At 34.5% G+C, this 71,648-nt stretch overlaps 7 protein-coding genes and 1 non-coding gene across 10 annotated transcripts in view; 4 read left to right on the top strand and 4 right to left on the bottom strand.

Annotated features, from left to right (window-relative positions):
- Positions 1 to 1,802, top strand: part of LOC146904924 (uncharacterized) — a 2,225-nt gene extending 423 nt beyond the window's left edge. The window contains exons 1-2 of the mRNA XM_085725955.1: positions 1 to 1,274; positions 1,586 to 1,802. The exon at positions 1 to 1,274 is cut by the window's left edge and continues 423 nt beyond it. Coding sequence (XP_085582081.1) covers positions 116 to 1,274; positions 1,586 to 1,620 — 1,194 coding nt within the window. The 5' untranslated portion in view covers positions 1 to 115 and the 3' untranslated portion in view covers positions 1,621 to 1,802. The remainder of the gene's footprint in view (positions 1,275 to 1,585) is intronic.
- Positions 1,803 to 17,300: 15,498 nt separating this feature from the next.
- Positions 17,301 to 20,100, bottom strand: LOC146904925 (uncharacterized). Its single transcript, XM_085727278.1, has 3 exons — positions 19,931 to 20,100; positions 19,704 to 19,809; positions 17,301 to 17,756 (listed from the first exon to the last, which is right to left on the bottom strand). Exons 1-3 carry the CDS (start codon positions 19,985 to 19,987, stop codon positions 17,608 to 17,610), a joined length of 312 nt encoding a protein of 103 aa, XP_085583404.1. The 5' UTR covers positions 19,988 to 20,100; the 3' UTR covers positions 17,301 to 17,607.
- Positions 20,101 to 23,478: 3,378 nt separating this feature from the next.
- LOC146904926 (uncharacterized) lies at positions 23,479 to 24,537 on the bottom strand. Its single transcript, XM_085728395.1, has one exon. The coding sequence runs from the start codon at positions 24,535 to 24,537 to the stop codon at positions 23,479 to 23,481; it is 1,059 nt and encodes a 352-aa protein (XP_085584521.1).
- A 507-nt stretch (positions 24,538 to 25,044) lies between these two features.
- Positions 25,045 to 30,577, top strand: LOC146904927 (uncharacterized). Of its 2 annotated transcripts, XM_085726975.1 has the most exons (8): positions 25,045 to 25,749; positions 25,934 to 25,984; positions 26,481 to 26,540; positions 26,648 to 26,730; positions 26,954 to 28,430; positions 29,669 to 29,726; positions 29,831 to 29,906; positions 30,246 to 30,577. In XM_085726975.1, the coding sequence occupies exons 1-5, from the start codon at positions 25,747 to 25,749 to the stop codon at positions 27,120 to 27,122; spliced, it is 366 nt and encodes a 121-aa protein (XP_085583101.1). In that variant the 5' UTR covers positions 25,045 to 25,746; the 3' UTR covers positions 27,123 to 28,430; positions 29,669 to 29,726; positions 29,831 to 29,906; positions 30,246 to 30,577. The 2 variants fall into 2 exon arrangements, 1 of the variants encoding a protein (XP_085583101.1); XR_015019268.1 differs by lacking the exon at positions 26,954 to 28,430 and having other exon boundaries at positions 25,100 to 25,749.
- Positions 30,578 to 48,748: 18,171 nt separating this feature from the next.
- On the top strand, positions 48,749 to 50,411 carry LOC146904928 (uncharacterized). Its single transcript, XM_085728396.1, has 3 exons — positions 48,749 to 48,764; positions 49,075 to 49,592; positions 49,971 to 50,411. Exons 1-3 carry the CDS (start codon positions 48,749 to 48,751, stop codon positions 50,409 to 50,411), a joined length of 975 nt encoding a protein of 324 aa, XP_085584522.1.
- A 518-nt stretch (positions 50,412 to 50,929) lies between these two features.
- LOC146904929 (uncharacterized) lies at positions 50,930 to 51,904 on the top strand. The gene has a single exon (XM_085728397.1). It carries the CDS (start codon positions 50,930 to 50,932, stop codon positions 51,902 to 51,904), a length of 975 nt encoding a protein of 324 aa, XP_085584523.1.
- Positions 51,905 to 54,040: 2,136 nt separating this feature from the next.
- On the bottom strand, positions 54,041 to 54,195 carry LOC146904930 (U12 minor spliceosomal RNA). Its single transcript, XR_015020765.1, has one exon. It is a non-coding gene; the product is annotated as a U12 minor spliceosomal RNA (small nuclear RNA).
- Positions 54,196 to 55,255: 1,060 nt separating this feature from the next.
- LOC146904931 (sulfate transporter 4.1, chloroplastic-like) lies at positions 55,256 to 64,037 on the bottom strand. Of its 2 annotated transcripts, none has more exons than XM_085730268.1 (17): positions 63,634 to 64,037; positions 63,251 to 63,299; positions 61,940 to 62,141; positions 61,389 to 61,557; positions 60,681 to 60,746; positions 60,493 to 60,600; positions 59,475 to 59,582; positions 59,308 to 59,373; positions 58,900 to 58,960; positions 58,622 to 58,749; positions 57,935 to 57,976; positions 57,093 to 57,209; positions 56,967 to 57,018; positions 56,642 to 56,780; positions 56,475 to 56,563; positions 55,867 to 55,943; positions 55,256 to 55,761 (listed from the first exon to the last, which is right to left on the bottom strand). In XM_085730268.1, exons 1-17 carry the CDS (start codon positions 63,949 to 63,951, stop codon positions 55,432 to 55,434), a joined length of 2,121 nt encoding a protein of 706 aa, XP_085586394.1. In that variant the 5' UTR covers positions 63,952 to 64,037; the 3' UTR covers positions 55,256 to 55,431. The 2 variants fall into 2 exon arrangements, with proteins under 2 accessions (XP_085586394.1, XP_085586395.1); XM_085730269.1 differs by having other exon boundaries at positions 61,940 to 62,145.
- Positions 64,038 to 71,648: the final 7,611 nt, after the last annotated feature.

The following is a 71,648-nucleotide window of genomic DNA, read 5'->3' on the forward strand; positions in this document are numbered from 1 at the left end:
TTGCTTCCATAAATTGCAATTTTGCTTCCATAAATTGCAATTTTTTCCTCTGTTTTCTTCCTGTTTGATTCTTTTTCGATCAATTTAGGTTGTTTTGAGTTGTTTTCAATTCATCATGTCTGATGAAGGTTCTTTTAGTAGCTTTCATGGCGGTTTCACTACGCCCAAGAACAAGGGTTATCAAACTGATACGTTGAGTCCATATTTCATGCATCCAAATGAAAATCCTGGTGCTGTTCTTGTTACTCCTCTTCTTTCAGGCTCCAATTATCATTCTTGGTCTCGTTCCATGCAAGTTGCGTTACGATCAAAGCACAAATTGCATTTCATCAATGGTACGCTTCCAAGACCAAGTGATGATGATCATGATTCCATAGCGTGGGATCGCTGTAACACAATGATAATGTCATGGCTGAGCAATTCAGTTGATCCTGAAATTTCTCAGAGCATTTTGTGGATGGATACTGCATTTGAAATATGGACAGAACTCAAAGAAAGGTTTTATCAAGGTGATATCTTTCGTATTTCAGATCTTCAAGAGGAAATTTACACCCTGAAGCAAGGTGAGAGTTTTATCTCCTCTTATTACACTAAAATGAAGAAACTTTGGCAAGAACTAGACAACTTCAGACCCATTCCCACCAGTAATTGTGTGGCTGATTGCAAAGCTATTGCAAAGATGCGTGAGTATAAAGATTCTGATCAGGTTATACGTTTTCTTAAGGGTTTGAATGAGCAATTTTCAGCTGTAAGGTCTCAAATTATGTTGATGGATCCTCTTCCCAGCATTGGCAAAGTTTATTCTTTACTTGTTCAGCAAGAAAGACAAGTGGTTGTTCCATTAGATGAATCAAAGATGTTAGCTGTTTCTAATAACTCTTTTGCTGGGAATTCTTCATATGGTAGAGGTAATGCGAATGCTTCTCGTGGTAGAGGTGATAGGGGAGGCAGGTCTTCATATGGTAGAGGTAAAGGAATTAGGGCTTGCACTTTCTGTGGAAAGTCTAATCATACAGTTGACACTTGTTTCAAGAAATATGGTTTTCCTCCTCATTATCAGCAAGAAAACTCCATCAACAATTGTACCAATGTCAATGGAAATGAAGAAGAACAAAATTCTGGAAATGTTGAAGATGATCAGAATGAATCTACAGCTGAGAAATTTTCTCTTACTTCTGAGCAACACAAAGCTTTGCTAGCACTTTTACAAAATTCAAACACTTTGTCATCTCATAGTTTTAATCATATCACCACTACTCCTGCATCACGCACAGGTATTATCTGCACCATTCCCACATTACCCAAACCTAATGCTTTTATTCTTGATTCAGGAGCCACAGACCATGTTTGTCATTCCTTAAAAAAATTTCAATGCATGAAGAGAGTTGCACCTATAAAAATCAAATTACCTAATGGTTTCATTGTTTCTACAACATTAATAGGCACTATAGTTTTTACTTCTGATTTTTATCTCACTGATGTGTTATATTTCCCTTAATTTTCATTCAACCTTATGTCCATTCCTAAAATGATTAAAAACCTGCACTGCACATTCTTTTTTGACGATTCAAGGTGTTTGATACAGGCAAAGCATTCCCAGAAGATGATTGGTGCAGCTGAGTTAGAAGATGGATTGTATCTGCTCAAGACACCTTTAGCTAGTATAGTGCATACTCCTAGTTTACATTGTGTCAATAATGTCAAAACTATGAATAAAGATTGTAATTTGTGGCATATGCGTTTTGGGCATGCCTCATATGACAAGTTGATTGAAATAAAGAAAAATTTTCCTTGTGTTTCCATTAGTAATTATTTTGATCCTTGTGATGTTTGTTTTTATGCTAAGCAAAAGAGGCATCCTTTTTCTTTAAGTACTCATCAGTCTAGTAAAGTTTTTGATTTAGTTCATATGGATATTTGGGGCCCTCTGGCCATCACCTCCATGTTTGGTTTCAAGTATTTTCTTACTATTGTTAATGATAAAAGCATATTCACTAGGGTTTACCTAATGAGGCTTAAATCTGAGACTGCTACTATCATCAAATCCTTTGTTAACTTGGTTCAAACTCAGTTTAATTCAAAAATCAAAACCATCAGAACTGATAATGGTCAAGAGTTTATTTTAAAAGATTTTTACAATGCCACGGGCATATTACATCAAACTTCCTGTGTCAACACTCCTCAGCAGAATGGCATAGTAGAGAGAAAGCATCAACATATTCTTGGGGTTGCTAGATCTCTTTTATTTCAATCTAATCTGCCAAAAACTTTTTGGGCTCATGCCATTGGCCATGCTGTTCACATTATCAATAGGTTAACTTCACCTTTTTTGTCTCAAAAATGTCCCTTTCAAATTGTCTATGATTGTTTACCAGATATTAGTTCCCTCAAAGTGTTTGGATCTTTATGTTTTGCTTCTACTCTTCAAGCCAATAGACATAAACTAGATTCCAGATCAAGAAAATGTGTTTACTTAGGGTATAAACAAGGTGTTAAAAGGTCATATTTTGTTTGATTTACTCAACAAGGAAATTTTCATCTCTAGAGATGTTATATTTTTTGAACATATCTTTCCCTATCAATCAACTGTGCCATCTGATAGTGCTCATAAACCTGCATTTTCTACTTCTGCACAGTCTTTATTTGATGATAGTATCTCTGCTCATAATCATAATCACAATCATTCATCTCCACATCAAACATCAATTGATTCATCATCCATTCCTACCACATCCCCATTATCATCATCAACTGTTCATTCATCTGATTCCCTTGATCATATGAATACATCTGCATCAACTGCATCCCATTCTTCTTCTTCTTCTTCTTCTTCTTCTTCTTCTTCTTCTTCTTCTTCTTCTTCTTCTTCTTCTTCTTCTTCTTCTGAATCCCATGATTCTTCTTCAATGCATAACATTCTCATTGTCATACCCCAATTTTTGACCTAAGGTCCCACTGACACGTGTCCTTTGATATGGAATATTCCTTGATTTTTCAATGAAAAATTCGGCAAAGGTATTTTAAAATACCTCATTTTTGTTCCGATTCGGGCCCTCTTCTCACTTTATTTTTATTATTAATTTCTTATTTTTTATCTTTAGTTTTTTTATTATTTCCATCTTTTATTTAATTTTATAATTTTTATTTTTATTTTCAATTTTTATTTTATCTTTTAATTAGTCATTTTTCATATTTTATTTTAGTCACTTTTATTTTATTGTCCAAGTCAAAAAAAAAAAAAATGTCAATAGGTCATGAAAAATTGTCCAAGGGTCTGTAAAAATTTTCTTCTCAAGCATGCGCCACAATCACAGGCTTTGTCACAAAAGTCAGAATTATCTTTCCTATTTCATGTGAACGCGTTCGAACGCTTTTAAGGCACTTCATTTCCATTCAAGCCAATTTAATCATGATCAATTTCTATCCCAAATTGGAGTTGCAATTTTGATTTAAAAAGGAACAGCGACCAACACATAAGGGGACGAAAATAACCATCAAGGGGCCAATTTTCATGAACCTACAAAGAAAAGTGTTTTGCTCCAAACAACCTGCAACAAAGAAAACCCGTGGCTGAAACCGTGAACATTTTCCATCACAAAACCTGCATGAACAATCCATAACAACAATCCCAAACCATCACCTCAAACCAGCCGTAAACCCTCATAAATTCGAACCAAATCGAATTCACTCACAACCCCTTTGAAACCGAATCAGCAACCCACATCAATCCAAATTCTATCCAAACAACAAACCCAACATCACAGCCACCGCAAAAACAGATCAAAAAGCACCAAAGGTATAACTTTAAATCTAGCTTTTATTTTTATTTTCTTTGTGTTGTACAGGTAAAAAAAAATCAAAAAAAAAGAAGAGAAAGGAGAAGAGAATACGATCAGGAAGAAAGAAAAGAGGAAAGAGAAAATTAAGGAAAGAAAACAAGGAGAGAAGGGAAATAAGCCTATTTATAGGCGTCCCAATCCTGTGTGCATGGTGCACGCCTTAACGTGCACCCTCGCCTCCCTGGTTTGTCTGATTTCATCCAATTGACCTGTGTTGCTTCACACTGTAGTTAAATCAAGGCCGTATGATCTCAATCAGATGGCCTGGATTTAATCTGCACACCCCACCTTATGATTGGACCCCTTTTTTCTATTTTTTAGTCTTTCATGCATTTTTTTTGGTCATCTTTAACATCATATTTTTTATTTCTCATGCATCCTTATTAGTTTTGATTTATTATTCTGCATCCTTATTAGTTATTCATGCATATTTATTTTTTTCGTCATTTAATTTTATAGCATATGATGTAGAATGTATTTAGGGTCAATGTACAATATAAATGAGAAAAAGTGTGCGTGTGTGTGTCTTTTATTTTCTTTACCGCTTTATATATATATATATATATATATATATGGGTTATGATAGAAGACACCTTTTATGAAGGTGTCTTTTATCAAGTTACTCTATGAGCATTTGTTAAAAGACACCAACTACTTTTTATGAAGGTGTCTTTTATCAAAGTTATAACTAAAAAGTGAAAATCACATCTTGAGGTGTGACTTGATAAAAGACTCCACTTATATATATATATATATGAGGATGTATATTATGAGAATGACTAACTTATATGAGAATGGTGAGAATGACCATCAACCATTAGATTAAAAATAGATGGTTGAGATTAAAAACACTCAAATGCACCTCACCTTATTATATCAATTCTCATAAATTCATTTCCCTTTTCATCTTCATCAGAATTTCTGGTTTTCAGGTTTGTTCTTCTTCTGGTTCCTCTGCATCTCTCTCGCCCTTGAATCTCTTCTTCTTCGTTCCAATCTGTTTCTTCTTCTTTGTTTCTGATTCTTTTCATCTACTTTTTTTTTTTTGGATTTTTAGAACATTTTTCTTCAGCGTTCTCTACCCATCAGGTTTGGGGATTTTAATTTGAATTTCGATTTAAATCTGATTGTATTCTAATTTCAATCTTCAATTTCAATATAGGGATTTTGTGTAAAAAAAAAAAAAAAAACCTCGAACCCGTGTTCCTGAAACCTTTACGGAGGAGGTTCCACAATTAACATTGAAATTTAAAATCAATTTGAGATGTATTTATGAAAAACTAATGGGAATCAATCTATGAAGGTTCAGTTTTTTTTTATGGAGGAAAGAATTTGTTTACGTTATTTATGAGAAACTGATGGTGAGAATAGGAATGATGAAGGAGACATGGTTTTAATTAGATACACGTGAGTTTCGATGCGGTGTTTTAATATCAGCCATTTATTTTTGATCTAATGGTTGCTAATCATTCTCATATAAGTGAGTCATTCTCATAATATACATCCTCATATATATATATATATATATATATATATATATATATATATATATATATATATATATATGAGTTAGGATCCGTTGACACCAGGTGTCAACGAATTCGTTGACACCAAATCTCAACCGTTCAATCTAATTAATCTAATGGTTGAAAATATGGAAATTAAAGATTTAATTGTGTGTGTATCATGTGATAATAATTTGTTGATTTAATTAATCCCTGAAATTACTCCAACAAAAACAAAACGCATAATCCTTGATCGTCTTCCTTGAAGATCTTTTGTTATTGAGTACACAAGAATGAGGAATGAAGCAAGGACCACAACATTAAGCCTTTGAAACTTAATTTAGTCCCTAATTCAATTTCAATTGTAATTTGTTTCTTTATACTACATAGGGGGATTTTTGTCACGATGTATTGGAGTTTCTTGCAAGATATGGTGTAAGGCTGTAAGCAATTGGAAATAGAAAGAAAAAAAAATCATGCGTTGCTGATTGATCGAGTTTGCAATAGCTTTAGGGATTTGTTTCAATTCCGTAAATGACAATTGGGTGAAGAAAAAAAAAGAAATAATGTTGATGAGTCCCCACATTAACAATTAAGTGAATAAATGGGAACCATTAAGATCAAAATAAAGAACGGTTAAGATTTGGTGTCAACGAATTCGTTGACACCTGGTGTCAACGGATCCTGACTCTATATATATATATATATATATATATAAGGGTTATGTTACAAGCCACCCTTTGGTGGTGTCTTTTATCAAGTCACACCTTAAGGTGTGATTTTCACTTTTTAGTTATAACTTTGATAAAAGACACCTTCCTAAAAGTAAGTTGGTGTCTTTTCGCAAATGCTCATAGAGTAACTTGATAAAAGACACCTTGATAAAAGGTGTCATCTATCATAACCCTATATATATATATATATATATATATATATATATATATATATATATATATATATATATATATACACATCAAAAATGCAAAAAAAAAAAATTAGATTAGGTTAGGAGATTTTGTGGTGATCCAACGTCGCTACAAAATTCTCACGCTGTTATTTTATTGCTACGTTAGTCAATTTTTAGTTTTTTTAATTAATATTCAAAAAAACAAAAACATTCAAATAATCAAAAATCATAAAAATATTTTTCATAATAAACCTTGATCCAAAATCAAGTGATCGTTATTTTTATTTTCTTTCTTAATCAAATATCAAATCAATTTTAATCATACTTTGAGTCATCTTTTTTTTTTTTCAATATAAAAAATACAAACCAATTCTTATTTGCCACTTTGGCTTTCTTTCATTTTTAAACCTTTTTCAAAAACTAATAAAAAACACTCAACCAATCAAACATCAATTTCTACCCCGAACTACGAGGTTTTGATCCCTCACGGGTACGTAGGCAGAGGACACTCGTCCTTCCAAATCAATAAAATGTAGATAATTAGGTCTTCCTTTTTTAATCATTTCAAAATTTCATTTTTTTAAAAAAAAAAAAGCAAGCAAGTTTATAGCACAAAAAGTTAAATAAAATCAAGAGGTTCTCGTAGTGTACTACAAATATTTAGGGTGCTAATACCTTCCTTAAATATAACCAACCCCCGGACCCCCCAATTTAAATAATTTTTTTCAAAGTCGTGAAATAATAAGTGAGTCAAAAGCTAATCAAATAGCATTGATATCCGAAAAATGACGCGACAGAAATGACGACTTCACTGGGGACCCCCCTAAGAGGGTTGAGTCTAACTTGGTTTTACCTAAATTTTTGTGCTATAACTTGCTTGAAAAAATCAAAAAAATAAAAGATGGAAATATATGTATATATGCTCTTTCTTCTTCTTTCTTCTTTCTTCTTTCTAACGGGAGTGGTGAGATAAGTCCATTACCCAGACTTGAGAGAAACATTAGGATAGGGCGGTGGTATAATCATAGTGCCTTGCCAAGAGTGAATTTTGGTTTGTGACACATGTGATAAACCCACTCAACTGATGGATCTTGGAAATATATTATGTTGGCATGAGTATTCGTGTTTGGCATGTTATTTTCAAGTGACCGTCGAAGTTGAGGACCTTTAGTTACCTTTAAACCCCTCTTGGCCTTTTAGGACGTAGTGCGGTGGCTAATCATGAGTAATCTTGGTTTAGTTGATACGCGATACTACACTCAGACGAGACTTTCTTACGAACATAGTTGGATCGGAAGTATTTCCGTAACCCGATAGTGTTCGGAAGTGGTTGATAACTCTGAGAACTTGGTAGAACCCGTGATACAGGTACATTTGAAACCATAGTCCTTACCAAATGGCGTTGTTCCCCTCGACTCCAACATATGGACTTAAACCTCACCATGTTTTCACCGTTTGTGTTAGCATAATCATGCATACATGCATTCATTCATAAACAACTCTTTTTCTCATTAAATACCGAAGGACTTAGATAAGTTTTTATAAACATCAGAGGTATGGACCTTGTAAAAAGGAACATCAAGGAATACAATTTCAAAAGTCTTAAAGTAGACCTTAGCTTTGTCTGGGACTTTGTCTTTGGCATTTGCTTTTGTTCTTAAGGGATCCGTTTTTCTCAAATTATCAAATTAAACAATGCTTCTTATGATGTTTACAATCACCTTGACAAGTCCCTCAAAAAAAGATTGTCCATTTTTTGCATAAACATATCATGCATCATTTAGCATTCATAGTTTCAAGTCCGTGTCTTACACTGTGTCTTTTCTACAAACGGTCAATCCATCTCCAAAGGGTCCTGACATCCTTGTCTAAAGCCAACTCGCACCTACAACACTCGTGCAAACAAAAGGAGAGAACATATCAGTTTGAACAAGAGATCAACGAGCATTCGTGAACATGTAACAATGCTCCAGGCTGAGTTAGAGAGACTGAGTACCCTGGTGGCTTCACTCGTAGCTTCGCAGAATCAGCCGCAGTTCCATCAAGGGCCCACATCAACAGCAGCCTCAACAAAAGGCTTTAAGGATACAGTTTGATCCAATCCCAATGACATATGTGGAGCTGCTTCCCATCTTTCCCATGAAGAACCTTGTCCAAACTAGAGCGCCTCCTCGAGTGCTTAACGAGTTGCCGTTTTGGTATCAACCTGACCTCTCTCGCGCCTTCCATCAAGGAGCACCCGGCCATGACATCGAGCACTGTTTCTCTTTGAAGATTGAAGTCCAGAAGCTGATTGAAACCAATATCTTGCTTTTCGAAGATTGAATTTGGATGTGCAAGTTAATCCACAACCGGACTATATTGTGACACATGGAGTGGATAGCCGCAATTGGGTCGCTTTTGATGTTTTTTCTACTACTTATCTGTTTAAATAATATGTTTGTTGGTTGTTTGCTGCTTTTCAAAAAAATCCTTTCGTCCCGCCCGAGACAAAAGTGAATTTGTGCAGGGCTTTTTGCTTCATGTGTTTTCCATCATTGATGAAAAGGTCGTTTTGATCCCGACTTTGTTTTTATTTTGTGCTTTTTCTGGAAAAAATGGTAATACAAAATACCAAAAAAAACTTTTACTCATTCTCAAATATCTGCATAATCATAACTTGTACTTACTTGTCAAAATCAAAAATCAAATCGTGCATTAATGAGCCCGTTGAACACTTTAACCTTGTACTCTCTTTCAACTTTGAGTTCCTTGTGTCCGAAGCTGGTGAAGGAAAATGAAGAGATTCCCGACGAGATCTCTCACATATTGGGGCCTCTTAGCCATTGAAGCTGCAAAAAAAATATCAAGGAGATTGTCCAGAAGATGACATTCGATTACAAAGACTGGCTCGGGGTGCTACCTTTCGCTTTGCTCAGATATCGTACTTTAGTACACATTTCAACAGGGGCAACCCCCTCCTTTCCCAGTATGCAACATGGAGTTCGTGCTTCCCGTGGAGGTCAAAGTCCCGTCAATAGGAGTTCTGCTGAAATCTCAGCTTGGTTGAACTTTAAATACATGACGACCTTATAGCTTGAAACAAACTTCCAACAAGAAGGTTCGTCCCCTTGAAATTCAAGAAGGAGACTTTGTGCCCAAAAAGGTATTATCTTTTCAACCAGACTCCAGGGGCAAGTGGATGCCTAATTATGAAGATTTGTGTGCAATGACTCTTACAATCATGGATGGTGACAAACTCACACGTTCTAAGAATGCTGGTGCAGTCAAGAAATACTCTGTCAAAAAATAGCAGCTCGGTAAGTCGCAAATCTTAAAAAAGCGACTTAGGCAAAAATGAGCGTCTCGGTGGATTGAAAACCCGAAAGGGCGGTCCAGGCAAAAGTTAGAGACAAAAAAAAATGATGATTATCCTGATAGATTGAAAACCCAAAAAGGGCGATCTATACAAAAGTTAAGAATCATGACAAGTAACTGCATCAGTCAGCACAGTCCACTTGGGGCATCCAGTCGTCAAAAGAACTTCCGATTCGAAGCATCTGCAGATCAAAGACTCGGAACTGGGGCATTCAAAGTTGTCAGGAAGTATAACGGTTATTGTGTTCAATGTACCCTTCCCATATATTTATCATTTTCCAAAATTTTCAAAGATCCGTGGAGCCACGCCATTGGTAGGCCACCACTCAATTCATCAAATTTGAGCCTGTGCCATTTACTTGGAACTCTCATTTATCCTGTTTGTCAAATTTCTTCTATTTTTGATGGCAATACTTGAAGCAAAAATTTTCAAAATACAAAACTTTTTTACATCTTTTGAAAAGTGTGAACAACAAACAAACTCTCTTTGAACTCGTGAGTAGTTGAAGCGTACATCAGCTTTCGCCTCGAGAACGGTTACATTCCGGAAGGGAAACATGGCTAAGCATTATGGAGAGGACCTCTGCTTTGAGCAAGATGCTGTCACAGTCCAAGGATACAAAAAAAAAACAAAAAGAAAATCAAAGCTCGCTAAGTTGAAAACCTGAAAGGGCAACTTAGGCAATAAAGAGCGTCCCGGTGGACTGAAAACCAGAAAGGGCGGTCCAGGCAAAAATTAGGGGCACAAAAAAGGAATACATTCCCGTTGGACTGAAAACCTGAAAGGGCGGTCTAGGCAAAAGTTAGGGATTTTCAAAAAAGAAAAAACAAACCAAAAAAACAAAAAAAACATGACTGCTGAAGCATGCCGATGGAAGTACACTCTTCGCCGGTTTACAAATGGCGACTTCTTCCATACTCCTGGTTAACAATGGGCTTTATCCCAAGAGGCATCAGTTGCTACCTTGTGCCAGGTTTTACACCGCCAACGACTCGATTTGTTCACAATAATATCATCTCCAAGGAAGTTTGTCGAGTGTTTGTACTGCGATGTCAGTCCGCCTCCCATCCTACATATCTTCTCTCGTTTCATCGAGTCGCCTGTCATATCCAATTTATACAGTCGTACGAGCTACATCCATACATTCATACAATCATACATTCATACATTAATACTGTCACATATTCATACACTCATGCATACACAACATATACACGACATCATTCACACATGATTGAATTAGTCACTAAAATCTTGTTTCGGTCGTGTCTCTTCAGTTCGGTCTTTACTTATCATTGTGTCAAGCCGCAAGTTTCTACACATGAACATCTGGCATTTACCTTCTTATCATCAAAAGTGTCATCCCAGTGTGTTTGGTCCTGAGATGTCACTCATTATAAGCCCGACGGATTTCGGCGAACTCTTACAAAGCCTGGTGGATCCCGACAATCTTTTACAAAGCCCGGTGGATTCCGGCACAACCTTGCAAAAGCCGAGTGGATTCTCGCAAAACTCTTATGAAGCCCGGTGGATTCCGGCACAACCTAGCAAAAGCCGAGTGGATTCTCGCAAAAGCCGAGTGGATTCTCGCAAAAGCCGAGTGAATTCTCGCAAATGTTTATCAAAAGCCGAGTGGATTCTCGCAAAACTCTTATGAAGCCCAGTGGATTCTGGCCAACTTTTATCAAAAGCCGAGTGGATTCTCGCAAATGTTCACAAAGCCGAGTGGATTCTCACATATGTTTACAAAGCCGAGTGGATTCTCGCAAAAGCCGAGTGGATTCTCGCAAAAGCCGAGTGGATTCTCGCAAACCTTATCAAAAGCTGAGTGAATTCTCGCAAATGTTTATCAAAAACCGAGTGGATTCTCGCGAATGTTTATCAAAAGCCGGGTGGATTCTCGCAAACGTTTACCTTGTTTCAAGCTGTCAGTCCCAAACAACGGACCGCTTGAGTTTACATTTTTATCTGGTTTCAGGCTGCCAGTCCTAAACAACGGACCGCTTGAGTTTACCTTTTTGTCTTATTTTAAGCTGCCAGTCCTAAACAACGGACCGCTTGAGTTTACCTTTCGCCAAGTTTCAGTTTGAAATCACATTTTTTCTCTCTCCAGTGTCATCCCCAGTTTATCTGTTCAAGTGATGTCGCCAAAAAGTTTTGTCTTCATTAAGCTATCGTTCCAAACCGATACGGTAGTAGACAATCTCTTCCACAGTGGAACTGTAATTCCCCAGCAGAGTCTGATCCCTTTCTTTGATGAATTTGGGTATCCCATTGTTGTTTCCACCCGAGTCAAATCGTCTTTGTCGTCCTGCATTCATACTTGCATCATGAGCATTTCACAGTATCTTAGGTCAAAAATTGGTGTACTTTTGTATTTAAGTCTCTTCGTTCCGTCAAATCAAAGATTTCATCTTCAAGTCTCCGGACGAAGAAACTTAAATAGGGGCATCTGTCATACCCGAATTTTTGACCTAAGGTCCCACTGACACATGTCCTCTGACCCGGAATATTCTGTCTTTTCAGTGAAAATTTTGGCAGAAAGGTATTTTAAAATACCTCATTTTTGTTCCGATTCGGGCCCTTTTCTCACTTTATTTTTATTATTAGTTTTTTTATTATTTCCATCTTTTATTTAATTTTATAATTTTTATTTTTATTTTCAATTTTTATTTTATCTTTTAATTAGTCATTTTTCATATTTTATTTTAGTCACTTTTATTTTATTGTCCAAGTAAAAAAAAACCAAAGTGTCAATGAGTCCAGAATTAAGTGTCTAAGGGTCCAAAATATTTTTTCCTCCAAGTCATGCCATAATCAGTGCAGAGTCAAAACTTTCTTCCCATTTTTCATCAGGAACGCGTTTCATCATCAATACCTCTTCTCACTTTTTTTATTTATTAGTCTTTTTTTTTTAAACTTTTAGTTTTTATTTTTATCTTTCATTTTTATTCAGTCTTGATTTTTTTTTATTTTTTTTTATTTTCCATTTTACCATTCTATTTTTATTTTTTTCGTTTAATTACTTCTTTAGGTTTTTATTAACTTTTTTAATGAGTCCAAAAATTGTCAAAAAATATAGTGTCAAGGTCCAATTTTTTTTTCTTTCTTTCTCAAGTGTGCCGCCAATCATGCCATTTTTACATGTCAACTCTCCCATTTGAAAAATCATTCAAATCACATTCCAAAATCATCAATCTCATTCAAATCCCCATCAAAGTGCATTAAACCAATTTTCCATTTTTCATCAACCTTAAAACCTATAAATAGAGCTCTCATCCTTCACAATTTCACACACCAAAAGTTCTCTTGAGTTGTGAAAGAACTTTTCTCTCTTCTCCCTCATTTAGCTTGTGTTGACGAGCTATTCTTTTCTTCTCTCTTTTTTTCTGTCCCTTCGGAATAAGTCCCTTCGGAATTTTGTCCCTTCGGTAATTTTTGTCCCTTCGGTTGTCCCTTTCTTTTATTTTCTTGCATTTTATTTCTTTTTAGCATTTTATTTTATTTCTATTTAGCATTTTAATTATTGTCATTTATTTTCCTGCAATTAGAATGTACTTAGGTCCAATGTAAATATAAATAAGAAAAGTGTGTGTCTTTTATTTCTTTATCGCTTTATATATATAAAAAAAATACAAAAAATTAGATTAGGGATTTTGTGGTGACCCAACGTCACTACAAAAATCCACGCACTTTTAATTTTATTGCTCCGTTAGTTTAATTTTCATTTATTATTCCAAAACAACAAAAACATTCAAAAAATCAAAAATCACAAAAATATTTTCATAATAAACCTTGATTTTCAATCAAGTGATCGTCCTTTTTATTTTCTTTCTTAATCAAATATCAAATCAACTTTAATCATACTTTGAGTCTATTTTTATTTCAATATAAAAAATACAAACCAATTCTCATTTGCCACTTGGCTTTTCATTTTAAAACCTTTTCAAAAATTAAATAAAAAAAACACACAACAAATCAAACGTCAATTTCAACCCCGAACTACGAAGTTTTGATCCCTCACGGGTACGTAGGCAGAGGACACTCGTCCTTCCAAATCAATAAAATGTAGATAATTAGGTCTTCCTTTTTTAATCATTTCAAAATTTCTTTTTTTTTAAAAAAAAAAGCAAGCAAGTTTATAGCACAAAAAGTTAAATAAAATCAAGAGGTTCTCGTAGAGTACTACGAATATTTAGGGTGCTAATACCTTCCTTAAATATAACCAACCCCCGGGCCCCCCAATTTAAATAAATTTTTTCAAAGTCGTGAAATAATAAGTGAGTCAAAAGCTAATCAAATACCCTTGATATCCGAAAAATGACGCGACACCCATCATCAGAAAATCTTCTAGAATTCACAAACCACCTGCATATCTAGAAGCATATCATTGTAACTTGCTCAGCAATACAATCCATCCTCCTTCTCTATCTGCCTCATCATCATCTGCTGAATCTTGTAAGTACCCTTTATCTTCTTACTTGTCTTATCACCAACTCTCTTCTGCACACAAACACTTTACTCTATCCTTATCATCTAACGCTGAACCTACAAACTATGATGATGCAATGTGTGATGAAAATTGGAAAAATGCTGTCAAAGTGGAGTTAGAGGCATTGAACAAGAACAACACATGGATATTAACTTCCTTGCCTGCTCATAAGAAAGCCATTGGTTGCAAATGGGTCTTCAAACTTAAGCTTCATGCTAATGGCACTGTTGAGGGATATAAGGCCAGGCTTGTTGCTAAGGGTTTCACACATACAGAAGGGATTGATTATATGGACACCTTCAGTCCAGTAGTCAAAATGACAACCATTAGAGTACTTTTGTCAATTGCTGCCACTCAAAATTGGCATCTTTACCAACTTGATGTCAATACTGCCTTCCTTCATGGTGATCTCAATGAGGAAGTATATATGCAGCCGCCTCCTGGTCTTATTTTATTTGCCCCTGATCAAGTGTGTAAATTGCAAAGATCCCTTTATGGGTTGAAACAGGCAAGCAGACAATGGAACACCAAACTCATTGAAACATTACTCTCTTCAGGCTATATCCAATCCAAAGTAGATTACTCCCTTTTCACTAAGAAATCTGCTCAGGGTTTCACTGTTATTCTGGTCTATGTAGATGATTTGGTCTTAAGGGGACTGATATTACTGAAATCCAACAAATTAAGACCCTATTGGACAAAAAATTCAGCATCAAAGATCTAGGAACTCTGAAATATTTTCTAGGATTTGAAGTTGCAAGATCACAAGCTGGAATCACTTTATGTCAGAGAAAATACACTCTAGATTTATTACAAGATGCTGGTCTCTTAAGTTCAAAGCCATGTCCCACTCCTTTGCAACCTCAACTCCAACTACATAAGAATTCTGGAGAACTTCTATCTGAATCAACAACATATAGAAAGTTGATTGGCAGACTGTTATATTTGACCACTCCAGACCAGAAATAGCTTATGTAGTGAGTAAATTGAGTCAATTTCTAGATGCTCCTACTACTGAGCATATGCTTGCAGGATTGCATGTTCTCAAGTTTCTTAAAAATAATCCTCGCCAAGGGTTATTCTTCAATTCATCATCATCCCTAACTCTAAAGGGCTTTTCTGATTCTGACTGGGGAGCATGTCAAGATACCAAAAGATCTACAACTGGCTTCTGTTTCTTTCTTGGCAAGTCACTTATAAGCTGGAAAAGTAAAAAGCAATCTGTGGTCTCGAGGTCTTCATCAGAAGCTGAGTATAGAGCCCTGGCCCAAGCTACCTGTGAAGGACAATGGCTCCTTTACTTGTTGAAGGATTTTCAAATACCTCATGAATCACCTATTGTTCTCTACTGTGACAATAAATCAGCTTTACACATAGCAGCAAACCCTGTGTTTCATGAGAGGACTAAACACATAGAGATGGATTGTCATGTAGTCAGAGACAAGGTACAAGAAGGTGTCATTCATCTGTTGCCAGTATCATCTAAAGAGCAAGTTGCTGACATACTGACAAAATCATTGCATCCTGGTCCTTTCAATAGTCTTCAGAGCATGCTTGGTATGATTGATATCTACTCCAACTTAAGGGGGGATGTTAAAGATAGTGAAGTTTAAGTTTGTTTTGGTTACTTGCTTAGCATGTTTCATTGTGTAACTAATTAGTAGCTCAACAAATTACAGCTGTAATAGTTAGTTAGTAGTTAGTTACTTGAGAGTTAAGTAACCATAGTTGAGTTAGAATATAAAAGGTTCTATATATATCTATGAGTAGCTCTTTTGTAATATGGTTATTCACATGAAATAATAAACAGTTTTCAGTTTCATCTTTTCTTCTTCACCTTGCTCATTGCAAGCTTGATTTGTGCTTCCATGGAGTTTGAGATTGTCCTTTTAACAGAGAGTGTAGACTTGACACTCCCCACCCAATTATCATTCCAAAACAAAGTTGATGACATCTCTTAGGTTAGTTGGAGGGGTCACTTGAATTAATAATAATATAATAGATTTCTTCATGCAAATCAGTATATGGGCATGAATACACTTCATGAATATTGGTCTTTCAAAAAAAAAAAAAGGAATATTGGTCATTCAATTATATATAGTGGGAATCACTTGGATTCATCTTTAAATCTATATAATCTTGACGTGACATTGAGTTCTGTTACCATATATTCATGTCAGTATGTGTGTCGTTTGTATATGTATATCGACAACATATAAAAAAATCGGTAATTGACACATAACGTTATCTAAGATAAAATAAAATAACATAGAAATCCTTATAGTGCTGACATGGCATTCTGTTATTTGCTAATTCATGGATCACCTAGCATTTACATAAGATAGAGCATAGCTCCGTGCTCCTTCCGTATAATACAAGACATGAGAATCTAATAATGTTTACCTTTTTATGTTTTTAGTAATTAGTAACTATTATTTGTCCCCATCCCATAAAAATTGTTGTGTTAAGTCATTTTTTAACAAGAAAATATAAATAAATTTACCAATTTAATATTGGAATGTTTAATATGAAGTTGGACCAATTTTGGATTCCCTCCTTGTTTTGATCTTTTTTAAGTAATCTAGCGGTCAAAATTTTATCCTTGAGGTGAATAAGTGTAGAATTCGGGTTTGATCAAACTCCTAACATTGTCACACCCTTTAAGACTTGACGTCTACCGTGGCTTCCACTTTATAGGAACTGACCCGATGGTAGCCTTTTTTTTGGTGGCTTCACTCACCTATCAGTATTCGGTGGAACACCTTAATCCAGCATATAGGTAGCCCTTTTCGTGATCCAACTCTCAATGAAAGCACAATTGTTAGGACTTAATCCCATGAGGAGAGCTCAACCCTAAAGACTAATCTATTAGGAGGGAGAGCCGCATAACTTAAATACCACATCAAACACTTTAATCTACTCGACGTGGGACTCCTAACGGCGTTGCACTCACGATGATTCGTTTTGGTATGTTTTAATAAAGTATTATATTTTTTTCTATTTTTTATTATTATAAATTTTATTTTTTATTACAAATGGTAAAGTTCTGCCTTTAGACTAATTTTTAGATCTAAATATTAGACACATCCATTTAAAATTATCAACCGTTGGTTAATTCTTATTATCACAATAAATGAAAAGTGAAAAATAATAAATAATTAACATAATAATTACTATATTACATTGAATACTAAAAAAATTAATAATAGCAATGTTATTGCAAATCTGATCATTGTTATGGGATAGATGGAGTTTAAATAAAATATATATTACAACAATAATAACAACCGTATATATTTATTCAAAAAATAACAACCATATATATGCATGCAATACATAGGGACCACATATAAAGTTATGCAACTAGTGACATATTACACTGGAGAAAGTAGCTAGCTATAAAGAGAGAAAGATATCATAGAAAAGCCTAGTAATTTTGGCTTGTTGCATATATATAAACATACATAGAGATGAGAATAGATCGTTTTCAAGGGGCTAATTAATTTTTAGTCGTTGGTTGAACCTTTGGAGGAATCTGAGATGATTTTCTGTAGCATCTGGTTTGTCTCTTCCTCGGACATTCGCTCGTCTTTACTCTTCGATTTTGCATACGCCTCAAAAAATTCTTTGTTCTCTTTCTCCAGCTCCTTCCAAACTGCACATTATTTTATGTATAAATTTTTATTTAATGTACGGATGTAATGTGGTTCATAAATGTGACTGTGATATGTAAGCACGTGTATATATGCTTTATGTTTGGATTTCCTTGTGTGGAAGATATCATATCATATATCATACATAAATGAAACAAACATGCTTACCTTCATTCTTTTTCCTTGATTATTGGAAATAATAAGTGAAGTTGTATTAAAGAGTACTACATAGCAATTGCTTGCTTTCAATGTATGTAATCATTGATACTTTGTAGCCCTAAACTCAAATAATGTTTGCTTAAAAACAAAAAATGATTATAGAGCAATGTAAATTCTGCAATTTAGTATTAAAGGCGGTTTACATTCAATACAAGTATTATATTCTTTCAATATGTTCATTCAAGATGTGTTCAATATGCACATCAAAAAAATATATGTACAATGGTGAACGAATTCAACCCATGCAATAGGTTAATATATTCTTGAGTTGTGTTATTATGCGACAAATTCGTCGACACCATATAAAATACAAATAGAAGAATGTGTGCACAATCCAATAAGAGAAAAAGTAATAATGAATAATTGAAAAATGTATCGGGTAAAAAAAGTTGAATGGTAAATATTACTAGTTATTTGTTATATTAGTTTTTCGTGTTTTGGATAGGGATGAATCCAAGACCTCAACTTCTTTATTCTTTAGTTCAAACTAGTTGATCTACACATCTCTGTCGGTTGTAGTGTTAGTTGTTGACATTTGTGCCCACAACATTTTTAATATTTTTAATAGTGTATCAAAATGCTTAAACCAAAAAAAAAAAATATAGTGTATAGAAAGAAAGTTTTTAGAATCAATAGGCATTTTATTATAAAGAATTTTGCAAGTAAAATTCACAAATCCACCATTAAACTCTTTCTTTGTGCATAATTAGGGGCATCCCACCCCTACCAAGTCTAATATTTCATAGTAACATAGTATCTATTTGAACTCGATATAGCTAATTATAGTTATGTTTGTCTTTAAATTAGGTCTCACAAAAAACTTTTGTAATAAAAAATATAGAAAGTTGGTATTTGATTGAAAGTTTCCTTGAACTTATATCACAAAACACTGAATATAATTGAAACAAATTTTAATTACTAAGGGATTATTGTATAAAGAAAAATTAACATATGTACACATAAGAATTTAAACATGCTTCTCACCCATACATAAATCATTTTAACTTGAATTACATCTAACAAGTATTTATTTTTTTAAGAAGCTAAATTAGCCCACCAAAATTGACATGGAGAATTACATCTAACAAGTATTAATATATCATTACTAAAAAATAAAATAAAAATTAGCGACGGAAATTATCAACCGGGAAATGTGAACTCTCGCCCTAAGTTTATCTCATAAAAGAAAAAAGTTCATCATGAGTAAATTAGATTGGAATTTCATTTTTTTCAGTCGTGTTCAGCTTGCAAATTTTCCATGAGATTCCTGAGTAAGAGATTCTAAAGATATCCCTTGGTAAACTTCCAATACATGATCAAGCCTTTGAGGGATTTTTTTTTTTAAAGGACAAACCTTTGAGGGTTTTAATTAGTTTATCAAAACAAAGTTAACCACTTATATATGGTATGAAAAGTATACATACTAGCATGGTTTTCAATTGAGGTATCTTGAAAAATAAATGTTCATAGCATAATTGCAACCGTGATCACAAAAGGAATTTAAAACCATGATAACTAACTAGGTATAAGCTCACCAATTCTTAACTAAATGACCATATCTCTTATTATTCAAACAAAACGAGTTTATCTCTATAATATTTATTTATCTCGTCAATTTTGCATGACATGAAATGGTATATATTGTCTCCCATGTGTGTGTATAATATTTTGAAAACAAGATGGCTTGGATTGGAATGAAAGATTAAAATTATATAGAAGTAGATATATACCAGTGGAAGTTATGACAGGCTTAATATTTGCATGCTTAGAAAGAGCTTCCATGCATTCTTCCTTTGTCATGTGAAAGATCAAACACTTCTCAATCAAGTGTTGCACCTAATTTAATTTTATGCCAACACATGTCAAAAGCCATGAAGATAACTAATAAGCATAAGATCAAAACAAATAGTACAGAAAAAAGAGAGAAAAGGAGTTGAAATTTGAGCCCTTTTTATACCATATGAATGTATGAAGCAGAAGAAGAAGAAGAAGAAGAAGAAGAAGGCTCTCCCATGATGCAATGAATTTTCTTAGTGAACTTAGGAAAATTATTATTTAAAGCAATGAAAAATAGTATGAAGCTAGGTGCAAATGTGATTTGACATATGCAACATAAGGATCTAATCTTAATGCAGGTGCAAGACATGTAGAGTACCTTATAAAGTGGAGAGGGTGGTAAGGTGGGACCAATAGTCCCACGTGAGAGATAAATGATAAATGGCTGAGAAGGGATTAGAGGAGATTGTAAATAACTATTCTTTGTGATTTTGTGTAATTGACAATAGAGGTTTCTGCCTCCTTCACGTGATTTGTGGGACCTCCCTAAACACAATTCCTCCAAAACAGACAACAAACTTAGATCATCAACAATTATATATGCTATTCTAAGACCTAGTGTGAGTAAATACACTGTTTATAGACCCAAAATAAGTCAATAATTTAACTAGTGTATATGTTTGAAATGTGTAAAATAAAATAATAATTTTGTAAATGTACAATCATATCTAATCATTTGATGATATTTATATTTTCAATATCTTTATTCATTTAACAAAATGAGTAGTAGTCCTTGTTTAATTTTTATTACATTTTTAATCCGTACAAAAATATCATGCATGCAGTTTAGTTTTTGTTAAGCAAAATTTGTTTAATTATCATTATATTTTTTAGGTTTTTGAATGATTTTTTGAAGACATGTTTATATCATTATAAAAAGTTATCTTGAGATGAATTAAATGTAAAAAATTTAAACGTCAAATTTCAAGATAAAAGAAACAAAAATTTAGACCAAAAGTTTGAGTAATGGTATTTATACATCCATTTGATGATAACTTTTGTGACAATCTTATTTTTCTTTCTTCATATTGGTCAAAAACAATAGAGAGATAAAAAGGAAGAGAGATGATAAGAATATCTTGTGAGTATAAAAGAGAGTTGTTCAAAAGTTGTCTTAAAATGGTTGTGCAAATATCAGTTCTCTAAATTTAGAGTAAACAAAGTTCGAAAGGAATTTTTAAAAAGACCAAAAATAAAAGTTAATATGTTTAGAGGGATCAAAAATATATTAATCCTTTAAAAAAATTGATCTGACCGAAGTTATGTACACTAGATTGTAGTTTATGTAGTACGGTCTAACCTATTATGAGATTAATTAAATAGACCGATAGTGTAAAACAATTTTACACTATCAACCAATGAAAATCAGTCAATTAAACACATCATCTTATGTGTTAAAAAAAATTCCATTAAATGACATATCCCACGTTTTTTTTTATTTTGGCATTTGATTTAGCAGTTTTCAAACTGCATTTAGAGGCTTTTGCAAAATAAAGAGACTAAAAATCAAAATGGTGTGGTATTGAGCAGAATTTTTTGAATATAGACTCTATAACAATAATGCTTGTATTTTAATACCCTTTAGTAAACATATTTTTCTCAACTTATATATGGACATACAAACTTCATGATCTCCTATCCATACTATTTCCATCCAAGACATTGTAATGCACAAGTTTTTGAGATTCCTTTGTGAAAATTCAATTGTTTTTTCTCCTACCCTTTAGTTTTAAAAATGAAAACATGTTTGCAAACGTGAACCTATTGCAGCCTTAATCTACAATTCACTTCATATTACTATTATGATTATTACTTATGATTTATGATTTTGACAACTCATATAGTCACAATTCATATTTAATTTTATGGAAGAAGATATTGAAATTTGACTATTTCAGGAAGAGTTTACTACATTTCCTTAGCAATGATAATTAGTGCTCCAAAATCTTCCAACTAACAATACATAGCCTTTAAGTAGTGATTCTGCTACAAAATTCTGATTATCGTACAAAATATAAAGTATGAAACAAATTAATAGTGAAAAATGCTAAACAAAATGTGGAAAAAAAATCAGCGTATATATGCCCAATTTGCATCAAAACTATGTCTTCCTTCAAATCATGAAGAAAGAAAAATATTGAAAAAAATAAGTTATTGAGTTAACATAGAGTGAAAAAGGAAGAATATTCATGATTGGGATGAGAAAGAGAGGCATCAAAGATTAAACGTGGGATATGGCAATTATTGGAAAAGATTTTATTTCATTTTTTTAACACTTAACATGATGTGTCTAATTTAGTATTTTTAATTGGTTGATGGTGTAAAATTGTTTTACACTATCAGTCTATTCTAATTAATCTCAAGAAGTCATTGTAGATCAAATCTACGACTTTTCTTTTTAACTAGATTTTTGACCCGTGTGCTCCGCTCGGGTTTATTGTAAAGAAATTGACATACGAATAATAAAATGCAATATATAATTGGTAACGGTGAAAAAAATAACACGTGATAATCTATAGTAGAAAAAAATAAAACACTTCATAAAATGTATGAAATTTGAAAATATTATAAAAGAAAATTAGGCTAACTTGCTGCAGACTTAACAAAATTAATAAATAAGGATTATGGTAGAAAATATTTGCTTAAAAAAAAGGCAAGAGGATAGGAATAAAATTGGTGCGATGCATTTTTTTTAGATGGAATTTGTTAGATTAAATAATTGCAAACCTAATTTGCAAATGAGCGGGAAAAATTTAGGTTAAGTTGATGCAGACTTAACAAAATTAATAAATAAGGATTATAAAAACAAAATAAAAAAAAAGTGTGTCTTTAGAATGAATAAGGTTAAATAATTTAAATCTTTGATTTCTCACGATTTGTTCGTCAGAAACGTCGATTTTTTCGTTCAATACTCGCACAGTAGGAATTGGTAAGGAAAATTTAGAATGATCAAAGTTTGAAGGGATTAAAAATAAAAGTTTGTATGTTTAGAGGGATAAAAACATATAAATCTTTTAAAAAAAAAAAAAAAAAAGTGGTCTAACTAGTCTGACATACACTAGATTGTAGGTCTCCATCTGTCCGTCTAACTTATTCTCACTCTCTAAGCACATATCTCTCTTATCAGCATGAAAGGGAATGGTGTAACCCATCACACATGTTCTCCATTAATTTCTGCTTAATAAAAATTGTAGATCACCCCCCTTCAAAAAAAAAATTGTAGATCACCCCTCAAAAAAAATTATAGATCACATTTAGTATAAAAATATTGTAGATCACATTTACGACTTTGTTTTTTGATTAAAAAAAAAATAAACTAGAGGTATATCTTTGTTAGGTTCCTCAGGATTTAAAATTTTGATTTCTCATGATTTAAAATTTTGATTCCTCTGGGTTTAATACTCACACAATAGGAATAAAAATAACCTCTCAAAGTGTACATAAAAAAAAAAAAAAAAAAATTAACCTCTCAAACAATTTTCACAAATATTGCATGGAATAGTAAGTTTTTTTTCTTTTCAAAGTATGTTTTTTTTTTTTTTTTTGAAGAAGCTAAAATGGTATATATAATAATAACGAGTCACCCCGCACAAGATGTGCAAAGGATGAACAATCCAAAGTATTTACAGAGTCAAAGTGCCCCTAAACTAACGAGCACTAACAAAACAATCAACACAAATGGAGACCCATACACAATAACGGGTGTTTCCACCAATCGTGATAATTGTAAGAGAAGGCACCCTGTTTAGACCTTAACCACAAAAAAGAATTTAGTTTTACTTTTTCTAATAGCACGAAAGGGTTCAAAGCCACATTGTTGAAAACACGGTTGTTCCTTTCCTTCCAAATGACCCAAACAGATGCAAACCAGATTAACCGTAAATAGAGATAAGAAAAAGTAGGCATACCAGCCATATGAGTGAACTGCACAAAATGTTGACGAAGCTCACCATGAAGAACCGATGTAATACCAAGCCAATTCAGCACTAATAACCAAAGGGAACTGAAAATGTCACACCCTAAGAACAAGTGAGAAGCCGTCTCCTCTTCGCCGCAACCTGCTGAGCAAGCCGTGTCTGTTACTTGAATAACTCTCCTCCTTGCCAAATTATTTTTAGTTGGCAATCTATCACGAAGGAGCCGCCACACAAACAAAGACACCTTGGAGGGAATACACCTGTGCCAAACATCATCAACCATTGATCTGTCAACACCAGCCCCTGAAGTAGTGAGAAAGTGGTATGTTCCTCGAACAGAGTAACCATGAATCGGATCAAGCAACCACCACCACCTATCAGTCGAAGTTTCCTGCAAAACAACGTTATGAAGCATAACAGAGCACTCCTCTACACTTTCCTCCTCCCATGCTAGTAAACGACGTCTCCACTCCCACGCTCCTCCTCCTACTTCCCACCCTAACCTCTTCATCTCCTCCACTGTTCGATCTTTATTCACAACTAAATCAAAAAGGCGGGTAAATTTAAATCTTAAAGGAACTTCCCCCACCCAATTGTCATACCAAAATAAGGTTTCCCTACCATCTCCCACTATCCTCCTAATATTATCCTCAAACCAACTACCTACGCCTAGCCCAACCCCCTCCCGAATCCTACAAATCGACCTCCACCAAGAAGAACTCAAAATCCCCCCATCCTTCAACCTGCCCCCCTCCTCCCCGTACCGCGATTTCAAAACACGATACCACAACTCCCCCTTATCTACCACCATCCTCCAACACCACTTACCCAACAAAGAAATATTAAAATCTCCCACCCTCCTAACCCCCAAACCACCATCCTCCTTAGGAGTACATATAGACTCCCAATTTATCCAAGCAATTTTCCGATTATCCTCACCACCCGCCCAAAAAAATGATTTAAAAATAGATTCAATAGAAGAAATTATACCTGCAGGGGCTTTGAAAAAGGAAAGAAAGTAAACCGGAAGTGAGGACAGGACAGACTTCAAAAGAACCAGACGGCCACCGAAAGAAAGGAATCTATTATTCCACGACGACAGGCGAGTAACAATGCGATCGACAACCGGTTTCCAAAAAGACAATTTCCTAGAATCACCACCAATAGGGAGACCCAAATAAATAAAAGGAATGGTACCCCTACGACAATTCATCACTGAAGCAGCCTCCGACAACCAAGAATCTGAGATATTCACACCTGTCAACAAGCTTTTGTGGAAGTTCACCTTCAGCCCCGAAATCTCATGGAAAAAGATGACAAATAAATAAACCCTAACCAAATTTGAAATAGGAAAAACTCTTATTCTCATATTCAATTCATTCAAAATTTGATTACTAGATTGTTGAGCCTGAAATAGGAAATCAAAGATGATTTGTCTTGATACTTAAAGTATGATTGAATCATGAAGTCGGTAACTAGACACGCAAATTTAAAAGATAAAACAAAATAATAAGAATGTTATTACACGCGAATTTGTTTAATTCGTTTCTAAGGGATGTGAAGTTGGAGGATGTAGATGTGTTGGGTAGGATATATACTTGGTATCATTCGAATGGAAGATCGATGAGTCGCATAGATAGAGTCCTTATCGTGGAGTGCTCTCAAGTTTGGGGAATCCCCACACTTTGGGTTCTTCCAAGGGATATGTCGGATCATTGCTCTATGGTTTTAAAGATGGGAGGTTGGAATTGAGGTGTGAAGCCTTTCCACTTTAATAATTGTTGGTTGGAAAATAGGAATTTCAAAGGGGTGGTGGAGGAGTCGTGGAGATGTTTTGAGGGAAGGGGATGGATGGGTTTTTTGTTGAAGGAGAAGCTTAAGTATCTTAAAGGGAGGCTTAAGGATTGGAATAAGGAGGAGTACACTTTTCGCCATTTATTTTTAAAAAAATGGTATTTGATTTTTGAGTGGATGGTATGGAAACAGTGGCAGAATTTAGTTTTACTTGATGTATTGATGGATGGTAAGAATTATCATTCTGTAATTGTTTCTTGTAATTACAATGCAATATAACATTCCTCTATTTGTTTTCTAGTTTAACGGGGATACTTTTATGCTTGCCATTTTTCTCCATTCTTGATTCAGATAAGTGTACCTTAATATTGTATTGATCTGTAACAGTAGTCTTCACTTCTGTGCTTTTGTAGATTGATTTTATCAAAGAGGAACTGCAAAATGTCGAGATTCCTATAATACTGGTGGGTTCTTTTACATCAACACCTCCAATAGTTTTCTCCAGTGTCATTCTGATTTGCAGAGTTGTATATGAACTATAACACCAATTTGTTGCAAGCTGATTAAGCTCTTTTCCCCTTTTAGGATAAGGAATGAAGGATGTATCTAGAAATACCGAGTTCAAAACTTACTTGCATGTGTCAGCTAACATCCTTTTATTTGTTAAAAGAGAACAATGTTGGATAAAAGGAAGCAAACAAATGTGGTTCTTAGCTAAACTATTTGATAGCAATTGTCATAATGTCATCTGTGTTTTCACAACATAAATATCTATTGGATTGAGAAACCAGCAATTTTTAACAAGAGGGTTTAATTATATTCTTTAAGTGAGGGTTAATTATATTCTTCAAGTAAAACTTGTTTTATGATTTCTATCCAAAAAAAGTTCTGCATACAGAAAAGTTTTATAACTTTTATTCAAATGAAGTTTTGATAACTAATTTAGAGTTTTCTTACCAGGTTGGGCACTCTATTGGTGCATACATATCTATTGAAATGTTCAACAAGACTCTAGATAAGGTAACTGGATTTCTGCATATTGCATTAAGCACGAACACATCATTCCACCTGTCCATAATTTCTGATCTTATTGAATTGTTTGCTTGCATTTCTCCTGGGCTCTGCAGGTGAAATACTATGTTGGACTTTATCCATTTTTGACATTAAACCCACACTCAACAACACGGTTAATTATTGCAAAAATTGCACGGTAAGTCTGGCATTTCCTCTTTAAAGTCACTCCTCAAAGTCAAACCCCTTTGATACTGTCTTTTTTGTCAGATATGACATGAACTAGTAGTGATTACAAGCTTATATATATCATTTTTGACATGGTTCACACTCTCTTTCTTACCTCATGAGTCATGAGATTCAATTTACACATAAAACAATAATTTATAGTTTAATCTGACTAATGGTTAATGGGATTTCAGATCCCAAATTCTAGCTGCCGCTCTTAGCTACCTGACAGCATCATTAGGATTGTTACCGGTCAAGGCTTTGAGGTTTATTGTCAGAAAATCTCTTGGGAAGTCATGGTCTGCCAATGCAGTTGAGGCTACATGCTCTCACTTGTCACAGGTTAGTTTATGTTCTTACTAAGATGCCAAAGCACTTGAATTTGGTACCCGCGAATTGGGTTGCGGTTATCGTCCTAGTGCAGCGAATTATGTTACTGGATTCCTTTTGAAGTTCAATGCCTATTACCTATTGAATCTCTTGGATTGTTTGATGAAAATGGATTAAATCTTTTACTCCTATGCTTTTTTTCTTCAGATTTTGATTTGAGTCTCAGTTTTGCTTGTAATTCAGTTTGTTAGGATCTATGTAGCACAAATGCATCATGTACTAGATTCCTACTACATTTTGTTTCAGACTCTAATATATCTTTAGAATATTGTTATGTGCCCGAACACTTTGTCTAATATATCTTCATATTAGTCTGTTATTCATGTAAGCTAAATGTCCACAACTTCATGTACCATTTCTGGTTTTGCTATTGTGTTGTTGATCCCTGGAATGGTCGTTTTAAAATAAAAGTGTGTGTTATTGTTTTGTACTTTTGTTCTGGTTTTGTTCTATTTTACTTTCCTAGACTAACTAATGACTTATATATTGTTCCCATTTGAGGTTATACATGTTATCCATTTGAATCCAATACCTTTTAAAATGGAGACTAGCTAATGACTTTAATACCTATTAAAATGGAGGCCTAATGACTTTAATACCTTTTAAAATGGAGATTACCAGACTTTCATATTTTTTTTTCTATATAATTTTGCTTCTATTTGAGCGTATAGGGTGATGGCTATCTAGCTTGTGAAAATTGTGTTTCGGCCTACATATGGTTTTTGTTTTCTTACTGTAGTATTATTCGGCCTACATATGCAAGTTTAAAATCTAAAGTAGTGATAAAATATTCTTAGTTGATGAGAAGTTGTCTGTAATTTTACCACTAGCCTTCTAAAGAATATGTTTTCATGCCATAATTGTGAAGATTCTGGTATTTGCTGTTTGTTAGATATGTATCAAATACTAAGTTGAAATTTAATTTGATGGCTACTTTTCATTCTCTTATCTCTTTCCTAACAGCTTTAGTCCTTAGATTGAAGGTTAACGTGAATTGGATTTGCAAAATAGTATATTTGATTTTGTATTAATATATCTCAACTGCTTACTTCCATTTTGGACTGAGTCCTTGACATGTCATCTATATAAGAGACCCACATCCATGTGAAAGCCAGAGGGATTGTTCTGGCTTGTGCCAAGGTATGTAAGACAAACACAATATCCAATTTCAAGCGGAGACTTTCGAGAATTGGTTTCCACTACGCAAAATGATTTTGAAGGGAAAAGAAATTTGAGAGTTAAGGTGGTAAAAAAACTAGACAAAATGACTTTTGTCTCAAGGTGAGATGACTTTTGTCTAGACTCTGTTGGAAAAAATTTCTCACTCAATTTAGGGTTTTTCTATGCTTTAGGAATCAAATATTTATCTCAACAAAAATGACACCATAAGCTATAAGTTAGTCCATATTGGTTCTTAATATATTCAAATCATAGTTAATGTTGTTATTTTAATACTTCTATTGTTTTTGGAGCATTCTGAATCACTTAATATTTGAGATCACACACTCACCATTTGATATCATTTGTTAAACTTGTTTGTCTTGATGCTTCATGAAACCTGAACTGATTATTAAAAGTCAATATTATAGAAGGAAGTTGTTGGATATTGTTTTTTGAAGGAACAAGTTGTTGGATAGTTGATGACTGAAGTTAGCATAATGTAATTATGTAAGCTCTTTTGGAGATGAATATTATTTTTATGAAGATTTATAAATGTTTTGCACAAGTGTGTAACTGTAACTGTGATGAATATTATACCGTATTGACTTGAGGCTAAGACTAGCATAAGGGTTAAGATCTGTCTGTCATAGACACGACACCAATCTGTTCTGTTCTGTTCTGTTTCGTGTATTCTAAATTTGTAACTCATCTTATGACGGTAGAGGAGATGAAAAGTATAACCTGTGGTTTCTGTTCTGTTATCCAACCTTTTGGGAAGGAGTTATTATTAGTTTTATGTGAGAGTTTAGCATTGAAAAAGTAAATTGGACTCTGCAGCAAGCTACCTAACTACAGCTTTAGTTTTTGGTAAAAGTCATGTGTTGTAAGGTTCATATTCATGTTTAACTTTATACTTTAACTTAGTGTATGATATGTTTATACTTTGCTGCTATGTTTCGTGTATTCTAAATTTGTAACTAAGGGTTTGGGATCTCAAACTTTGCTGCTATGATGGCTTATTAGTTAGGGTCAAATCTTAAGTTTATTGGTTCTGTTATGGACATGAAAACAGTAACTTATTGGTTCTCCAGATCCAAGATGTTTGAATTTTTGAACAAAATATTTAGTGTTACTTTCTACTTCTATTTTAAGACTTGGATATATCAATGATAGCTTGTTTTGGTTCTTATATAATTAGTTTAGACTAACATTATTAAGGATGATAAATTGCTAATAAATAATTATAGCTTTTTTTTTATGATCCATGAAAAGAGATCAAGATGATGTTTAGACATTGACTAGATATTAAACTGTTATGTTTTTTTTTTGTTGAACGATTCATGCTTCTACATTTTCAGATTACTCTCAAAGAATGGTCCATGATGGTTTATATACTATGATTTTCATATTGGAGAGGTCAGTTTGTTTTTGTTTATTTAGATTATAATTATTTATGTTCAAGAGACTTTTATCTAACTTCTAAGTCTAGATAGGAATGTGACTATTTTTGTTTTTATTAGGCTGCTATAATGAATCAAACTTATGCTTTCAACTCTTTACCGAAGAAGCGTGCTTTAGCCTGGATTGAGTATGCTGGTAAGTTTTTGTTGTCCAATTTTAAGGCCATATCTCGATAATTCCAATTCTTCAATATGGACTAGCTCATTCTTCTATTCTTTTGAGTTATCATAGATACATCATCATTATGTTCTTTAAGACGTAAGGTCTGTTTCTTTTATTTTTCAACCGTGTGTTAGTTTTGAATGTTTGTGATTCCTACTATGGATTATCATATGGACTGAGATAGTGTTTTCTAGATTATCCTACAATGATGCTTCTTGTTATTTAATCTTGTTGACAATAGATTTTGATAGGGAACAAAATTGTGTGTACTCATAAGTAACTCTGGTCATGCTATTATATATTGTCCCACAGGTATGCACTTCCATGTGAGTTTGATCTTCAAGAGGAGGGTCATGGTGCTGCTATTGAATTATCATAAGGGTTGTTTCCTTAAAGCTTTTTATACGAAGCTCCAACTATGGTAAAATTCTATGTTTTAGTGTTATACTCTAGAAATCAGTGACTATCATAGATAATAAGCCTTAATGGCAAGTTTTCTGTATTTGGAATGATGAATAATGATCTAGCCACTAGTATTTGTATGGAGTTTTAATTATGATACAATTGTTTTAAATGTCTAGCCACTAGTATTTTGGTTTTTGAATGTTTAAACTGTGTACTTTATCTATTGTTTTGATTGTTAATATTGAAAGAATTATATTTATGGGATTTAGATATTTTTAGTTATATATTTATGTATTTTAAGTATTTATTAATATATTTATTTAAATTGTCAACAAAAATTGTCCCATTCAATTTTTTTTATAAAAAAACTAAACATTTGCGACTGTTGTGAAGGGTCGCAATTGCACCATTCAATTTTTTAAAAAAAAAAAACTAAACATTTGCGACTATTGTGAAGGGTCGCAATTGCACCATTCAAATTTTTTTTTTAAAACAACTAAACATTTGTGACTGTTGTGAAGGGTCACAAGTCCATTTAATTTAGATTAAACCATATAATTTGCGACTGTTAGGAACTGTCGCAATAACATTTGCGACGGTTGGAGTGGCTGATCTACGAAGGGTCGCAAATGTCTGTTGCAACCCCAACATTAGCGCCTGTTGGGGAACAGTCGCAAATGTACATTTGCGACCCTTCTAACAGTCGCAATCGTCAATTTTAAAGGTCGCAAAACACATTTTTTCTTGTAGTGAATGTCATAGTATGTTAATTATTATGTTTGTTTTTTTTCCATTATTTCTCATGGAAAAAGATGACAAATAAATAATCCCTAACCAAATTTGAAATAGGAAAAACTCTTATTCTCATATTCAATTCATTCAAAATTTGATTACTAGATTGTTGAGCCTGAAATAGGAAATCAAAGATGATTTGTCTTGATACTTAAAGTATGATTGAATCATGAAGTCGGTAACTAGACACGCAAATTTAAAAGATAAAACAAAATAATAAGAATGTTATTACACGCAAATTTGTTTAATTCATTTCTAAGGGATGTGAAGTTGGAGGATATAGATGTGTTGGGTAGGATATATACTTGGTATCATTCGAATGGAAGATCGATGAGTCGCATAGATAGAGTCCTTATCGTGGAGTGCTCTCAAGTTTGGGGAATCCCCACACTTTGGGTTCTTCCAAGGGATATGTCGGATCATTGCTCTATGGTTTTAAAGATGGGAGGTTGGAATTGAGGTGTGAAGCCTTTCCACTTTAATAATTGTTGGTTGGAAAATAGGAATTTCAAAGGGGTGGTGGAGGAGTCGTGGAGATGTTTTGAGGGAAAGGGGTGGATGGGTTTTTTGTTGAAGGAGAAGCTTAAGTATCTTAAAGGGAGGCTTAAGGATTGGAATAAGGAGGAGTACGGGTGTGTGGAGGAAAGGATGATATGAGGTAATTGGTGGAAGAGATTGAGGCGTTAGATTTAAAAAGGGAGGTGGGTTTGTTGTTGGACTTATAGGTGAAGTTTCGGAAACTAAAGTTTCAAGAGTTGTGGCAGCTTTGTAAGGCTAAGGAGGTGGTATGGTTTCAAAGATCAAGGTCTAAGTGGTTGAAAGAAGAGGATGTGAATTCAAAATTCTTTCATAGAAGTGTCAAGTTGGGATCTACCAGAAATGCTATCAAGGCTTTAAGGTTGGATGATGCTTGGATTCAATCACCAAGTGATGTGAGAAGGGTGGTTGTAGATTATTTTAGAAGGCAAGTTTTGAATATCCCTTGGGAGCATCCAAAGTTGGATGGGGTTATGTTGAGAACCTATCTTTCGAGAAGAATAAGGGTTTGATTGCTTCGTTTTCGTTGGAGGCGATTGAGAAAGTGGTTAGGTTGTGTGATGGTGATAAGAGTCCGGGTCTGGATGACTTTAATTTTGCTTTTGTGAAGGATTTTTGGTACTTTGTTGAAAGATGAGGTGCGAATTATGTTCGTTTAATTTCATGCGAATGAAGGGGTACCAAAGTACTTTTTGGCATATTTTGTTGCTTTAATCCCAAAGATTTCATCTCCTCTTGCCTTGAAAGATTATTCCCCCAATTTCATTATTAGGAAGCCTTTATAAGCTTCTTTCGAAGGTGTTGGAGGTTGTACTTGCTTCTGTGATGGATTTAATAATCTTGACATCTTAATCGGCTTTGTTGAAAGGGCTTAATTTGGTGGATGGAGTAATGGTAATTAATGAGGTGGTGGAATTTGTGAAAAAGGAAAAAGGAGAATGTTTGATTTTGAAAGTTGATTTTGAGAAAGCGTATGACCTAGTGGGTTAAGATTTTTTTTAGTATACGATGGGGAGAGTGGTTTTATATATATCCCAAGTGGGTGGCTTGGATGAAGGCATGTGTGTTTGGGGGGAGTATGTCGATCCTTGTTAACGGTAGCCCAATAGAGGAAATTTGTACCCAAAGAAGGTTGAAACAAGTTGACCCCCTTGCACCCTTCCTTTTCCTTTTGATAGTGGAATGGTTTGGTTGTCTAATGAGGAACGACATGAACCTTAACTTCTTTAAGGGCTTTCGGATTGCTATTGAGGAGTTGGTGATTTCCCATCTTCAATATGTCGATGATACTATTTGTGTGGGAGAGACAACGATTGAGAATCTTTGGTTTTTGAAGGATTTTCTTAGAGGTTTTGAGATGGTGTCTGATTTGAAGGTTAATTTGTATAAAAGTTGTTTGACGGGAGTTAATGTGCGCATGGATTTTTTAGAAATGGCTTGTAATTTTTTGAAATGTAGTGAAATGTAACAAAATGAGTAATCCTTCTTTAATTTTTATTACATTTTAAATCCCTACAAAAATATTCAGCACCCAGTTTTGTTAAACAAAAATTCTTTAAATAAAAGTTTGTATGTTTATAGAGACAAAAAAACATATCAACCTTTAAAATAGAGTTTGGTCTAACTAAGATCTAACATAGATTATAGATCTATTTTGGTTTGTCTAACTTATTCCTGTTCCTAATCACATGTATCTCTTATTTACATAATGGAGAATGCTGCAACCCATCAAACATGTTCATAATTAGTTTCTGCTTAATAAAAAGTTTAGATCATGATGTAAGATTTTTCCTACATGTCATATAACTATGTACACGTGAGTATATATAGGATCGTTTCCACAGGGAGTTGCGGTATATCATAAGCATTTTCACAATAGTTCACATTAAGGGTTTGGATATAATTTGTTTGTTTGTAACACTATATCCATAGATGACAAAAGTAAAAACGAGAAGAGATTGAACTATTTCGTTTGCGGTATAAGATAACGAACAAGCATAACAGCAGCAATCTCTCGATCGATTAACAGACTCTAGCTTTATAACCAATATTATTACAATCATTTCTACAACATCCTTCGTGTCCAAAGCGACATCGTTATTTCTAAGTTAGCGTTTAAACATTCGTGTCCAAATTCCTTAAACGATAACAAAGTTGATCGGATAACTTAATCGACCGTGTCCAGCCTGATTAAATATCCGAAAGCATTAAAATCTTGATTAAAAGTAATTATCAAAGGTTTACAAACTTGTCAAGAGTGATATAACATAAGATAGATTGTTATTCTAGTTCTAGATTCAAGAGTTTGTGTCCAAATCATCTTGAATCTCTTTGAAAGCATTAAAAGCAAGAATAACAACAATATTGAATCATTAAGCTAGAACCTTATATATTAAAAGATCAAAAGATTACATAATAGCTTGATTGTTACCTCAATACTACAAAGAAGGTGATAGTTACATATAGACATGTAAACTAATGCAAGGAATGAAGGAAAGATGAAGATTCCATGCCAAGATCCTTGATGTCTCAATGAATCTAGGGTTGAATCTACTCCTTAATCACTTGCTTTGTGTTTCTCTCTTTGAAATAGCTCTAACCTCTCTCTAGAAATGTATAAAATGTTTCAATGGAATAGTGAATAGTCCTAGAGAGAGGGAAAACTTGTATTTAAATGGGCTAAAAACGTGTAATCTCGCTTAAGCGAGATACATCTCGCTCAAGCGAGAAGCCTAAATATCCAACCATGGCCAATGAAGTCTTGCCACGTAGCCCTGCTCCTTGATGAAGTTGCATCTCGCGTAAGCGAGTTAGACCTCGCGTAAGCGAGGTTGCTTGAAACTTAAACCGCCTTAGAATCCTGCTTGAGCGACATGGAAGCGAGATGGAAAGCGAGAAGCTCATCTGATCCCTGGAGAAATCTCGCGTAAGCGAGATGATCTCGCGTAAGCGAGATTCTAAAATTGCACAAGCGACCTGGAAGCGAGTTGTAAGCGAATGTTGAGTTTCTCCCTGGAGGAATCTCGCTTAAGCGAGATGACCTCGCGTAAGCGAGATTTGCTTGGTTCACACACTTGAGTTTTGGTCCTTGCTTGTCATTTCCTGCATAAATTGGGTAGAATTAGGCATATAAAGCATAAATGGTATAATTACAACAATTGATTGCTTTTCCGTAGATAACTTGCATAACAAGTCACTAAAAATGCCTCTTTTTCCACATGAAATATATTACTTTTGAGCACTTATCAAACTCTCCCCAACTTAGCTTTTTGTTTGTCCTCAAACAAAAGAATCAAAAGGAAACTCACAAGGCTTTGGACAGGCTTTCTAGCACAGTACCAAGCAATTCAAATCAAATAAAAATTTTCAAGTGGTGATTCAAATGTGAATGCACCGGCAAGCATGAAGTTCTCCATTATTCCTAGCACAGCTATAAATGTGAAACAAGTCCTAAGCACAAAATACACATCATAAACTTCAAAGTATAGACATAACTATCTATGAACCACACCTAACACACTTCTTTAAAAGTAAATGGAATACCAAAATAACAATGAGTAAGGTAATGAACACACATCCAACAATCATGCTAACATCCTATTTAAGTTAGGTGTTCATCCAAATATCGTCTCAAAAAGCATAAAAGCATGGATCAAAAGGTCTTGCAAGGGTTATAACTTGGCCGGGCTACAAAAGAAATTTCATATGTGGGGCAATTGATCAGAAAGCCTATCAAAGAGGAACATTCTTTGTAATTCAACTTGAAATTCAAAATCTTCCCTACCAAAAATTACAACCTTTGATGATTAACAATCAAACCAATAACCTTGACAACTTATTCTATTTTTGATTTTTTTTTCTTTCTTTTTCTTCTTTTTCTTTTCTTTTCCAAATGTACAACTTTTTCTTTGATTCAATGTTGTCAGGTTATTTTACAACTTCACCAGAACTTAACATATAATGCCTCCTTTTTCTCCCCAACTTGAATACAACAAAACTCTAATTGAATGTTCCCCTATCCTAAGGCAAGGGACAAAGTACAAAAAGGTTAAGGGTTCAACAAAGTAAAATTATCTAAGTCCTATAAGATTCAACCATGAACTGGATTTTTGAAAAATTTCAGGCAAATTCAACAAGCATTGTGCTTATGAATATTGACAGTTCATGTTTGAGGACTTGATTCATTTGGCTCAGATTGGGGTATCAGATACTCGCTCTTCTCACAGGTAGGCTTTATGTGGTCAAGTAGGTTACTCTTAATTCAAAAAGTGCCTTGATCCTTTCCATGCTTTCAAACAATTCAAAATAATTATCAGGTTTAACATAACTAAAACAAGTTAGACGGTGATTATCGGTCTCCAGCATATATACAACAGATTGAAGCTACCTCACATTTATGTTAAGTACTAAGTGGTTCAAAGATATTTATGTTTATGAAAAGACTTAAATGATATATATTTTGTGCAAAGTACAAATTTCACATTCATAGTAACACCTAGAATAACAGGAAACCAATACCTTGACATTGCGCTTTCTCACAATTCATATCATTATCACTCACCTGCTTTTGCTCAATAATTGGCTCCTTAGAGCACTTTAAACTTTGATGTTCATGAGCAATTTTTCTTTTGACGAAACACAAGCAAGATTAATCAAAAATTTCATCCAAAGCAATAAGTTAAAAACCAAAAAAACACGCTAAGCTATTTAACCCAAAACGAAATTTCAATTAAACCAAAATATTGAACACCCAAAACCGTGCTCAAAAAGTATAAGTTCAAAAGCGATAAAATTGTTCCAGTATAAAACTAAAAACATAAACTAAAAAGTCAAAGCAGAAGTCAAAGTAAACAAAGCATCACTAAAAAGTCAAGCAATGTGGTCAGTGTGCCGCATCATCATCCATATCATCCTGAGATAGATGGACACTGGCTGTCCTCTCTGGATCATCATCGACACCATGCACACTAGCTGTCCCATGCACACTAGCAGTCCCATGCACACTAGCTGTCCTCACCGCATCACCACCAATGTGGACACTGGCTGTCCTAGTAAAGTCATCAGCTTCTCCACCAAATGCTGCACCACTGCCCCCTCCTGGGTAGGTTGGCCTGTCCCCAGGCCACATGCAAGAATCATAGTACTGTGCAGGAGTGAACATAAAACACCGGGGATCCATGTGAGCATCGTAAAGATGCGAGTAGATGCCCTGGTTGCTGCGGAAGATAGCAGCCTGCTGATCCATTATGTGATTCTCTCTCTGCTCCTGTGCTTGAGCTAACTGAAAGGCTTGCTGCTGCTGTGCCTGAGCTCTCTCAACTGCTCGCTGCTCATACTGAGCCATATATGCCTGAAAAGATGAAAAATCATAAGTGCCTGACTGCTGAGGTGGTGGCATAGTCTGGTGAGGATCTTCATGCTCTGGAAAGTCCTCAGGTTGGGGTACATCCTCAGGTTGGGGTACTTGAGAAGAAGAAGCAGCACCTTTGGTTAGTGCTCTAGAAATGTAACCCCGAATGTACTTGTCATCAATGGGAGAAACCAGCTGTTCTAAAAAAGGCTCGGTGACTGGCACCTCATGATGCTTAAGTAATCCCATAATAAAGCCCGGGAAAGCTAGTCTGGTCTCTGGGCCAGCTACACCACCAAGAGCTACATGCTTCAGCTCTCTTGAAATAATTGCAGCCACATCCACTGCCCTTCCTTTGCAAATATGCCAGATCAGAGGAGGCATTATTTTCTTTGGAGTTGTGGTGACATGGCTTTTTGGCCAGACATTATGAACTAAGAACTTAAACAGAACTCCAGCTTTTAGCCTCATGTCAGTGAAGGCCGCCAAATTGCGGTTACCCGCTTTGGACTCAGTATATGTCCTACCCGGTAGCAAAATCTCCCTCTCAATCTTACCCAGATTCCAATCAGCAGCACTCTCTCTCTCCCCATAAGGACACAAGGCAGGTGTGTCAGGGTCATCAGACTCAGGTAAGGTGTAAGGGTTGCCTAAGTATTCATTAATCGCATCCCTATCGAAGCGGATGGTCTTTCCTCTAACCATGGTGGTGTAAGAAAACGCAGCATGCATTTCCTTAGCATCACAGTCTGGTAAAGAATTGGCATAAAACTCTCTCAAGAGATCCAGGTTGATTTTGGGATATGGGTTAAGGAGTTTCTCCCACTTTCTCTCAGTGAAAACGGCTGCGATGTCAGCAAACTCACCCTCAGGGTTAATCCGGAAAATTTTGTCATGCCAAGTTTTCTCTTTTTTCAGCTCAAGAAACCTGGCATAGGTTTTGTTGGAAGTGTAAATGGTACGGTCCGGGTTTCTAGGTAAGGGTGCAGGACGGTTTACAACACCGGATGAGGAAGCAGTGGTTTTTCGTTTCTTGGTTGGTTGATTTTTGGGGGCCATCTGCAAAACAACCAGAAAAACCATATACAGTATAGCAATAATTGATCAGCACAGTATGGAATCAAATGGAAGTACACAGATTAGATTAACACAAAAGTCAGAAATAACAACAAGGCACTGGGCTATCTCGCTTGCAACTCGCTTAAGCGAGACCAGAAGCGAGATATTGAAGAAAAATCTGGGCAAAAATATGAAGTCTCGCTTAAGCGAGAAAAGTAGCTAAGAACTTCGCTTAAGCGAGATTCTTCTGAACCTGCGAAAATCAACCCATTTCCAGAATTTTCAACCAAACCCACAATATTTTAAACCAAAATTCAACTTCAATCCTCTACTCACAAAACCAACTCATGAAAATAAACCAAAATCAAGACTTGTGTTCAACATTAAATCAAAACCCTTATTTTCCAAAGATTCCAAAATGGGTCAAAATTTACACAATTGAATGTTGAAGAAAAACAGTGATGATTTTTGATTCATTTTCATGTTATGAACCTAAGGAAACAGTCTCTAGTCACAAACACCTACATCTAACCCTAGCCATTCTAAATTTGCATAAAGCATGAATTTTGAAATTGAAAAGCATGGAGCAAAAATAGAAATCGAACCTGTTGAAATGATGATTAATGAAGCAAGCAAATGATGATGAATGAAGAAGTATGCAAGTGCTTGACTATGGTTGAATTGGTTTTGATTTTAGGGTTAAAGTTTGTGAGGAAAAGAAAAGTTTAGAGAAAAATGGAGAAAATGAGAGTTGGAAAACGTAAAAGGGGAAAATGAGTGGATGGGGGAGTGGTTAAGGGGAGTTAATCCCCTTGGAAACCGTTACCCTTTTTGAATTAAAACTCATCTCGCTTGCGCGAGATTAACTCGCTTAAGCGAGATTTCTCCCGAAACCAAAAGTCCAAACATGCAGCAATCTCGCTTAAGCGAGATGAACTTCGCTTGAAGCGAGATTTAACCAGATAAGCTTCTTACTTTGCTTTGCAATGCTCATGATATTCTACATGCTATAAAACATAAAATTACTTACAAAACTGGGTGTGCCTCCCAGCAAGAGCTTGTTTTACGTCCTGTGCTTGACGCATTTTGAAGAAATTATGGCTCGATTAGTGAAATCGTCGTCAAACACCGATCAATTTCACCACCGAAGTAGGGCTTAAGTCTCTGCCCATTCACAGTCCAGTTGGCTTTTGTGACTGGATCCTCAAGCTCAACAGCTCCATATGGTTTGACCTCTTTAACCATGAAAGGTCCGGACCACTTAGACTTCAATTTGCCCGGAAACAGTCTTAGTCTTGAATTGAAAAGTAACACCATTTGCCCTGGCATGAATTGTCTCATAATGATCTTCTTGTCATGATACTTCTTGGTCCTTTCTTTGTAGAGCTTTGAAGATTCATAAGCTTGATTTCTCAATTCTTCAAGCTCATGCATTTGAACTTTTCTTCTTTCACCGGCCTTCTCTTGATCAAAGTTTAGGAACTTCAATGCCCAAAATGCTTTATGTTCGAGCTCGACCGGTAAGTGACAAGATTTGCCATAGACCATTTGGAAAGGAGTGAGGCCTATAGGAGACTTGTATGCAGTCCTATATGCCCACAAAGCTTCATCAAGTTTAGCCGACCAATCCTTCCGAGATGTAGAGACCGTCTTCTCAAGTATGCGTTTGACCTCCCGGTTAGAAACTTCGGCTTGTCCATTCGTTTGCGGATGATACGGTGATGCTACTTTGTGCTTGACTCCATAATGATCTAGGGCCTTGGCAAGTTGTGTGTTGCAAAAGTGTGACCCCCCATCACTAATAAGAACTCTTGGTGTACCAAAGCGGGTGAAAATATTCTTCTTTAGGAACTTCACTATCGTCTTGCTATCGGCTTTAGGCGATACTACGGCTTCCACCCACTTTGAAACATAATCAACAGCTACCAAGATGTACTCATTTGAATATGATGAGGGAAAAGGGCCAACAAAATCTATACCCCAACAATCAAACACTTCCACTTCAAGGATGAGTTGTAGAGGCATCTCATTTCTCTTTGACATTGATCCGGTTCTTTGGCATTCATCACAATGCTTGCAATGTAAATTGGCATCTTTGAAAAGAGTTGGCCAATAGAACCCGGATTGAAGTACCTTTGCGGCTGTTCTCTCCCCATTGAAGTGACCTCCATAGGGCGAATTATGACATTGCCATAGGATCTTCTTTGCCTCTTCATCATCCACACACCTACGCAAGAGATTGTCCGCTCCAATTTTGAAAAAATAAGGCTCATCCCACACATAGTGGTTAGCATCATGGAGGAACTTCTTGCGTTGTTGCCATTCAAAATCTTCCGGAATGAACCCGGTTGCTTTGTAGTTCACCAAGTCGGCAAACCACGGTCTCACATTGATTGCTAGCAACCGTTCATCTGGAAATTCTTCACGAACCTCCGGTTCATTCTTGGTTACCTCATTGTTTGTCAACCTTGAAAGGTGATCAGCTACAAGATTCTCCGTGCCTTTCTTATCTTTGATCTCTAAGTCAAACTCTTGAAGCAACAACATCCAACGGATGAGCCTTGGCTTTGAGTCGGACTTAGTAAGGAGATACTTGATAGCTGCATGGTCAGTATAAACAACAATTTTGGAACCTACAAAGTAAGAACGAAATTTCTCCATTGCATAAACTATTGCAAGTAACTCTTTTTCAGTTGTGGCATAATTGATTTGTGCTTCATTTAAAACCTTACTTGCATAGTGAATAGCATGAAAATTTTTGTCCTTACGTTGACCCAAGACCGCACCAACAGCATAATCACTTGCATCACACATTAATTCAAAATTTAAATCCCAATTAGGAGCAATGATTATTGGTGCGGTGATCAACTTTTCTTTTAAAGATTCAAATGCATCAAGACATTCATTATCAAAAACAAAAGACTTATCTTTGTTGAGCAAGTTGCTCATAGGCTTTGCGATCTTTGAGAAGTCTTTGATGAACCTCCGGTAGAACCCGGCATGACCAAGAAAACTCCGAACACCTTTGACATTCACCGGTGGTGGAAGCTTTCCAATAACGTCGACCTTTGCTTGGTCTACCTCAATACCCTTAGCAGAAATCTTATGACCAAGGACAATACCCTCGGTAACCATGAAGTGACATTTCTCCCAATTGAGCACCAAGCTAGTTTCAATACACCACTTCAGCACGGTATCCAAGCTATTCAAACACATTTCAAATGACGAACCGAAAACTGAGAAATCATCCATGAACACCTCCATGCATTTACCAATAAGTTTGGAGAAGATTGCTTGAACACACCGTTGAAAAGTTGCGGGTGCATTACACAAGCCAAATGGCATTCTTCGATAAGCAAAAATACCAAAGGGGCAAGTGAAAGCCGTCTTCTCGTGATCATCTGGATTCATGGCGATTTGATTGTAACCGGAGTAACCATCTAGGAAGCAATAAAAGGATTGACCGGAGAGTCTTTCAAGCATTTGATCCATGAAGGGCAAGGGGAAGTGATCATTCCTTGTTGCTTGATTGAGTCTTCTATAATCTATACACATCCTCCATCCGGTGACAGTTCTAGTTGGGATCAACTCATCTTTATCATTAGTGATCACCGTCATTCCTCCTTTCTTGGGAACTACTTGAACCGGGCTTACCCAAGCACTATCCGAGATAGGATAGATCATGCTGGCTTCAAGTAACTTCAATACTTCCTTTCGCACCACCTCTTTCATGTTTGGATTTAAGCGGCGTTGTGGTTGTGCTACCGGCTTGAAGTTTTCTTCCATCATAATCTTGTGCATACAATAAGATGGACTTATCCCTTTCAAGTCGGATAATTTCCACCCTATTGCTTCCTTGTTGGCCTTGAGAACCTCTACCAACTTTGTTTCTTCATCGATGGACAAGGAGCTACTAATGATCACCGGTTTTGTACCATCTTTCTCAAGAAAAACATATTTCAAATTAGATGGTAAAACATTTAATTCTACCTTGGTGTCATCAACTTTGGCTTCTTCCTTGGATTCTTCTTTCAAATCTTCAAGAATGGCTTGATTAGGAAGAACCTCCTTCAAGGAATCTAGCTCCTTCAAACACTCTTCAATGGCACTTGCTTCGTCTTCATCAATAACATTAAGTGCGTCCACCAAAGCACTATCAAGGGGTGTTCTATTGTGCAATTGCTTCCGAGTAGTCAAGATGACTTCTTCGGTTGCATCCATTTTGAAACATGCACCCTTGTCTTTCGAGTACTTCAAAGCTTCTCGGATGTTGAAGGTAACCTCTTCATCATTTACCTTGACCTTCATGATATTATCATCGAGATCAATCATCATCCGAGCCGTTTGCATGAAATTCCTTCCCATTAAGATAGGCACATCCTCATCTTCTTCGACATCCATAACCACGAAATCAGCCGGAAAAATAAATTTGTCCACTTTTACAAGAACATCTTCGGCCATACCTAGTGGTTTTGCAAAGGATTTGTCGGCCAATTGCAACATCATCCTAGTCCGCTTTATACAAAGGTCACCAACTCTTTTGGCAACGGACAAAGGCATGAGATTGATGCTTGATCCAAGATCAAGTAGTGCTTTACCTACATGTGTTGTGCCAATAGCCACCGGTAGAGTGACTCTTCCCGGATCTTGCTCTTTCTTAGGCAACGCTCTTTGAATAATAGCACTACAATTGGCATCAATTTGGATCGTCTCTTCATCGTTGATTCTTCTTTTCTTGGAAAGGATATCTTTCATGAACTTCGCATAGACCGGCATTTGCTCCAAGGCTTCTGAGAATGGTATATCAATTTGCAACTTCTTGAAGAGTTCAAGAAACCTTGTGTATTGCCGCTCTTTGTCTTTCTTCGATGGAGCATGTGGGTATGGTAAGCGTTGAGCCACCACTTGCTTCTCAACTTCTTGTTTCTTCCCTTTATCTTTCCCCACATCTTTATTCTTCCTCTCCATCTCCTCTTGTTCCACTAGATCTCTTTTTTGATTTTTTTCTTTTTCAACTAATGCTTCTTTATTCTTTATATACACTTCCTTCTCTATCTCTACACTATCCTCCTCGAACTTCTCCTTGTCCTCCTCGTTAACAACTTCATCTTCCTTCTTTTCAACAACAACATCATCACCTACCCCTCTACCTACTACTCTACCACTCCATGTAGCTATAGCTTTTGACTGCTACGCTTTGTGATGCTCCTTAGGATTGGGTTGAGTGTTTGCGGTGAAAGTTCCCAATTGCGGAGGACCTTGAGCCATTTGTTGTGCTAACTGACCAACTTGCGTCTCAAGGCCTTTGATGGACGCGTCGGTGTTTTTCTGGTTAGCCATGGACATTTGCATGAATTGCTTCAAGACCTCCTCGGTGCTTTGGGAATTGTTAGGTTGTTGGGGGTTATTTGGTGGTGGGAATTGGTATTGATTATTGAAGGGTTGTTGGAATTGAGGGAAAGGTTGTTGGTAGAAATTTGATTGCGGGTATTGGTAGTTATTGTTGTAAGGTGCTCTCCACGGTCTCTGAAAGTTTTGATTGGCCGGATATCTTCCTTGGAAGTTGGAAGTACCCGGATTTTGGGATTGTTGTGAGGTTCCGGCTTGTTGTGGTTGGTTAGGCCTTTGTTGGTTTCCCACATAGTTGACCTCTTCCTCTTCAAAAGAACCTGGTTCGGGACAAAAGCCGGTGGGATGATCCCCCGTACAAAGTCCACAAGTATTGACTTGAGCGGTTCCTCCTTCTTGCTTGAGAGATTCAAGAATTTGTTTTGGCATAGCTCTCATCTCCTTTTGCATAACTTCTATTTGTTGAGTGAGAAGCTTATTTTGAGCTAAGACCGCATCATTTGCTTCTAGTTCAAGGATACCGGCTTTCCTTTGTTGAGGATTCCGGTTGTGAGAAGATTTTCTTGTGTTGATAGCCATTTGGTTAATGATTTTGACAGCATCAGCTGGATTTTTCAGAGCAATAGAACCTCCAGCACTTGCATCTAGCATCGTCTTGGACATGTCTTGTAGCCCTTGACGAAAAAGATATAGTTGCATTTGGCTATCAAAACCATGCTTTGGGCAATTCCTTAGCAATGATTTATAGCGCTCCCAAGCTTCACAAAGAGACTCACTTTGGCCTTGAGCAAAAGTTGTAATTGAAGTTTTAGCCTCAAGATGCCTATCCTCCGGAAAGAACCTTTCTTGAAATGCTTTCTCTAGCTCACCCCAATTTTCCATCAAAGAAGTTGGTTGATCAAGATACCACTCCTTAGCCTTCCCGATCAAAGAATGAGGGAACAATTGCACAAACACACCCTCTTCCTCATCTTCCTTTGCACCAAGTGTACCGGCAATAACATAGAAGTTGGTTAAATGTTTATATGGATCCTCATGATCCATACCGGTAAACTGGTTATGAGTTATCAAGTTTATCAACCCCGACTTCAGCTCAATTGATTTGGCATTACGATTGCCAAGATTAGCTAGCCTCCTCGGACTAACCCACATAGGTAGAGCATCATTATCATCTTCCTGAGCCATGACTACTTCTGGTTCACTCTTCGGAGATGAATGTGGTGAAGAATGTGAAGAATCACCAAGTGATATAGTATGCACCGAACCTGACGGAGAAGGAATAAAAAGTAAAGATTCCGGCTGAGCCAGCCTGGCTAATCTCTTAGCTTCCTTTGCTTGAGCTCTAAGTAACCTAGCAGTTTTCTCAATCTCAGGATCAAATTGTAGGTCTTCGTTAGCAACGGTACCTCGCATAAACAAAGTTCACCAAGACTATACCAGGTGGTTAGCATCAAAAATAATGAATGATATAAGTGTATGAGTATATGCATGAAAGAATTTTGTGCAAAATTGACTTAACATGACAAAATTGTTTCAAAACTTATAATATAAACAAAATACGCTACTCCCCGGCAACGGCGCCATTTTGATGTAAGATTTTTCCTACATGTCATATAACTATGTACACGTGAGTATATATAGGATCGTTTCCACAGGGAGTTGCGGTATATCATAAGCATTTTCACAATAGTTCACATTAAGGGTTTGGATATAATTTGTTTGTTTGTAACACTATATCCATAGATGACAAAAGTAAAAACGAGAAGAGATTGAACTATTTCGCTTGCGGTATAAGATAACGAACAAGCATAACAGCAGCAATCTCTCGATCGATTAACAGACTCTAGCTTTATAACCAATATTATTACAATCATTTCTACAACATCCTTCGTGTCCAAAGCGACATCGTTATTTCTAAGTTAGCGTTTAAACATTCGTGTCCAAATTCCTTAAATGATAACAAAGTCGATCGGATAACTTAATCGACCGTGTCCAGCCTGATTAAATATCCGAAAGCATTAAAATCTTGATTAAAAGTAATTATCAAAGGTTTACAAACTTGTCAAGAGTGATATAACATAAGATAGATTGTTATTCTAGTTCTAGATTCAAGAGTTTGTGTCCAAATCATCTTGAATCTCTTTGAAAGCATTAAAAGCAAGAATAACAACAATATTGAATCATTAAGCTAGAACCTTATATATTAAAAGATCAAAAGATTACATAATAGCTTGATTGTTACCTCAATACTACAAAGAAGGTGATAGTTACATATAGACATGTAAACTAATGCATGGAATGAAGGAAAGATGAAGATTCCATGCCAAGATCCTTGATGTCTCAATGAATCTAGGGTTGAATCTACTCCTTAATCACTTGCTTTGTGTTTCTCTCTTTGAAATAGCTCTAACCTCTCTCTAGAAATGTATAAAATGTTTCAATGGAATAGTGAATAGTCCTAGAGAGAGGGAAAACTTGTATTTAAATGGGCTAAAAACGTGTAATCTCGCTTAAGCGAGATACATCTCGCTCAAGCGAGAAGCCTAAATATCCAACCATGGCCAATGAAGTCTTGCCACGTAGCCCTGCTCCTTGATGAAGTTGCATCTCGCGTAAGCGAGTTAGACCTCGCGTAAGCGAGGTTGCTTGAAACTTAAACCGCCTTAGAATCCTGCTTGAGCGACATGGAAGCGAGATGGAAAGCGAGAAGCTCATCTGATCCCTGGAGAAATCTCGCGTAAGCGAGATGATCTCGCGTAAGCGAGATTCTAAAATTGCACAAGCGACCTGGAAGCGAGTTGTAAGCGAATGTTGAGTTTCTCCCTGGAGGAATCTCGCTTAAGCGAGATGACCTCGCGTAAGCGAGATTTGCTTGGTTCACACACTTGAGTTTTGGTCCTTGCTTGTCATTTCCTGCATAAATTGGGTAGAATTAGGCATATAAAGCATAAATGGTATAATTACAACAATTGATTGCTTTTCCGTAGATAACTTGCATAACAAGTCACTAAAAATGCCTCTTTTTCCACATGAAATATATTACTTTTGAGCACTTATCAGATCACTCCTCCTCAGTGAGGTTGGTATAATCATAATTCTTTTAAATGCAATCGTGGGTTTTTTTTTTTCTCTGGACTTTTAACTCTTCAACTCATTTAATCTTTTAACTTTCTGATTTTCGTTCGGTTCACATATGAAATAAAATATAAAAGTGGTTTATTTGTTCTTTCCTCAAAAAAATTATGTATTATTTCCATCCAACTTTCCAAGGCCCATTATTTTTCATGGAAAAATATTACAAATAAATAAACCCAAATCAAATTTGAAATAGAAAAAACTCTTATTTTCATATTTAATTCATTCAAAATTTGATTTACCAGAGTGTTGAGCCTGAAATAGGAAATCAAAGATGGTTTGTCTTTATACTTGAAGGTATGATTGAATCATAAAGTTACTCACTAGACACGCAAATTTAAAAGATAAAACAAAATAATAAAAATATTATTATTGGGTTGAACAATTCTTAACCAGGTTATATACTTAATGTGAAAAATCATAGGATTAGAGGGATGAAGACATTGGCGGAGCTACCTAGTAGCCAAAGAATTCAAGTGAACCTCCTCAACTTTTAAATTTACTTCCACTATCCTATGTATTTTGTATCCTAAATCCCCTCCAATATTGTTATGCACGCTATATTGCACCAATGATCAAAAGTTTTTCTTTTGTGTTAATGGACAAACAATTATTTTGATCATAGAATGTGTAAGACATTTTTTTTTGAAGGAATTGAATGTGTAAGACATTGTCACCATAGCCTTTAAATATATTGAAATTCCAAACAAATATCTAATGCTTCTTTTGCTAATAATAGTAGGGATTAAATTAATCAATAAAAAACACATTCGAATACAAAATTAATTATCTAAAGATAGATCCGAGGACCAAAATAATTAATAAGAAGACACTTGTGTATGTATTTGCAATTTTTATACATGAACGAATCAATACGTAAGTGAAGTACACACATTCAAGGATCAACTACGGTTAACTTCTTAATATTGATAATATTTCCTCTTCTAATTTTTAACCTTATAAATACTAAAATTTACAAAAGTGTATGCACATATTATTATTATTATTATTATTATTATTATTATTATTATTATTATTATTATTATTATTATTATTATTATTATTAATTAAAGATCAAAAGTTTGAACCTCCTGACTTATGATCCTGGCAACGCCACTAGATGAAGATCATAGAGATAGAGTGCAAAGGTGTATTCATGAAGTAGAAGCCTAAAGAAAAACATATTGATTGATAAAAGATAAGTGACGAGCATGTGGGTGGTCTTATGTAGCAGGATATTTGTATAACTATTTTGTGACAATTTTTGGTACAATCTTTTTTTCTATTTTCTTATTGATCAAAAGCAACAAAGAGAAAAAAAAAAGAAAAGAAAAAAAAGAGTAAGAACACAATAAACATATGAGATAGAGTTATCACAAAATGATTATGCAAGTATCATTTCTCCTTATCAATAGCAACATGATACAACAAATTAATATTATTAATGACGTTAGCTAGCTTATCAACAGATGTAGATCCTCTCCAATAAAATATATATCCATCTCTCTCCATCATTAATAGTTTTATCTATCTCTCCTTGTCATCTCTTTGATGAGAAAAGCATAATTTAAACTTAAAGTATGAAAAATAAAATGACTTAATTTGCCGAAACGTTTTTTTATAGATAAAAAAACAAATAATTATTAAAACTCACACATGTAAGTGGATAGGTCGAGGTTCGAACCTCGATCACGACGTTGGGTCTAACAATTTCGACATTGACAAATTCAAATTTGAAATCGGTCGATAGAAATGAAATTTTGTGAAAAAGGAAACATAAATATGATTTTTTTTAATTAATTAAAAAAATGTTGGTATTTCATAGAGTTTGTGGGGTAAGTGGAATAGGTGTAGGTAGTAACTAAATGTAATGATACTAAAGAGAAAATTGCGTTTTTGACATGAAATACTTCCTATTGACACAAGTAATTTACTAAAAAGCCCCCAGCGGTAGTTAACGACCGCTGGCACATCCGCCGGCAGTTAACAACCGCTGGGGTCCCAGCGGTTGTTAACTGCCGCTGCTGTCTTCCCCCCAAAACCAGCAAACCCTTACCTCACCTATCATTCATCACCTTACATCATTCCTATACCATACCAAAAAAAAAACCCCATTTCAAAAATTTTGTGTCAAAATCTTGCCTCAATATCATTGTTGATCGATTGCTAAGACGTTTCTACACACAAAATGCATCAAAGAACAGGTATTACAACGTTAAAATCCATTACATTTGATTGATTTTTCTGGTTTTTTGTTGTACTGTCACGCGTTGTAGCGGCAGTTAACTACCGTTGGGAGTGAGCGGCTGTTAACTGCCGCTGGACACTTAGAAAATTTCAAAATTTTCTAAGTGGCAGTAGCTACTGCCAAATTTTTTTTTTCCAATTTTTTTTCTTTTGTTTTTTTTGTTTGTTTATGTTATTATATGATATTAGATACATGTTTATTAATTAGTTTAGTAATTGTATGTTGTTTATTTATAAATAATGTTGACAATGCGGGTGATGATCCAGGTGATCGAAAACCTAGAGTTGTCGATTCCATTAAGGTTGAAGCTCCCGCTAAGGTCAAAGTTTCCGTTAAAGTTGATGCTTCAAGCGTCAATTCCGATGTGTGGAAACTTGGTGACAACGAAGTGGACACGGCTCATTTCTTTTCAACCCGAGACACATGGAAAGATAAAGACGAATTGCTCGGTTGGGTACGTCGACAAGCAAATAGGGCTGGATTTATGGTTATCATTAGAAGATCTTGTGAAGGAAGAAATGCTATATTGGAGTTGGTTTGTGAACGGAGCGGCGAGCACAAATTACCAAAGAGAAAAGTGAAGCATGAAGCAACGAGATCAAGAAAATGTGGGTGTTTGTTCAAGGTGCGTGGATATGTCGTTAGGGAAGACAATGCTTGGAAATTGGCTATTCTTAATAGCGTTCACAACCATGAGATGGTGCCATATGTAGCAGGGCACCTTCTTGCCGGAAGATTAACGGAGGACGACAAGAAGATTGTACATGACTTGACCGATTCTTCGGTGAAACCAAAAAATATTTTGACAAATTTGAAGAAGAAAATGAAAGATTCCATGACAAATATCAAGCAAGTCTACAATGAACATCATAAATTCAAAAAGGCAAAAAGAGGTGACTTGACGGAGATGCAATATCTAATCACAAAGTTGGAAGAGAATGGATATGTTAATTACGTAACAGAAAAAAAGGAAAGTCGAACCATTCAAGACATATTTTGGACTCATCCAACATTGGTAAAGTTGTTTAACAATTTTCCTACTGTTTTGATAATGGATTCCACGTACAAAACCAACTTGTATTGGATGCCATTGTTTGAAATAGTTGGAGTCACCTCAACCTATTTGACATATTCGGTTGGTTTTGCATTTATGACGTCGTAGAAGGAGCATAACTTTACTTGGGCTTTGCAAATGTTGCTTAAACTTCTTGGACCAAATAGTGATATGCCTAAGGTAGTAGTGACCGACAGGGACACGGGTATGATGAATGCCGTAAAAAATGTTCTCCCCGGTAGTAGTGCAATACTTTGTTATTTCCATGTTGGCAAAAATGTTAGATCAAGAATCATCACCGATTGCAAAGTTAAACAAAATGTTGTTGTGGTGGATGGGCAAAAGAAGATTGTCGACGAGGAGAAGCATAGTAAGTTGGTTGATACCATATTTGATGCATGGGAAACATTGGTTGAATCTCCTACTCAAGAGTTATATGCGGGTAATCTAGTGGAATTCCAAGATGCTTGTAAGGATCATCCAAACTTTCTTCACTATGTTCAAGAAACCATATTGAACTCTTTTAAGGGCAAACTAGTGAGGGCATAGACGGACCTTGTGTTACATCTTGGGTGTAGGACCACGAATAGAGTTGAAGGAGCTCATGGTGTGGTGAAGGAATATTTGTCCACCTCCAAGGGTGATTTGCGTACTTGTTGGCAAAAAATATGAGATGTTGGCAAACCAATTTAGGGGGATACAATCATCGTTTGGTAAGAGCGTTATGGTGTTGGAAAATCGATACAAAGATGTCACTTTGTACTCCGGGTTGGGGGTCACGTGTCTAGACAAGCCATGAACTTTATTTTTGTGGAAAAAGAGCGAGCTAGGAAAACCTTGTGCATCGAGAAGAAAACTTGTGGTTGTGTTCAAAGGACGTCGTATGGCCTACCTTGTGCATGCTTCATTGCTATGAAAATCCGTCGCAACAAGCCCATTCGATTGGATGAGATACACCCGCATTGGAATAAGTTGTATATGGGTGAAGAACAAAGTAATGAAGATTTTTTTCGGTCGCGGAGGAGTGGCGTGGTATCCAAGAACGTCTCCAAAGAGTTTCGTTTCAAATGAAACTAGAAATCAAAGAGGGTTTGCGGTTGTTAGCGTTTCCGGAGACCACATTGTTGTCACCACCTCCAAGAAAGGTGGCAACCAAAGGAGCTCCCAAAAAAATACGTAGTAGGATCCCATCTTCGTGGGAGACTATTGATTCTCAACATCCGAAAAGTCAATCTTCACCACGGAAAAAATCTTCACAACCTAAAACAAAAGGTGCTCGCATTGGCATTTCTCCGGTTCCGGTTCCTAAGCCTAGCTTGGTTTCAAGAAGTTATGATCCATCCAATCTTATGTATTACATGCCAAAATTCATGAGACCATACATTGAGAGAATTGTGGATGTTATTGGTGACAGACATTGTGGGTTTAGGGCTATAGCCGAAGCCGTGGGTTTGACGCAAGAAAGTCATGTTATGGTGCGAAGAGCACTTATTCAAAAGTTTAAAGAGCATAGGAGCAAATACATCGAGATATATGCGAGCGATGACCGCTACAACTACATCTTGGATGGATTGTATCCTCCCAAAAATGCTAGTAGTTTTGCACCTCCCAATAAATGGTTGACATTGCCGGATATGGGACACATCGTTGCATCATATTACAATAGGCCGATGTTAGAGATGACTACATGGAAAGACTACATATCTGAGACTTTTTTCCCACTTAGAGGTCGACCTCCGGTTAACCTAAAAAGCAACATGATTTGCCTTGGTCTAATCCCAAATCATTTTGTCCTTCTTTCGTTAAAAGATGGTTGCCCACTACCTCCAGCATCCACGGAGTGGAGAAATCATAGGAGCGAAGAGGCGGTAACATGGGAGGATGAATTCTTGGATCAACACGATCGTTTCCGAACACTCATGGACGTTGAGCTCAAAGAGAGATCGGTTCCACCAAAAAAGCCAACAAATCAAGACAAATTATGTTTGATGACACTCCGGTTAAAGAAAACACTGAATTTGAAGATGTTCTGGAACATTTAGATGATTTGCTTTTATTAGATGAAATGTGACAATTTTTGGTTGGTGTTAATCCGTTTTTTGGTTGATATGCGCCGACGTATTTTTTTGGATATATAATGTAATGACCAATTTTTTGGGTGATATGTAACTAATCTTTAACTATTTATATGTATATCAATATATTTGAGTAGTAATTAATGTACATTACGTGTAATGTTTTGCATAATGTGGAAAATTTGACGAATTTCAAACAATTGTGAAACGTTAACGCATTATCGGTTTTGTTTAATGTTACCGAATAATTGATAAACTATAAAATGTTGATGTTCGTGATTGCTGGATGTTGTTGTTTCGGTTTCATTTAATGCGGAATTGCCGTTTGGAATTGCTGTTTCAGTTGTTAACTGCCGGCGCTTTAACCAGCGGCTGTTAACTACTGCTGGGGGTAAAAGCGTCATTTACTTGTGTCAATAGGAAGTATTCTATGTCAGGAAAGCAATTTTCTACTAAAGATGGTATGATAATGGGCCGCTGCTTGATCATGCACATGATTCCTGTTATGGGTTAGTTAATTAGAACAAAAAGAAAACGACAGTTTCTTTTCCCACCCTCAAATCTTTTCGCCCACCCTCTTTACATTATAAAATCTGAAAAATGGAGGGGTTAGAGAGTTTATAGCATGTTTTAGAGGGTTTATTAACGTGATTTTAGGATTATATAATCTAAAGTATGTATGAGCACGAGAATTGAATAGGTGGAAAAAGAAATAATCAAAAGGTCAAATCAAAAGCCTCATTGGTTAAAGGATTTCATTTAACAGTAGTTGTTAGCTTGTAGTTGCTAGTTATTGTTCCGAGAGCTTGTTTTCTCTTCAACCTATTTATAAAGAGTTGTTATTTGAACATCTTTTTAGATGACAACTTTTATAACAACAATAAATTTACAAAGAAAAAGAGGTATTTGCATAAAAACCAAAGCAATAGAGAGAGAAAATAAAAACATAATGAGAGTATAAAAGAGAAAGTTGTCAAAAATTGATTGTACAAGTATCATTTCTCATTTATAAAACCCGCTTATGTTCAAATTTATCCACTCTAATGATGCAAAAAACATCTTTTTTTAAAATTTATTCATCCGAAAGCGAGAACAATTTCTAATTTTTCCTGTCTAGACTTGTAAATTCAAGGAGGGTGATTCTAAGAAAAAGTGGGGCTCTTTATTTGTTGTTTTTAATTTTCTAAATTTGGTTCATAGCTGGTCCTGGTCGAGTACAAAAAAACTAAGAATAATTAGAAACTCTTGCTTATTCATTACCAAAGACATTGCAAAGATGCACCAAGAGCATTCCTTCTTAATGCCAAGAAGATCACTAAACTGATGTGTGTGCAAAGAATCTGATTATGTAACACATAAGATATGATTAGCCACTTTAAAGTTCTTTCCCAGAAAATTCATATTCAACAAAAATATGTTGTGCACTCTCATCCTTCCCGCAACCACCAATATAGTCAATCGAGCTTGCATCAATAATGTAATAAGGAAGTTACAAATTATTTGACTAAACGTTGAGACCATAAGTGGTGATAGGAAATTTTTAAAAAACTAAAAGTCGAACAAGGTTTTTTAGAGGAATTAAAACGAAAAGTTATTATAGTTACCAAACATTTTTTTTTTTTTTACCAAAAACTCGTGTGATTTACTTTTATTTAGATGTTCATCTGTGACGTACTTGGTATTAAGTAAGGAAATAAAAATAAGAAATAAAAAATGAATAGCTACTTATTATATGAAAAATGAAAATAAATAAAAAAATTACTTCTTTCAAAAAACTGATAAAAAACAAAAATATATCCTATTTTTTTACGTTAGAAATTGAGACCACAAACTAAAGAACTAAAGTTACCCATGTTAAATGTCACCTTTATTTTATGGTGATGTTAAATGTCACCTTTATTTATTGAGACTTTGGCTAAATAAAAGTTAGACTTTCCCTCAACAAAAAAAAATCCTTCAAAAAAAATAAAAAAAAGTAAGACTTAATAAATAATTTTATGAAAGAAATGATGACTAATAAAAATAAAAACAATAAAGTTAGACTTTATAAATAATTTTTATTTTATGAAAAAAAAAAACTGGAACTAAAAATGGGGGTTGGGTAAGGGAGGCCCGCACGTATGAGTTCTGCAAAAGTAAGCAGCGTCAACAAACGGCCAGCCTATCACCCCTCCAAAAATCATTGCATCATGTTGTTAGATGCTGCGACCGGCTCCCACCAGTTCGCTTTGTTTTCCTTACTCATTAGTTTAAGGCAAGTTTCAACGTTGCTTCTACCTTCTTATTTATAACACCTCATGTTGGGTCATAAAACTAATATAACCGATGTGGGACTATATACTTCAAAAACTATATACTATTTACATTGCAATATATATGACAGATGCTGGTATTGATTTCATGGCCACGTTTTGTTAAGAAAATATGTTAGGATCAATTCATTGCCTAGTTTTTTGATCTTCAACAAGAACAAACTAAATAAAATCTGGAGCTGGGACAAATTAAACAATAAAAAGAGTAAGAGAAACTTAAATCAATATGGTATCTAAAGAAGAACTTGGGACAAAACTCCCCAATTATATTTGACATAGCATCTGCAACTTGATTAGTCTGCGCATGATATTATGAACCCGTTAAACTGATCGTCGAAGAAAGTTTTCTATCTCGGTTGATAATTACTGAAAAAAAAATCTTTTTTCTATTTTTATATAATATTTTGTCTTAAATCTTTAATAACTCCTTCAATTAATTTATTTCTTAGATTACAAATATGAAACTACGTTCTGCTTGCATACGCGCTCCTACATACACGCTCCTCCAAACTTGCAAACACACCTTCCGTGCGCGCTCCTCCAAACTTGCTTACGCGCCTTCTACACGCACTCTTCCAACTTGACATAAGAGGTAAAAGTTTATTAGTTACTCATTCAATCGTCAAGTAATTTCTTTCATCCTCTATGGATGCCACAGTTTTCTACTAAAAATGTTGCTTTTAAGGAATTATTACTCTTTTGTTTCTTGTAACTTAAAAATTGATTCATATAAAGATTGAAGCCTAAGTGGTGAATTTGGATAAAAATTGATTCATATAAAAATTGTTTTTTTAGGGATAAAAAAGATTACTTGTAATAATAAATTAAAAATATAAGTCTTTAGAAACATTAACTTAAAAGATCTTAGAATTTGATTTAATTGACGAAATGTTATTTTCAGAATGATTAAGCCTAAGCCTAATCATTAAACCAAAGAATCCCAATTCTATGTTGCAAACCATAGTCAAACACAATGGACAAAAGAGTTGCATACTGGAACATAAAATACACAATAAAAATTCATTCACAAAATTTCCATTTAGTATATTTTACAACATGCCATTTAAATATTACACAGATTATTATTGTTTACATTAGCTTGATTACACTCCACTTCACCTATTCATTGCAAAACTATTTAAAAGAATGGCTAATTACATATCTTTACAATACAAAGCAGACTCATTGTTCTTTTGACAACAATGGTTCCGATTGGGAATCTCTGATTGGGGCGAGCGGAGGCCTTCCATTACCAGACTCTAAGTCGGTAGTTGTACGACTCTCCTCTCTCTGCTTAAATAATTGCGAGAAGAAGCTTGGTTTGTCTTCTGATGAAGAAGAGTGTGATGAATGTGACCTTTCAGATCCTGGTTTCAAACTTTGAACATGCTGCAAGCAAACTTGAACAGCATCGTGTACTCTCACAAAGTACCATTCTTTTCCTATCAACTCCACCAGACCGGCTTTAGACAAAGTAAGCAGAATATCTGGATTTGGATTGGATATTGCAATCTGCAAAATGAAAGAAAAAACAAAGTGGGTTGTGGGAAGAACATTTGCAGACTTTTCGTGATAAATTCAAGAATCAATCAGTCATTGAAAGTCCAAAATCTTTACCTGAATGTCCCGTAACTTGTACTCCTGATACAAGTCTTTCAAAGCCTGAACAGCGCTAGAGTCTATGTAGGTCACAGCTGCAATAATCATAACCATAGCATAGAACAAAAAATGCTCAATTATCATCATCATCTTAATAATTGAGTTTATGAGCAAATATAGTAGAAAACAACAATTAAGAATTAAGAACTTCAGTACAATATTCATGTGATTCAGCACCCGGAGGAAGCTAACATGTAGCAGTTCAAGATACCACATAACTTTAAATGCATAGGATCCAGAATACACAATTAAGAGTAAATACATTATTAATCAACTTGAAAACTAGTTTGTGCATAACTATATAGAAACATGCTCTGTGACATACTGACATTAAATATGATATTAACATATGTAACTATATTCCAGGTGTTCTTTAGCTAAGAAAATATTTCAACAACCATAAAATTCAAAAGGGAGAATATATGAAAGAAGAAAAAAAAAAAAGTTTCAAGGTTATATATAATCCCAGCATGCTCAGAAATATGTTGGCTCATAACAGTATTCAGAGTTCAGACACATGAAAATACAGCTCATGCTATTTTGTACACAGGGTAAGCATCACTTACGCGCCATCTCAAGAATCACAAAATTAATTCTTTCAACCTCGGGACCACGTCTTGTAGAACTATCAACAACAACTTCATATTCCCGCAACCTGATATACAACTCTAAGTCAGTTAAACAGTAATCTTGACTGGAAATATGGCAATCATTACAACTCATTTATTGTTACCTGTCCTTTATGTAACTGATATTTGCAAAGTAAATAGGAGCATCGATACGAACAATTACAATTCCATTGTATGTATATGCTTCAGGATACTGTTTAACATTTCTATAAACAGTTGTCCCTGGCAAACGACCCAAAACAGCTGCAGCACAACACAAACAGTAAAATTAGCAAACCAACATATGTATCGATCTATCTACACGCACGTGCACACGCACGCGCACTAGCACATTATATCCTCAAGTCCCATGACATGAGAAATCCAGTCCATACAAATCCCAATTTATTTTGTATATCATCATTTCTGAACATAAACAAATAGACTTACCAATGTGAGGATTTGCTGACTCATGAATGACAAAAGCAAGAGATGCTCCAACCTACAACTTCAAAACCCATAATAAAGTGACGTGTCTACTAATTTTTAACATAACAAAGTTCACTTTGTACTCACCCCAACCATTACGCCAATCTCAATACCAAGGAACAATGTTGTAGTGCTAGTAAGGATCCAAAGAAGAAAATCTTTTTTATCTACACGCCACAAAAAAATGGCCTCATCATAATCTACCTGAAAAAGAAATCATGTTGTACAATTAAATTAATAAATGCTTAGATGTGGAAAAACTGATAACCAGCAAAACTTTATCAGTTGAGTTTAAATAAAAGTTATCTACAATACAAGGATACATGATTTTGATTGAATTAGTAAATTATAAAATAAATTGGGGATGACAGCAAGATATTCTAATTCAAACAAATTTATATTTATTAATAATACTTTTAAAATGGAATAATACTACAAACTAAATAAACGTATTGGTGCAGTGGATTAGATCTCACAAAGAAACCAAACTAGATTAATGAATGTTATCAGTATCAAATAAAATCTCACAACAATCTGAATAAGGATGGAGTCAAACCATTACGAAAGATTCATATTTGATCTATCATCATTGAGATTTATGATAGGAAATAATGGCATTGTTTGATTGTTGATTAACGTAGCCACAACCCCAACAGTGCAAAGGGTGGTTGCTCTATCTGTGTATATTTTCCGCTTGCCATGACATAAGATAAAATTGAAAATGTTACTGATTGGTCTTTTTCTGTATTAAGAAAAGCAGGACTATTAACTACTCATCAATGTTTGGGGTAGGAACATAGAGGTTGGAGTGATAGGGAGGTCATTGTTTCCATTCCCCCTACTAACGTAACATTTGCTGTTTAAAAAGAAAAACTACTCATCAATTTTTTACATGAAATTAATCACTCAGCACAAAATGTAATGCTTACCAGACCAATTACAGCAGAGATCACGATGGCAGCAAGAGCAGACTGGATTATTGCAATGCAACCATAAAATTCAAAATTAGTGTTATGTTTTAATCAAAAGGATCAAAATTAATTGAATTAGGAGCGAATTATACAAAATTTAGAATTCAATCAAAAGGAATTGAAAAACAGTCTAATAATTTGTTAATCTTAATGTCTTATCCAATTTTAGTAAATTAATTGAATTACCCTTTCTTTAACAATTCGTTCCTAAAATCAATAATTGTTTTAAATAGTGAAGGATCAAATTAATCTTCAAAATGGATCAACTTGTTATCCCAGCTATCTTTCAAGAATCAATTTGAGCATTTACTTAAATATCACTACTTTTATGGATTGAATCCAGCAGATGACAACAATAAAATGTAATAGGTTCTTTTTTGGTGTTAACCTTCCGGTTCCCAGGGGAAAGGTGCCCTGTTAATCTGGAGTTCTGCCGGGAGGTAAGTAAAGCAAGGTCAAAAATTCCTGAACAGTTTGTCCATTGGTGGAGCTCACAAACCACTTGAGCCCAGTTGCTTGGTTTAAAAAATGTAATAGGTTCTAACAGAACTTCAAATTTTTTTTAAAACAAAAAAACTAGTCTAACACAGATAACACAACGAAAAAACATTATTGAACATGACCTATAAAGACTTGAAAACAAACCTGAGGTATGTTCTCAAATAGTGGTGTTAGAAACAAAAGTGCACAAGTTATTATGATCCCTGAAACTATTGCGGATACTCCAGATTTTGCACCACTTTCATGATTAACAGCTGATCTTGAAAAGGATCCTGTGTAACTCGATCGAAGGGGAAAAAAATCAATTCAAGATATATTTTCATCCCAAGAAAAACATAATATTGAAATCTAATGATGCTTTGGTACCAAAAGCCAAATATAGACTCCTGATTTTAAATTTCAAAGTCAAAAAGAAGACTGACCTGTAGTAGGGTATGCTGAAAAGAATGAACCAAGAACATTGGAAACACCAAGACCGAACAACTGTTAAAAAAAAATCCAGAAGAATAGTTAAGAGTTTTTTTTTCCGACAAAATAGAAACTTGTCTTTTTCCTGTATAGCTACAATCAATACTCAAAGCCACTATTTAGAAAAGAAAACTAGCTACCAATTAATTTCTTGTGTAAAACAAGACGGCTCGGCACATATTTTGCAATTCCATGGCGGAAATTCGACAATACTGCTAAGGAGGCACCCCTAACATGTCTACTAATAGGTTGCAGCAGTATTAATCAGATTTTTGGGGTGCATAGCTGGATTGGATATACTTGTATAAAACAGCAACCATCATGGTGATGTACGCGTAAATAGATTTTGTAAAGAAATATACCTCTTGATTTGAATCCAACTCATACCCATTCTTTGCTGCTAATGCCTTTGCAATTCCTACCGACTCCTGCATTTTGAAAATTTAGTGAAATTGAGAACAAAGTTACTAGTCTATTACTTCAATTAAACTTAAGAGGAAAACTAATTAGGAGAAAACAGATATCTTACCAGTATAGCCACACCTGTTATAAGAAAAGCAGTTGGAATTAAGGACTCTGCATACTCAAAAGCTCTTGGAACAGAAAATTTGGGTAGGCCCTGAGGTATCTCTCCCACCTAATTAAAAAACAATCATCTTCATCAAGTTATCTTAAGTGCTATCAGTTTCATTAAAATGTTAGCGAATGTCCTAAGAGTGAATTACTGATTCAGTTGTCATTCACAAAAGAACATCCATGCCAACAAAATAAGTAGTCAGTCAGCAAGAACAAAGTGAATTTCACAACTCGTAGTACTTACAATATCAAAAATTGAATGATCACACCAGACAACAAAGCACAGATTTCTCAATTAGGACAGTCAATTTAGGGAGGTAATCAGAGAAAATGAACAGCCACAACAATTTTTTTGTAGCACACAATAACAGTAGACTCAAATGACTTTATATATAGGGTTTGTCATTGAATTTAAACAGTAGTTTTATTATATAATGGGTTATATGAATGTCTAGAATATCTTCAATGGAGATGGCTTCTTCAAGAAAACACGAAGATAAACTCTAAAAAATCAATTAAAAAGAAAATGTACAAACAAAATTCGATACAGACTTTGTATATGCACTAGCACAATGGTTTCAAATCAATCTCAGTGTCACTATCAACTTACAAGTCAATATTGGAATATAAATAAAATGCAAATTAACATGAACAATATGTATTTGGAATTTGGATTACATTCATAACCAAGAGTAGTTAATTAAGTCAATAAAATCAACCACTCTTGTTATTACTGTTTTTCCAATAAGAAAATTATCAGAAATTTTAAAATATTATTTTTAGCAATTTTATCACAATTTTATGCATGACAATTGTAGAGGGGATAAGAGCAAAGGGTTTTAATTTTAGTATTTTAGTTTTTAAATCTGGTTTTGTAGCTTGCCAAAATAAAGATTCATATTAATATGATTACTGTATTCTAAAATCTGTATTATAAAGCCAAAAACACATCTCATCCATTTGATTCTTACAATTGAAATTGATGGTGGATGAAATAACTTCACAAAAAACGTTCCCAAAACTACTGCTGTAAGAGGGCCTGCAGCTCTCAAGAATCGTAAGTATTTCCTTGATTTTCCCTGGATATAACATCATACAATGAGCCGAATGTTGATAGATAATATAAGTACTTCACCAAACATCAGAGGTAGATTCATACCAGGTGTTTCATGACTAGAAGTATTGCTAGCATAACTGATCCCATTACAAAAGGAGGCCATGAAAACTGCAAAAGGGAAAGCACATGAAAATGAACATATATCAATTCCTATATATAAAGGGAATACACATAGTTTAGGTGTAGTATTTTTTCTTCCAATTATACCCTTCATTTAAACTATTATATTTACAATTTTATCCTTTTTATAATATTATTTAAATCTTTAATTAAAAAAAAAAAGTTAAATCTCATTGCAATAGGAACAATCTCACTAAAATATGTGAGTTGGACCATGAAGCCACCAAACAAAAATCCCAATTTGGCAAGTACCGTTCACGCACTACATGGGTTTTATGCATAGATAGTATGGAACAGGACATCCTGTTCTGTTCTTTTCTCTTTGGTTTCACTCTTTCTAGTAGAACTTAAGTGTAACACCTTTTTTACCTTAGGCCCTATTCTATTCGAATAAGATTCATTTTTTGTTCTGTATCTAAAACCACCTTCCATTAAATTGATAAAGTAAATATTAAAAACACTATATCCATTTACACTTACAATACCCAACTGGCTAACATCAAACTGTATCCTAATTTCTTTAGTTTCCTAAATCATTTAGTTATCAGTACCATCTATAAGTATTCTAATCAACCACACCTAGTAAAATAAACTTCATTGGATAATTCATTTTTCAAATTTATTGCATACCTTATCAGCTCCAGCTATTATACTTTTAACCAATGGTATAATCTTGCTACTTTTATCTATATCATATCCCAAAAAGTATTTTGCTTGTGATAAACCAATCACAATAGCTGAAGCAGTTGTAAAGCCAGAGATTACTGAATGGCTAATGAAACGTATCAACCACCCGAGCCTGAAAAAACCACAGAAATGTACTAATAGGTTGTTCATAAAATCCCTTTCATAAGAAAAGTCAGGCTTGATGCTGAGTAGTAAGCTATCAAAATCATATAAGTAGAGTTCAACCACTTCTCTTGGACTTTAAATGGAGCAGTCTCCTTGTGATTTAAGGCATTACATTTATGATGACAATACTTCAGCAATGTTTGTTGGCATTTAATCAGTTGTACATGTTTAGATGCATGAACAATGACCATTAAGTACAATTAAATATTTATTTGGAGATTCATATGACCAAGGAGATAAAGGACAAGGAAGAAAAAGTACATTCTGGATTCATAGATATGCTAATATGCTACACGTATAATGATGAAAATGAGGAATGGCAAAAATACCTCAATAGTCCCATTATGCACTGAAGGATCCCAACCATAAGAGCCAGTAGAATTGCCAACTCAGTGTATAACTCACTGGACGTATCAGCTACGCTACCAAGAACATTAGACACCAATAGGGAAACCAAAGCTACCGGACCAACTGCTAGCTGGCGAGAAGACCCAAATATGGCATACACAAATATGGGCACAAAACCAGAGTCTTCCTTGCAAAGAGAAAAACATTAATAACCAGATATTACATAGAATTTCAGGATATATAAAGATTATTGAGTAATGCCACAGAATTAAACAACATGAAATGTGTGGAAAAAAACAGTATGAAACTGACAGACAACAGATGAGAGCATAGAAGCTAGAATTTAATCATGGCAAAAACAATATTGTTGTTTAGATCAATGAGAGATAAAATCCATAAATATAAAAAAAACTATTTGGTAAGATGCACATCTAAAAATGTCAAAAACCAACACAGATTTTCTATTTGTCTAATGCACAAACTCCGTAGTGTACAGTACCATTTCTGTTTTATTTTCTTAAACCTTTCTTCCAGTTCTTAACAAAAATGTTTCTCTTGGCCTATAGAACACTTTTGCTATTTACACAACTGTTTAAAAAAAAAAATCAAATCACTAATCATTCAAGATTTTACGCAGCAATATTCACTTGACTTTTCAAAATTTTCAGGACTACAGTTCGGAAATTCACTTTTACCGTAAAAAATAGTAGTAAAAGTTAAGTCAGAGTATATCAAGAAAATTTAAACAAATACTCCCTCCAGAATGAAAATATAAGCAAAAAGAGTATTTTAAAAGTTGATGTATGTGGTTTAAATTTAAGACCGCAAATTTAGACCACATACATCAACTTTTCAAACACCTTTTCTGCAAATTTGGACAACATATATCAAGTTCTCAAATAATCTTTTTGCTTATATTTTCATTCCAAAGAGTAGACAATGAAATTACTTCATATACACTGTATGCTTGTCAAAAAATTAAAAAATTGTATACACTGTCAGTGTAATTATTCTTTATCGTAATCATCATATCAATGTTTGACTTTAATCATAGCTAGTTCTACCATACATTTAATTGGTTGTGATTTGTTGACAGTGTAAAACATATATTATTTAATTCATATATACAGTTGATGTATCAATTTGTTACACTGTCAACTGATTGTAAAAACGTCTGACTTTAATCAAATCTTCTTCTAAAGCAGATTTGAAAATGCAACAGCACTAAAATACTAAAATACATGCATAATCCAGAAAAATTCATAAACAGCTTAGCAATTAAGCAAACTTACAAAGTCCATATATCGGTTGAAGTCCAGCCAATTTCGCATATGACATCGACTGCATAAACAAAAAATAACTAACTTAACACAATGAAGCGCAAACACGAACACCAGAGACGACACTGACACCAGAGTAATTTACAAAAATGACATATTCTCTCCAGTTTCATATACAAACAAATCATCTTTTTGTAAGATTCATCGAATAATCAATGTATCTGGCTTATAATACAGACCAGATACATCAATTATTTTAATGAATAGAAAAAACAAAATATTCTTTTTAACTGGATACGTCTTTGATGAGAAGTGTGTACATGCTAAATAAACTATTGAAAGGAAGGGAAAAAAAAAACGAAAATGGAAACATTTTTCTATCATTTTAGCGTTACCTGAGGAACGAGCATAACACCGACGGTGATTCCAGCCATAAGATCAACCTGAAGATACTCACGCCATTTATATATCCGAATCCAACGAGAACAAGGAATCAAGAACTCAATCCATTCAAGCCACGTCATTCCTCGAAGCTTCGACGCGAACCGCGAAATCGCCACATTCGGCGGCAACGAATTCGAAGAAGATGAAGACGTAAGGTTTGGATGTTGCATAGGGATGACTCTGATAGGACGAGTCGGCATGGTTGCGGCGGAGGGAAGGTCGGAGTAACTGTGTGATGCGAAGGTTGTTGGTGTTATCTCCATGCGCATCAGCGGTGGCGCATTGGTTTTGATCGGAGGCGCGTGGGAATTGAGTGGCGCGTGGTGGTGGAAAATGTGAAGTGGATTGTGATGGTGGAGATTTGAGGAGGAACGGGATTGAATGATATAACAGAATATGGACCCACTAAAATATATTTAATTATATTCTATAGTATAGCATAATAAAATATTAATAATTGAATTTGAATGGTACAGTTGTAAAAGAAAGAAGAAACGTGGGGAAACCATTTTTCTTAACCGAATTTTTTATGCACCATTGCACATAGGAGTATTAATTACTTCATGTGATTTTTCTTTAAAAAAAAAAATAAATTACTTGCTCCGATCTTATAATAAATAGAAATTTTATAAACAAAATCTAATGTATTTGGTTTAAATCAGATACATCAATTTTTTATAAATAGAAATTTGATCAACAAAATCTAATGTATTTGGTTTAAATATTGAATCAGATACATCAAATTTTTATAAATAGAAATTTGATCAACAAAATCTAATATATTTGGTTTAAATATTGAATCAGATACATCAATTTTTTTAATCCAGTTTTTTCATTTATATACTATTGAAGGAAGTAATCAAGTGTTAAGATGACAACGAATGACAAAGCTTTTCATCGATGTTTTTATCTGTACGGTTATTTTAATTGTTAAAAAGTAAATTGTATTTGTATAATTTTTTATTGAAATTACTAATATGACATAAGTATGCACTAAATTTCATTTAAGATTTAACTCGGCTAACAATGTCAATATTAATAGGCTGAATATTTTCGAATCAATCCAAATTCGAAATCTAACAAATTGTATTCCTTAAAAAAAAAAATCATTCAACTTTCCATTAACCAATTGGGTTTGACACATATAATTAGATTTTGAAAATTGCTGTTCACACATTCCATATGGCTGGGACACACATGTAAAATACCCTTTTACCCCCTCGGCAGTTAACTGCCGAGGAATTTGAAATCCAGCTGCAGTTAACTGCCGAGGATTTCCTCGGTAGTTAACTGCCGAGTATTATGTTTCGTCGGATGAAACAGGAAACCTGCTCCCCTACACACTATTTTCATCAACTTCCATATCAAACTCATCCATTCCCCCCAAATCCAATAATTTTTTTCTATCAAATCTTCCCCCAAATGATTCAAACATCAAGCCTAGGATGATTCAACACACTTTTGACGTAAAAAAATAGGTATTGTGCATTTTATTCGGTTTATTTTTTGTATATGTTACACTGTCATGTTGGTTTACAAAGTCAGTCACGTAAGACTGTCATGGGGAATCTCGGTAGCTTACTGCCGAGGGAAACCTCGGTAGCTTACTGCCGAGGGAAACCTCGGTAGTTAAGTACCGAGGAACACTTAGGAAAATTTTGAAGGACGAAAAAATGGCAGCTACTGCCATTTTTTTCAAAAAAAAAAAAATTCTTTGTTTTTTTTGTTTTAGTTCATTATGACATTGATGTTTATGCATTAGTTAGTTGTTAATTCATATTTATGTGTTGTTTAATTATAGTAATGACCGAGAACGCGGAAGATGTTTCGGGAGAGACAAAACGTAATTTTGTCCAAATTTCCGGAGATGTCAAGCCGCCTAAGGTTGAAGTCAAACCAAACATTGAACAAGCTTCTAAATATGTTAGCCCCGGTGTCGTCCCACTTCAAGCCCACGAAGTGGACACGGCTAGGTTTTTTTCTGACGACATTAAGTTTCAAGATAGAGAAGAATTGCTTGGGTGGGTACGTTGTCAAGCAAATAAGGCGGGATTTACAATTGTTACACAAAGATCAAGCTTGATCCATCCAATATTGCGCCTAGTGTGTGAAAGGAGTGGAGCTCACAAAGTGCCTAAAAAAAAACCAAAGCATGCGACAACGGGCTCAAGAAAATGCGGGTGCTTGTTCATGATTAGTGGATATCAAAGTACGCAAACAAAGGAATGGGGATTGAACATTCTTAATGGAGTTCACAACCATGCGATGGAGCCGGCTTTAGAAGGACACATTCTTGCCGGTAGATTAAAGGAGGATAACAAGAAGATTGTACATGACTTGACCAAGAGCAAGATGCTTCCAAGAAATATTTTGATACACTTGAAGAACAAAAGGCCACATTGCATGACAAATGTGAAGCAAGTGTACAATGAACGTCAAAAAATATGGAAGGCAAATAGAGGTGACAAGAAGCCGTTGCAATATCTAATCTCGAAGTTGGAGGAGCACAACTATACTTATTACTCAAGAACACATGGTGAAAGTAATACAATCGAAGATATCTTTTGGGCTCATCCAACATCTGTTAAGTTGTTTAACAATTTTCCAACGGTTTTGGTTATGGACTCCACCTACAAAACCAACTTGTATAAGATGCCAATGTTTGAGGTAGTTGGGGTAACTTCGACCGATTTGACATATTCGGTTGGGTTTGGATTCTTGATGCATGAGAAAGAGGAAAACTTTGTTTGGGTTTTAAAAATGTTGCGTAAACTTCTTACTTCAAAGATGAATATGTCTAAGGTGATTGTTACCGACAGAGATGGGTCTTTGATGAAAGCGGTTGGAATTGTTTTCCCGGAAAGTTATGGTATGAATTGTTACTTTCATGTGCAAGTAAATGTTAAACAAAGGTGCGTCTTAGATTGTAAATATCCTATGGGAAAAAAGGATGGGAAAGAAGTGAGTAATCGCGATGTTGTCAAGAAGATCATGAGGGCATGGAAAGATATGGTTGAATCGTCCACTCAAGAGTTATATGCAAATGCATTAGTGGAGTTCCAAGATGCTTGTAGTGATTTCCCACCTTTCCTAGCCTATGCCATGACCACCTTGAATGAAGTGAAGGAGAAAATAGTGAGGGTATGGACAGACCGTGTGTTGCATCTTGGTTGTAGATCCACCAATAGGGTAGAATCGGCTCATGCTTTGATATATATGATAATATGACTTTTATTGACTTGAAACTAGTGCAATACTTATTTATAGCTTATTAATGTTTACGCATTATTTGATTTATTCGTTATTACATTCCATTTAATTTTGTTCTAATCTATGATTATTTTGTTAAAGCTTTTGTCAAGTGAAACATGTCAGAGGTTGCAAGAATTGAAGGTCGTGTTAGGTATTGCGCGTTTAAAAAGACGGTTAAGGTTATGATAACACCGACAAACTCTATTGATGATTTGAAGACACAACTTAACACTTATTTTGAGCATCTTGGTGAAAATCAATATACACGTCACTTGTCTGCTCTAATGCCAATGATAGACCTAGGAGAATATAGAGATGAATTCACATGGAAAACGGCAAGCTATATGCCTTGGATTATTAAAGACGATAGCGACGTCGGATTTATGTTTAGGAATATGGTGGAAAATAATGTATTATATATATATATATATATATATATATATGTTCGTTCCATATGCAATTGTAATGAATGTAAGTAGGGATTTAATTTAATGATGTGTAATGATGTGTAATGACTTGTAATGTGTTGTTTGATTATGGACACTATGTTCCGTTTTGATGAATTTCAAACTTTTGTGTGGTTTGAACCAAATGTCGGTTTGATTTAATTATGGACATATGTAAAAGATATTGTATTTTTCTTGTTTATGACCGAGTTTCATTGTTGTATAATTTGAATTGCCTATGGAAATGCACTGGTGAAATTACAGGTCAAAACTGGCCTAAAAACGGCTTGGTAAGGGTTAGCATTAATGCAGGACCTGCTGTCTGCATAAATGCTTTCCTCGGCAGTTAACTACCGAGGAAATCCTCGGCAGTTAACTGCAGCCGGATTTCAAATTCCTCGGCAGTTAACTGCCGAGGGGGCAAAAACGTATTTTACATGTGTGTCCCAGCCTTCTCTAATGTGTGAACAGCAATTTTCTTAGATTTTCTCATCACACCATTTGACTTACCTTTAGTTTGAAAGTTTACAATTGGTAGATTTTCAATTGAGGTCAATTGTTCTATAGGACGTGTCTACCTTAATGAAAATTTTCTCAAATAAAAAAAATAATTTCCAACTTTTTATTATATTTCAATGTTTGATTCAACTTTGTTTATAATGTCCAAATCAATCGAAAACCGTTGTAAAATAACCATTGCTTCAACTTTAAGTAATCAAAAACTTTACTTTCAGTTGTCAATAAAATGGTACGACATTTCCTTCCAAAAAAAAAAAAGTACAACATCTATTCTCTAATTATAAAACTTAATGTCTACCAAAAATACAATCTTACCCCTTCCTAATTTTTTGACACGTCATCAAAATTATATCCTTTTGTGTCTTTTGCTTCAACTTTCCCTTATTTTTTCTCTCTAAAAAACAAATTAAAACAAACTCACTCGATAAAACACACTAACTAAATCTTTTTTAAAGAAAAAACAAACTTAATCTTAATCCCAATCAAAACAAATTTTCCTATAATTCAACTTTTAAATATATAAAGAGTTACAAAAATTACAATCTTCTATTTTCTATTCTCTTTCTTTATTAATCATGATACTTAATGTCTACCAAAAATACAATCTTACCCCTTCTTAATCTAATGACACGTCATCAAAATTATATCCTTTTGTGTCTTTTTTTTCAACTTCCCCCTATTTTTTCTCTTTTAAAAACAAATTAAAACAAATTCACTCAATAAAACACACTAACTTAATCAACAAACAAACTTAATCTTAATCACTTTCAAAACAAATTTTCTTATAATTCAACTTTTAAATATCTAAAGAGTTAAAAAAACGAATACAATCTATTATCTGTCTCTAATTATGAAAGTTAATGATCAGTAAAAACACAATTTTGCCACATCTTAATATTTTAACACCTCAACTTATATTTATCTTGTTGTGTTTTTTGTAACAAAAGAACCTATTTAGCTGAGAGAGAACATAAATTTCAAAAGATTGATGTGATTTCGCAACAAAAAGTTTCTTTTATATTGATGTATCTTTTTTTGGTGGTGGCCGGGGTTTGAACCCCAGACCTTGCATATATTATGCATTGTCTCTACGAGCTAAGTTCACGAGGACTTATATTGATGTATCTAAACAAACTACAGTATCACTAAATTATTGAATGTCAATATTATTTTTATTTTAATTCATAACAAATAAGCCTTTCGGGGTTTTCTATAAATCTAAAAAAAAAAAAAACTTTAAACAAGAAGATAATTTTGTAACGCAAAATCCATTTTATATAGTTGTATCCAAACAAATTTTTTTTTTCAAAGAAGTGATTGTTATTATGATAAACAAACACAAAACTGATTCTACTTTTTCAAAAATAATCTCTAAATGATTGAATATCAAAATATATATAACTTTTTATTCAATATCAAAATATATTTTATTTTATTAAACGCGAAACATATATTCAATTTACATTTATTAAAAATAAGTTTTGTGATTGTACCAGTTTTTTTTATGATGTTCATGTGATTTTATCTGACACTGAGTCTATTCGATGCAACATAACTAACTTCCTATGATTTTATAGTTTTTAGGATGCAATAGAACTACATTCCTATGAGTTTTTATTTTGTAGATAATCCAATAAAAAAATGACAATTGTTTACATATTTAGACTAAAAAAATATTCAAAAATATAAATTTTAATAAAAAAACATTAATAAATACATTTCACTTATCAATAAAATAACAAAATATGGTTGAGACAGTTAACTTCGATACTAACAAAACATTGAAAAAATATTTTCATTAAGAAAATAAAAAAAAACATTCAATAATTTTTTATTGATAATCACAAAATAACAAAACTTCATTCTTAAAAAAAAAACATAACTTCAACTATTTTTCAAAAAATTAGACATTTTCAAGATTGCTTCTTTTCTAAAAATACTTAGTCAAAAGAAAAATTATATTAAATAAAAAGAAATAGATAAAGAGTCTGAGAGCATTGGACCTGACTCAGGTACAACCCAAAACGGAGATACAACATAATAATCAGATAAAGTGGATAGACTCAAATCTATCCTAACAAATATTCACTAATCATGGGCGCAACCTAGCAAACCCATATACGGGCGCGAAACCAGGTTACAAAAAAATATGAAAAGTGAACCTCTGCGAAAAACAATTAATGGATCGACCGCCAACGGAGTAAATAGTACAGTTACAATTTATGAACAAGACTCATAACGACATCTTTATCAATAATGAAATCTTTACTATTTTAAATATTTTTACATATAATTACACTAACCTCCCTTAAGATCTTCTTAAATAACACAAACATCCGCTCTATTTTTTAACTAAATACTCCCTTAAGATCTTCTTAAATAACACAAACATCCGCTCTATTTTTTAACTAAATATTAATCTCCTTTTTTTTTTTTATCAAATTGACAAGCACTTCTCTTATAATATAACATGGTTTAAACTTTGTTAATTCCATTTATTATGAGCAATTAACTTCTTCATACAAGTATGAAACTCATTTAATTTTCGACCATTTTTCTTTCCATTTTTCATATAGGTAATTTTCCCCAACTTATTGTTCTTGGGTCAAGGTGGTTTAATTTTTAAACTCTAATGTAATAAAACAGATATATCGAAGATTATTTCCTTTTCATTGATCAACCACAATGTCCATCCACCAAAACATTTCTCATTTCTATATTCTCTTTTGATCTCTTCTGTAATTGTTGATGTTGGATTCTATTTGGTGGTAAAAACAAATGTTATTGTTTATCCATTGCATGAAAAACACTTCATTTAAATTATTTGTGAAAAGAGAAAGCTGATACAAACAAACCAAAATGACTGATTAAATTGTATATTAACAAAGTGATTGAAATGGATAAAATGAAGGGAGATTGATGCGTTTCAAAAATTAGAAGGGGTGTTTGTGTTATTTAAGAAAATCTCAAGGGAAGTCAAAATAATTTTCCCTTTTATCATTAACGTCGACTTTATCATTAGTTTTTTCTTATCTTCTCAATTCATATAACATTGCAATGTGCTTTGATGCACACCCCCGGCTTCGAATTAGCCCGTGTGGAGCATGGGCCCGTGCTTAGCACGGGTTAGTTGGTTGTGATATAATAAAAAACACAAGATCTTTACTATATTTAATATTTTGACATATTTTTATTCTACTACGCTATAATATTTAATAAAAATTATTCCAATGTTTTTATCATTAACGTCAATTTTATCGTTAATTTCTTTCTTATTTCTCAATGCATATAACATTGCAAATATGCTTCGACGCATAACTTGCACTTCAACGCTCAACCCGTGCTTAGTACGGGTCTGTTGCTAGTTAATATTAATATCAAGATCCTCTCTTCGCCACATATCAAAGTCTATTCCATAAACCATTAAAGTTGAAAAATCACCACGCACTATAGTATTAAAATCCAAATCAAACAAAACAAAAGGAGAAATCCAGATCGAAGCTTATGGTGGAGATTTAAAGAGGACCAGGATGAAGATATAAAAAATCACATACCATAGTTTAAAATTATTGAAGGGAACAATACAATTAGGCATGACAACCGGGTGGGTATAAGCATCTCCCACCCCTGTATTAAAAATCCAGATTTCCTCCACATCCACACTTAGTTAAATCGGCATTTTCTGTTAAATTTGGGGCGGAGGCGGCCGGGTCTGGACGGGAGTGGGTTTGTTGTCATGTCTAAGTACA

The sequence above is a fragment of the Medicago sativa genome, chromosome 7 (genome assembly GCF_051527215.1).
Source record: "Medicago sativa cultivar Bolivia chromosome 7, Bolivia_mono, whole genome shotgun sequence".
Taxonomy (NCBI): domain Eukaryota; kingdom Viridiplantae; phylum Streptophyta; class Magnoliopsida; order Fabales; family Fabaceae; genus Medicago; species Medicago sativa.

Excerpts from the sequence above, each read along its gene's own strand:
- LOC146904925 (XM_085727278.1), bottom strand. The coding sequence starts at position 19,987 with ATGGGAGAGCCTTCTTCTTCTTCTTCTTCTTCTTCTTCTGCTTCATAC. Across the intron at positions 19,810-19,930 it reads CTGCTTCATACATTCATATG|GTGCAACACTTGATTGAGAA; the intron begins GTATAAAAAGGG and ends AAATTAAATTAG. Across the intron at positions 17,757-19,703 it reads GCCTGTCATAACTTCCACTG|TTTGGAAGGAGCTGGAGAAA; the intron begins GTATATATCTAC and ends AATAATGTGCAG.
- LOC146904926 (XM_085728395.1), bottom strand. The coding sequence starts at position 24,537 with ATGGTGGTAGATAAGGGGGAGTTGTGGTATCGTGTTTTGAAATCGCGG.
- LOC146904927 (XM_085726975.1), top strand. Across the intron at positions 25,985-26,480 it reads TCGAGATTCCTATAATACTG|GTTGGGCACTCTATTGGTGC; the intron begins GTGGGTTCTTTT and ends TTTTCTTACCAG. Across the intron at positions 26,731-26,953 it reads ATTATTGCAAAAATTGCACG|ATCCCAAATTCTAGCTGCCG; the intron begins GTAAGTCTGGCA and ends ATGGGATTTCAG.
- LOC146904928 (XM_085728396.1), top strand. Across the intron at positions 49,593-49,970 it reads ATGACTTGACCGATTCTTCG|AAGGAGCATAACTTTACTTG; the intron begins GTGAAACCAAAA and ends ATGACGTCGTAG.
- LOC146904929 (XM_085728397.1), top strand. The coding sequence starts at position 50,930 with ATGAAACTAGAAATCAAAGAGGGTTTGCGGTTGTTAGCGTTTCCGGAG.
- LOC146904931 (XM_085730268.1), bottom strand. The coding sequence starts at position 63,951 with ATGCGCATGGAGATAACACCAACAACCTTCGCATCACACAGTTACTCC. Across the intron at positions 61,558-61,939 it reads TGCATAATGGGACTATTGAG|GCTCGGGTGGTTGATACGTT; the intron begins GTATTTTTGCCA and ends TGGTTTTTTCAG. Across the intron at positions 58,961-59,307 it reads AGTTGGATTCAAATCAAGAG|TTGTTCGGTCTTGGTGTTTC; the intron begins GTATATTTCTTT and ends TTTTTTTAACAG.